Source organism: Coregonus lavaretus, assembly GCF_964263955.1.
Source record: "Coregonus lavaretus genome assembly, chromosome: 14".
Classification (NCBI taxonomy): domain Eukaryota; kingdom Metazoa; phylum Chordata; class Actinopteri; order Salmoniformes; family Salmonidae; genus Coregonus; species Coregonus lavaretus.
The window spans coordinates 27,545,547-27,609,502 of record NC_140001.1 but is presented as its reverse complement, the minus strand read 5'-3'; the positions used below and the strand labels follow the sequence as shown (position 1 = coordinate 27,609,502).

Sequence of the window (63,956 nt, the reverse complement as noted above, 5' to 3'; positions counted from 1 at the left end):
TGTAGACCTACACAAGGCTGGAATGGGCTACAAGACCATCACCAAGCAGCTTGGTGAGAAGGTGACAACAGTTGGTGCAATTATTCGCAAATGGAAGAAACACAAAAGAACTGTCAATCTCCCTCGGCCTGGGGCTCCATGCAAGATCTCACCTCGTGGAGTTGCAATGATCATGAGAACGGTGAGGAATCAGCCTAGAACTACATGGGAGGATCTTGTCAATGATCTCAAGGCAGCTGGGACCATTGTCACCAAGAAAACAATTGGTAACACACTACGCCGTGAAGGACTGAAATCCTGCAGCGCCCGCAAGGTCCCCCTACTCAAAAAAGCACATATACATGCCCGTCTGAAGTTTGCCAATGAACATCTGAATGATTCAGAGGAGAACTGGGTGAAAGTGTTGTGGTCAGATGAGACCAAAATGGAGCTCTTTGGCATCAACTCAACTCGCCCTGTTTGGAGGAGGAGGAATGCTGCCTATGACCCCAAGAACACCATCCCCAACATCAAACATGGAGGTGGAAACATTATGCTTTGGGGGTGTTTTTCTGCTAAGGGGACAGGACAACTTCACCGCATCAAAGGGACGATGGACGGGGCCATGTACCGTCAAATCTTGGGTGAGAACCTCCTTCCCTCAGCCAGGGCATTGAAAATGGGTCGTGGATGGGTATTCCAGCATGACAATGACCCAAAACACACGGCCAAGGCAACAAAGGAGTGGCTCAAGAAGAAGCACATTAAGGTCCTGGAGTAGCCAGTCTCCAGACCTTAATCCCATAAAAAAATCTGTGGAGGGAGCTGAAGGTTCCAGTTGCCAAACGTCAGCCTCGAAACCTTAATGACATGGAGAAGATCTGCAAAGAGGAGTGGAACAAAATCCCTCCTGAGATGTGTGCAAACCTGGTGGCCAACTACAAGAAACGTCTGACCTCTGTGATTGCCAACAAGGGTTTCGCCACCAAGTACTAAGTCATGTTTTGCAGAGGGGTCAAATACTTATTTCCCTCATTAAAATGCAAATCAATTTATAACATTTTTGACATGCGTTTTTCTGGATTTTGTTGTTGTTATTCTGTCTCTCACTGTTCAAATAAACCTACCATTAAAATTATAGACTGATCATTTCTTTGTCAGTGGGCAAACATACAAAATCAGCGGGGGATCAAATACTTTTTTCCCTCACTGTAGATTCCCTTTAGACGGTGGGGACCCAATGCAACTCTTCAGGTCTCAGAAGGCTATATTGGTCCGCTAATACAGGACTATTAAAGGCCCAGTGCACTACTTTTGTGAGAGAAAAAAAATATATATATAAATATATATTTATATATATATATATATATATATATATATATACACAGTGGGGAGAACAAGTATTTGATACACTGCCGATTTTGCAGGTTTTCCTACTTACAAAGCATGTAGAGGTCTGTAATTTTTATCATAGGTACACTTCAACTGTGAGAGACGGAATCTAAAATCCAAAAAATCACATTGTATGATTTTTAAGTAATTAATTTTCATTTTATTGCATGACATAAGTATTTGATACATCAGAAAAGCAGAACTAAATATTTGGTACATAAACCTTTGTTTGCAATTACAGAGATCATACATTTCCTGTAGGTCTTGACCAGGTTTGCACACACTGCAGCAGGGATTTTGGCCCACTCCTCCATACAGACCTTCTCCAGATCCTTCAGGTTTTCTATTTTTGTCTCATGACCTTCTCCCATTCCTCCTCTGAATCACCCAGATGGTCATTGGCAAACTTCAGACGGGCCTGGACATGCGCTGGCTTGAGCAGGGGGACCTTGCGTGCGCTGCAGGATTTTAATCCATGACGGCGTAGTGTGTTACTAATGGTTTTCTTTGAGACTGTGGTCCCAGCTCTCTTCAGGTCATTGACCAGGTCCTGCCATGTAGTTCTGGGCTGATCCCTCACCTTCCTCATGATCATTGATGCCCCATGAGGTGAGATCTTGCATGGAGCCCCAGACCGAGGGTGATTGACCGTCATCTTGAACTTCTTCCATTTTCTAATAATTGCGCCAACAGTTGTTGCCTTCTCACCAAGCTGCTTGCCTATTGTCCTGTAGCCCATCCCAGCCTTGTGCAGGTCTACAATTTTATCCCTGATGTCCTTACACAGCTATCTGGTCTTGGCCATTGTGGAGAGGTTGGAGTCTGTTTGATTGAGTGTGTGGACAGGTGTCTTTTATACAGGTAACGAGTTCAAACAGGTGCAGTTAATACAGGTAATGAGTGGAGAACAGGAGGGCTTCTTAAAGAAAAACTAACAGGTCTGTGAGAGCCGGAATTCTTACTGGTTGGTAGGTGATCAAATACTTATGTCATGCAATAAAATGCAAATTAATTACTTAAAAATCATACAATGTGATTTTCTGGATTTTTGTTTTAGATTCCGTCTCTCACAGTTGAAGTGTACCTATGATAGAAATTACAGACCTCTACATGCTTTGTAAGTAGGAAAACCTGCAAAATCGGCAGTGTATCAAATACTTGTTCTCCCCACTGTATATATATATTGCATTCTTATTTTTCAGGGGATGCTTCAGTATCCTCATTACCCATACTTCCTGCGGCTAAGGGTATCAGGCAAGGTTACTCGTCATGTGAACAACTAACCAGTAACCTTGCCTATTGTTGAGTAACTTTGCCTGAAATCAGAAAAATTACAATGTCTCCCCAAGCTAAATTGCTTAGGCTTTGTGGAAATTGTAAATGTCTCTAATATCAAAAATGAATTAAATATTACACTGATTATGCTTTTTTCATGTGTCAATGTTTTACTTGAGCTGTTAAATCAGGTGAGGAGTTGGGCAAATGGAAATGTCAGCCGAAGAAATGTTTTAATCTTTTCACACTGAAAGCAATATGTAAACTCACACATAAAATTATGTTAATGCTTTTTATTAGAACATGAAATTGACATTGAATCAATTGAAAATGTCAGTCTTCTAATTTATGGGCTCAAACAATTCCTTTACTCATAGCCATCCAGTGGCATAACAGAGTAAGGCTGGTGGTAAAGTTGACCCCTTACGATCTTGCTGGTCACATGGTCCTTATCATCTGTGGATGGGCACAATGTTGCATCTGTTGGGAAAACAATTAATAAGCAGTCAATAGTTTATCTTCTACAGTTGTCATGGCACCCTATTGGCAGCCTATGCAGAGAGCTCCTGTATATATATAGTTTTACAAAAGTGGTATGAATTATTTTACTTTATTTTTGAATAGCCAAATTAGTATAGATTTAGTTTGGATAAAATCAAATCCTGCCCAAGAATGAATGGCAAACCAGCTTTTCAAGATAGCTAGCTCATTCGAGGAGTCGCCTGAAGCGTGAGAGGAATGGGAGATAAAGGAATACAGCAGTGCTGAGGCAGAGGGCTCGTAATGAGGACGACTGGCTACTAATCTGAACTGTGTGGTGAGCTTTCTGGTACCCAGAGCTGCTGGGGCATCACCCAAGTGGGTGCTACACAGAGTGGAAGAGGAGAAGTCCAGTGGATATAAGAGTCAGGCTGGTTCTCAGACTTGCCCTCTACAAGATCTTCAGCAGACTCAATCACCATCATCTACCATTCTCTGACCAGCTCCCTCCGCTCAAGCCATAAACTGACCCTCTCCATCTTCGGAGGATGCAGCTTTCAAAGACTTTGCCTCTATTAGTTGACCGGTCATATAATATTGCTTGTAGTTTTTTTGTTCTTGAATCAGTTTGAGATTCTATGAAATGCACTATAGAAATGTAATAAATTATTAATTATAATTTAGCTAACAATGCTAGCTAGCGGTTTTGATTTTAATACATCGGCCTACATTGGGCGGTTTCTATGGTCTCCTTGATCGAAGAGGGGGACTACAACGAAGTGGCAGTGAGGAATTAATTGCTCAAGAGTATTCCTCCAAAGTTATGAGTGGACTGTATCCTGAGTGAGTGCCTGGGGAGCTAAAATACAAACTACATCTCGTTCTACAAGTGTCCTACCGCTACGGAGAAGACACAGACGGCGAGACACCTTGAGCTACCTGCCTACCCCCAGACGACCTGATCTGTCTGCTCAGGTCCTCCTGTTGGCCACCTGCACATCCCTCTGCTCAAGCCTTGTGCTATAGACTGTCGCTCCATGTGTTGGAGGCTTAAAGTACTCAGAACTTTGTAGTCCCCTGTAGCTCAGTTGGTAGAGCATGGCGCTTGCAACGCCAGGGTTGTGGGTTCGTTTCCCACGGGGGGCCAGTATGAAAATGTATGCACTCACTAACTGTAAGTCGCTTTGGATAAGAGCGTCTGCTAAATGACAAAAAATGTAAATGTAGTCATTCATATTTTTAATTTAATTGATGTTTGTTTTGCTTTTGCATGTGCCTGAATTCAAAATTGATGAAATAATTTTTCCTCGCCCATCTACACACAATACCCCATAATGATAATATATTGTACAATATTTGCACATTATTCTTTTAAAAATAAAAAAATAGCCATTTTCAAAACAAAACTCCACACTTTGTATTCAGGACATAAAGTTCATATATTTGCCAATCTTGCAGTTTCATTTGAGTACCTTAATGCAAACAGGATACATGTTTTGGAATATTTTTATTCTGTACATTATTGCTTCTTTTCACTCTGTCATTTAGGTTAGTATTGTGCAGTAACTACAATGTTGTTGATCCATCCTCAGTTCTCCTATTAGAGCCATTAAACTCTGCAACTGTTTTAAAGTCACCAATGGCCTAATGATGAAATCCCTAAGCGGTTTCCTTCCTCTCTGGCAACTGAGTTAGAAAGGATTCCTGTATCTTTGTAGGGACTGCGTGTATTGATACACCATCCAAAGTGTAATTAATAACATCACCATGCTCAAAGGGATATTCAATGTATGTTTGTTTTTTTAGGCAGTGGTTTAAAGTACTTAAGTAAAAATACTTCAAAGTATTACTTATGTTTTTTTGTTGTTGGTATCTGTACTTTACTATGACTCCTTTTACTTTACTACATTCCTTAAGTAAATATGGTACTTTTTACTCCATACATTTTCCTTGACACCCAAAAGTACTCATTACATTTTGAATGCTTAGCAGGACAGGAAAATAGTCAAATTCACACACTTATCAACCGAACATCCCTGGTCATCCCTACTGCCTCTGATCTGGTGGACTCACTACACACACATGCTTCGTTTGTAAATTATGTCTGAATGTTGGAGTGTGCCCCTGGCTTTCCGTTATTTAAAAAACAAGAACATGGTCCCATCTGGTTTGCTTAATATAAGGAATTTGAAATGATTTATACTTTTACTTTTGATACTCAAGTATATTTTAAACCAAATTCTTTTAAACTTTTACTCAATTAGAATTTTACTGGGTGAATTTTAATTTTACTTGAGTCATTTTCTATTAAGGTATCTTTACCTTTACTCAAGTATGACAGTTGGGTACTTTTTCCACCACTGCCAATAGGTGCCCTTCTTTGCAAGGCACTGGGAAACTTCCATGGTCTCTGTTGCTTAATCTGTGTTTGAAATTCAGATAATTGTATGTGTGGGGTACAGAGAAAGGTAGTCATTCTGAAATCATGTTAAACACTATTATTGCATACAGAGGGAGTCCATGCAACTTATTATGTGACATGTTAAGCCCATTTTTACTCCTGAACTTATTTAGGCTTGCCTTAACAAAGGGGTTGAATACTTATTAACTCAAGACATTTTAGCTTTTCATTTAATGAATTTCAAAAAAATAATCTAAAAACACAATTCCACTTTGACATTATGGGGTATTGTGTGTAAGCCAGTGACACAAAATCACAATAATCAATTTTAAATTCAGGCTGTAACACAGCAACATGTGGAAAAAGTCAAGTTGTATGAATACTTTAAAAAAAGACACTGTATATGATATGCATCTTGGCATGGCATGTATTTTAAATGTGAACCACAGTAAAGTTAGATCAAATAGTAATCAGTCTAATCTCCAGCTCAATAGGTAGGACACTCACCCCAGTAAACCTCTGCCTGACCACCGCTGTGGGGTAAGGCCCATTTGGGTCTTCTGGCCATTTCGAATCACTGTAACGCTTAATGGTTTCTAAGGAACAGAAAATACAACATTTCATGCCTGGTAAGTTATCACTGTAGTGACTGCATTTCATATTGCTGTCATAATGGCACATGTTACCCCCCCCCCCCCCCCCAATGATGAGGTCATTTGGCATATGAACAATTAAATACAAGTGGTTATAACATGATTATTCTGATCACAGAGTAACATACCCCTTCACTATGCTGAACCACCGAGGCAATATTCTGCAGGTTCTGGAAGTTCCCTGTGTTGATGGATCCAAATGCTATGATTTCATCACTAACTCTCAAGCCCTATGAGGAAAAACATCAACTTATCACAACTGAAAACAAAACCACTCTTAAATAACCCCAAACAAACACACTAAGTAAATAACAATGTCTTTGGGTAAACACATTCTATATATGTGTTAGGTAAATCTAGAAACCTTAAACACTCACAGCCTGACAGGCAGGGGAGCCTTGTGAGACAGCATCCACACGGGCGAAGGGAGAGGGCAGGGTGACCTCCTGCTCCATGGACTCAGTCTGGGATTCTGCCTGGTCCTGCTCACGCTTCGCCTTCTCTAGAGCATGAAGCCTGTGCAGGGCCTCTTCGATTTCCACCATAATGGCTTTGTGATCATTCTGTAGACCTGCCACATTGACAAGGTGGCCATAGTTAGCAGAAAAAAATCCAGTAGGCAGTAGCACACATGAACAAGGGAACCGCTTACACACTACACTGTAAATAGTTTGTCTGACTGTTGTCAAGTAATGTGTCAGTTAAAACATGTTATATTGCACAGCAGTGCTACAAGCTCTCTTACAAGAAATACTGTGCCTTGCTGTTCTGATCTGGTACACATTAACATCTGCGCGAGGGAATCCCTCTGCATCAACCAGAGGACCTTCCATTCCAACCTCTTGCTAAAAGAGAACACACACAAATGATTGAAGGGAAATCATATTTATTGCGTCATATCATAGCCTCACAACACACGCACACACGCACGCACACGCGCGCGCGCACACACACACACACACACACACACACACACACACACACACACACGTTGTTTCTAACGTTATATAAGACAGACTGAATAAAACCAGCATTGATTGACGTAGCTACAACATATTGGGAAAAATAACCACATTTGAGCTCGCTAGCTAACGTTAGCTCGCTAACGGTAGCTGTTCTGAAATGTAAACAAACAACGTATCCATATGTAACGTTACCAACTTACATCTTCCAAAACGTCGTAGTAAGCTTTAATTTGTTCTTCAATATTATCTTTCTTTTTTATAAGACTTTGGATATCTTCCATTGTTATTGTCGAATTTCCATCGTTGTTTTCCTCCGTCATCTTCATGATTCTTCTTCTTCTTCTTCTTCTTCTTCTTCGATGAGGTTTAACGGCGGTTGGCATCCAATTTGTTGCATTACCGCCACCTACTAGCCACCAACTCCCTTAAATTTCGCTTCAAAAATAAAATAAAGAAATACCCTACCATCTAACACTACACTCACAAATTCAAAAATATTATTAATAATTAACACCACCCTACTCCACTATTTAAATATATTCATTCCGACCCATCTTCCATTACAGTCCCCTGTAGCTCAGTTGGTAGAGCATGGCGCTTGCAACGCCAGGGTTGTGGGTTCGTTTCCAGTTTGAAAAATGTATGCACTCACTAACTGTAAGTCGCTCTGGATAAGAGCGTCTGCTAAATGACTAAAAATGTAAATTCTTCACTGCCTCAGCATATGACAACTTCTTCACTACTCTTACCCTGGAAACCTCAACCTGCCTCTCTCGCACGGGACATTTCTGATCCCCAGCCCCATGCGCACCCCTACAATTAGCACATAATCATCACTCCTTTCAATGGCGCCCTTTTCTTGAGAGCGAAACAATTTCTTCATGATTCTCTCTCGTCCGGAAATTCAAGAACTACAACTACCAGTCCGTGAATAACAAAAAAGTAAACATTCTTAGGCGCAGTCACTATTTCCGGTTTCTATGTGTCGCAAACGTTGTTAAATGACTACGTTTTCGTTGCAAGACAGAAGGCAGAGCTAAAATGGCTATCATATAAAATGTATTTAGAATAAAATAAGCTTTTTGGTTAGGTTAAGCAATGCAGATTGGCTTTACAGCTCGGCCTGATACTCAAGACAACCGGAGGAACTCAGATACAGAATAAAATAATGTCCACTTACCTTATACATTTTTTATTTTATTAGATGTTCTGCTGTACTACATTCACTAACAATTTCTTCATGATCTTTGGAAACGTTATTTAAAACATGTAAACATGGTACTCCACAACAGTGATTACATGGAATACAATCAGCTTTATCCTTAACATTTAAACAAGAACAGGTATATGCAAGGGATTTTAACTGTACCTTTAACATAGTCTAAGTCTAATATTGGAAAGTAACATGTAATCCATAATCACAAACATTGAATAAATTATTCTACTTTGACTGAGCCACCTCTTATTTACAGGGTTTATCTATCTTCATTACTATTTTATCACGTTGTTTGCATAGGCACTTAGATTACTAAATGAAGATAAACCTAACAAATATGATAGCAGCAATCAACAGTAAGTCTGCTCACTACCCCAGTGAGTGCTCAATTATTACAAAAATACTATCCTACTGTCCTGATATTCGACAAACTTCAGCATCCAAGACATAGCTTTTCTCTGACAGCATGTAAGAGCACATATCTCGTAATTATGAAAGTGACTCATGTACAAACAAATAAGAGAACCTTAAACGTTGAACAAGGTCAAGAATGTAAACATCGATGACAGCACTTTGTGACCTGTGAAACCAAATAGCAGAAATAATTTTGATGTGAAAAGTTGGCATCAAGGAATGTTGAGGTCTGTTTGTCTGTGAGGATCCCACCGAACCAAAAATGTGTGCCATTATTTGGTGCCTCAATTGTTATCAATTAAGCTGCTTCCTATAGTCCTACAGAAAAACGTATTGTTGTCGATCACCTGCAACTCACCTATATTTACCCCACAAAGCTCACACAAGCATTAAGAACCAGGGTCAAGGGGTTGCCCACTGTACCCCAGTCTTAATATGGCTAACACTCTGTCTCTGTTAGACAAGTGTTGTTGTTGGACTCTTGACCCTCTAGCAATAGCACTGACTGGTCTTTACATCATCTGCCTGTGTTAGAGTAGAGACAGAATGGCTTTGCAAAAACTCTGACTTTAATTTTTTCTTGTGCCAGAGCAGACTGGGTTGTTACCTCATCTACCTGTGCCTGGACCGACTGTACCTACTGCTGTAGCTGCCCTTTGAGGGCGTTCATTCCTTGGTCCTCCTTCTTCTGTCTGCCCTTAAGGTCCTCTAGTTGGTCTTGTGTCTCCATGGCTATCTTTTATCTCTCACTGCCCCTCTTGGAGGAAGCATGGCGACCCAGCATGTACCCCTCAAACTCCTCTCGGCTAAGATTGAGTGCTGGCCCATCCAGCTTCTCAATGAAGGCCACTGCGCAACGTTAAATTGAGAACAAAACGAGAAAATTACCAAAAAGGACTCGTAATCTCAGCACGAAGTCTATGTACAATCAACGAGTGTATGCATGTACATATTATTATCTCACCAAATTGGTGAAGTAGTAGCCATTCTCTCCTGCCATCAGGCTGTGAGGGAGGCCGAAGTGGATCACATACTGCATGTTGGAGTGAAGCCGGGGTGGGTAAATCAGGCCAGACAGGAAGTCCACGTAAATCAGGCCAGACAGGAAGTCGTCAGCATTTGCTGGGTCACTATTGGAGGTGGAGAGAGCCTAGAAGACATTCTGCCTGCACTTACACACGCATGTAAGCTTGTCCTGTGGCGCTCGCTTGGCATCCATCTAAATTATGGCTGGCGATTGTGAGTGTCACACAGTTAGTACACAGGAGAAATTTGAAAAGGTCTGGAAATGTTTTAGTCAAACTAATTTAATTATTTGGCTTTCTTCATACTGACATTTCTGTGTTGCTGGTGCCATGTTTTATCAAAATAAAGGAACATTGTCTTCTGTTACATTACATTTTAGTCATTTAGCAGACGCTCTTATCCAGAGCAACTTACAGTGCATTCATCTTAAGATAGCTAGGTGAGACAACCACATATCTCAGTCACCTGTTACAGCAGGCAGAAAGGGATCATTGACAACAGGCTTCTCATCAGGAAAAGGCACTCTCAGTGTGTGGGGGGTGACCCAGTTTAAGGACCTGTCAATGTTAAATTCTAAATGAAAAACAATGGTGAACTAAGTTGAATCACAATAGTAGATGAGTCCTTAACATTGCTAAGGAAGATCTTGGTGATGCTAGATAGATAATGATCAGGGGAGGGGGTTTGGTAATAATGCTAGACTGAGTTCAGACAAGGCTACGCATGGCTGTTTGACCGTATCCTCCTCTAGAGTGCCAAGTCTTTCACTTCATCGTCACAGCAGAAGACCCACTTGTGCAGACGTGTCATGATCAGATTCTCCATGTGCTCTATCATCTGAGAGACCTGAGCTTCAAATAGACCTACCAATAACAGACACAGTTAACAAGTATGTGAAGTTGAGGAATAGGGTCATGATCAGCATCATGTTCAAGACTATGTACAATCAGTCAGTATGCCAAGTGTTCAGTTCAATACAGAGTGCAATGGGACTGATATTGAAGAACTAACTAAATTATTGTCTTCGTGTTAGCTTAGTGAACAAACATTATAGGCCCACAATAATTCACATAAAATGTGGACCCACACAGCAGCTCAGAATAGCAAAATGGCCTGATTACTCACTACTGAAATACACAGCGATGTTCTGGTAAAAGTCTTGAACAAGTTCAGACTGCTTCTGCACTGGCAGGTCCTGCAGCAAAGAGAAAGAGAATATAACAATAACATGAAATAAGTGAGAGGCTTTATTCGAACTTCAGAAAAGGCAGCTATGAGGTACATAAAAACAGAAGTTGAAAGAGAAAAGTAATTGCAGAGGTAACAGAGTGGTGATAACAGAGAGGAAGGAAGCACTTTACATGGAAAGCCTCCATGGTGTTGAGGAAAGCGGTGCAACGGGACTGCAGACGCTGGGAGGATGGGTTCCTCAGCAGCTTCAGGAAGCTGGTGATGTTCCCCTGCTCAAGGATATGATAGTCTTTTAAGTCTGCCACCTGGCCCTCTGAAGTCTCTGAAACGGCATAAGGCGTCTCAGATAAGATTAGCTATTACAGCGTTGGCTAAACGTGTTGTTGCTTCGTATCACTTTAGATTATAATACTCATAGAGTTGTGGAAATGACATTATAACCATTTTCAATGACTGAACTGAGATGACGTGCAGGGGAATCACCTGGGCGTTTAAGTGGGGACAAACCACCCCAGAAGAGTCTCCGCATCGTGTTAACTCTGCGACCCTTCTCCATATTCCTCTTCTCCTCAAATTTGGAAAAGATGAAGGGTGAACCTGCATCATTGTGGGGACTGACAGCAGAGAACAACAAAAAGTTAACATTTGAATATGTCCCAGTTAGAAAGACTGATCTGTCTCTGGTGGACTTGTGTTGCCAATGTTTATGAAAGAGAATAAAACATTTACCCAGTCTCCTGCCTATCAGCCTCTGCTTTGCGGGTTCGTTCTCACCAGCACTTGGTGCAAAAGCCCTGCCATGCAGGGTTGCCATAATAACCACACACATCCTTGCATAGAAGCTCTGCATGAGTGACTCGGATCCCGCTTCGCTGCTCTGTTGCCATACTTCAGCTCTCTTTTACTCCCACCTGGTGACATAGCAAACACAGGTCTAAGTCATTGCATAATTGTTTAAATGTTTTGAACAACTCATAGACAAACATACGTACAAGGCAGGATGTAAATACAAACACAGATATAAATATATTTTTTACATAGCATAGTTGCAGTTAATATAACGATCAGCATGTAGCTAGATCAAAATGTTCATAATAAAGATGACCAGTAAATTATTAATAAAATAACTAACATGATGCCAGTTGATCGAGCATAACCACTGATTATTCTCCGACTGATTCAGAGGTATTGTCTGACAGTTCAATAAAACATATTCCTTAGCTAAATGCATTCTTGTTCAGCAAAGCAGTCTTAATTCCTGGTAATATAAAATAACGTGTCGCACTTCATCAGTTTTCCCTCTACCGTTACCACTTCAGCTACCAAATTCTAGCCTCTTCACTACTGGAGACCTGTGTAATGTCCCGGAGCGAAGAGGCTATCCAAATTCAAAACCTAGTCATTGAGTACATTACAAATACAGACCAGACTCAGAGAGAGAAAGCTAACTAGCTACCTGTTCAAATTAATTTACCTTTAGCTAACTAGTTAACCAAGAAATACACTTCATGTACAAAGGTATATGGACACCCCTTCAAATTAGTTGATTCGGCTATTTCAGCCACACCCGTTGCTGACAGGTGTATAAAATCGAGCACACAGCCAAGCAATCTCCATAGACAAACATTGCCAGTAAAATGGATTTGCTGAAGAGCTCAGTGACTGTCAACATGGCACCATCATAGGATGCCACCTTTCCAACAAGTCAGTTCGTCAAATTTCTGTCCTGCTAGAGCTGCCCCGGTCAACTGTAAGTGCTGTTATTGTGAAGTGGAAACGTCTAGGAGCAACAATGGCTCCGCCGCGAAGTGGTAGGCCACACAAGCTCACAGAACTATTATTGTTGACGATATATTGTTTTGTCAATATTGCAATCTTTTTTTTGCGCTAGCTTGCTATACCTGTACCAAAACGCCACTATTTTTCCTTCATAGCTTGTTCTCAATCTTCTTTTTAATAGGGAGCCAATTTGTTTTCAGACCCTTTATTTCCATGATCGATCAAAACTATTTTTTACGTCTCTCTCGTCCTTCTACATGTGGTGAGCAATATGTATGAAACACGAATCGCAATAAAATGACAATATCGAATCGCAATACATATAGAATTTGGAGAATCACAATGTACAGTACCGGTCAAAAGTTTTAGAACACCTACTCATTCAAGGGTTTTACTTTATTTTTTACTATTTTCTACATTGTAGAATAATAGTGAAGACATCAAAACTATGAAATAACACATATGGAATCATGTAGTAACCAAAAAAGTGTTAAACAAATCAAAAAATATTTTATATTTCAGATTCTTCATAAACCCACACTTTGCCTTGATAACAGCTTTGCACACTCTTGGCATTCTCTCAACCAGCTTCATGAGGTAGTCACCTGGAATGCATTTCAATTAACAGGTGTGCCTTCTTAAAAGTTAATTCGTGGAATTTATTTCCTTCTTAATGCGTTTGAGCCAATCTGTTGTGTTGTGACAAGGTAGTGGGGATATACAGAAGATACCCCTATTTGGTAAAAGACCAAGTCCATATTATGGCAAGAACAGCTAAAATAAGCAAAGAGAAATGACAGTTCATCATTAATTCATCATTATTTTAAGACATGAAGGTCAGTCAATACGGAACATTTCAAGAACTTTGAAAGTTTCTTCAAGTGCAGTTGCAAAAACCATCAAGTGCTATGATGAAACTGGCTCTCATGAGGACTGCCACAGGAATGGAAGACCCAGAGTTACCTCTGCTGCAGAGAATAAGTTCATTAGAGTTACCAGCCTCAGAAATTGCAGCCCAAATAAATGCTTCAGAGTTCAAGTAACAGACACATCTCAACATCAACTGTTCAGAGGAGACTGTGTGAATCAGGCCTTCATGGTCGAATTGCTGCAAAGAAACCACTACTAAAGGACACCAATAATAAGAAGAGACTTGCTTGGGCCAAGAAACACGAGCAATGGACATTAGACCGGTGGAAATGTGTCCTTTGGTCTGGAGTCCAAATTGGAGATTTTTGGTTCCAACCGCTGTGTCTTTGTGAGACGCGGTGTGGGTGAACGGATGATCTCCGCATGTGTATTTCCCACCATAAAGCATGGAGGAGGAGGTGTTATGGTGTGGGGGTGCGTTGCTGGTGACACTGTCAATGATTTATTTAGAATTCAAGGCACACTTAACCAGCATGGCTACCACAGCATTCTGCAGCGATACGCCATCCCATCTGGTTTGGGCTTAGTGGGACTATCATTTATTTTTCATGACTCAACACACCTCCAGGCTGTGTAAGGGCTATTTTACCAAGAAGGAGAGTGATGGGCTGCTGCATCAGAAGACCTGGCCTCCACAATCCCCCGACCTCAACCAAATTGAGATGGTTTGGGATGAGTCAGACCGCAGAGTGAAGGAAAAGCAGCCAACAAGTGCTCAGCATACACTACCGTTCAAAAGTTAGAAATGTTGTTGTTTTCGAAAGAAAAGCACATTTTTTGTCCATTAAAATAACACCAAATTGATCAGAAATACAGTGTAGACATTGTTAATGTTGTAAATGGCTATTGTAGCTGGAAACGGCTGATCTTTAATGGAATATCTACATAGGCGTACAGAGGCCCATTATCAGCAACCATCAGTCCTGTGTTCCAATGGCACGTTGTGTTTGCTAATCCAAGTTTATCATTTTAAAAGGCTAATTGATCATTAGAAAACCCTTTTGCAATTTTGTTAGCACAGCTGAAAACTGTTGTGCTGATTAAAGAAGCAATAAAACTGGCCTTCTTGAGACTAGTTGAGTTTCTGCAGCATCAGCAATTTTGGGTTCGATTACAGGCTCAAAATAGCCAGAAACAAATAACTTTCTTCTGAAACTCGTCAGTCTATTCTTGTTCTGAGAAATGAAGGCTATTCCATGCAATAAATTGCCAAGAAACTGAAGATCTCGTACAACGCTGTGTACTACTCCCCTTCACAGAACAGCGCAAACTGGCTCTAACCAGAATAGAAAGAGGAGTGGGAGGCCCCGGTGCATAACTGAGCAAGAGGACAAATACATTAGAGTGTCTAGTTTGAGAAACAGACGCCTCACAGGTCCTCAACTGGCAACTTCATTAAATAGTACCCGCAAAACACCAGTCTCAACGTCAACAGTGAAGAGGCGACTCCAGGATGCTGACCTTCTAGGCAGAGTTGCAAAGAAAAAGCCATATCTCAGACTGGCCAATAAAAATAAAAGATTAAGATGGGCAAAAGAACACAGACACTGGACAGAGGAAGATTGGAAAAAAGTGTTATGGACAGACGAATCGAAGTTTGAGATGTTCGGATCACAAAGAACAACATTTGTGAGACACAGACCAAATGAAAAGATGCTGGAGGAGTGCTTGATGCCATCTGTCAAGCATGGTGGAGGCAATGTGATGGTCTGGGGGTGCTTTGGTGGTGGTAAAGTGGGAGATTTGTACAGGGTAAAAGGGATCTTGAAGAAGGAAGGCTATCACTCCATTTTGCAACGCCATGCCATACCCTTTGGATGGCGCTTGATTGGAGCCAATTTCCTCCTACAACAGGACAATGACCCAAAATACAGCTCCAAACTATGCAATAACTATTTAGGGAAGAAGCAGTCAGCTGGTATTCTGTCTATAATGGAGTGGCCAGCACAGTCACCGGATCTCAACCCTATTGAGCTGTTGTGGGAGCAGCTTGACCGTATGGTACGTAAGAAGTGCCCATCAAGCCAATCCAACTTGTGGGAGGTGCTTCAGGAAACATGGGGTGAAATCTCTTCAGATTACCTCAACAAATTCACAACTAGAATGCCAAAGGTCTGCAAGGCTGTAATTGCTGCAAAAGGAGGATTCTTTGACGAAAGCAAAGTTTGAAGGACACAATTATTCTTTCAATTAAAAATCATTATTTTTAACCTTGTCAATGACTACATTTCCTATTCATTTAGCTATATTTCATATTCAAACTCATTTCATGTATGTTTTCATGGAAAACAAGGACATTTCTAAGTGACCCCAAACTTTTGAACGGTAGTGTATGTGGGAACTCCTTCAAGACTGTTGGAATAGCATTCCAGGTGAAGCTGGTTGAGAGAATGCCAAGAGTGTGCAAAGCGGTTATCAAGGCAAAGGTTGGCTATTTGAAGAATCTGAAATAAATAAACACTTTTTTGGTTACTACATGATTCCTTATGTGTTATTTCATAGTTTTGATGTCTTCACTATTATTCTACAATGTAGAAAATAGTAAAAATAAAGAAAAACCCTTGAATGAGTAGGTGTTCTAAAACTTTTGACCGGTAGTGTATATCGTATTGACACCTGGGTGATTGTAATGAAACCAGTTTTAACCATGGCAGTAGCAAATTGAGTTAGAAAACCATGATGCAACAGTCAATTATCATTCTGAAGACTAAGATGCCTAGTTTATGGCAGTGTGTCTTATTTTACATTTTGGCAAGAATTTTCATTACCGAAATGCATCCAAATTACATTCTCGTCCAGATTAAATTATAGTAATTTATTAGAATAAAACACAAAATGTTGCTGTAGTTTGTCCATAAATCATAAAAATGGTATACTAGTTGAAGTTTACATTAAACTATAATATTTCAAATTGTATTTGTCACATGCACTGAATGAAACAAGTGTAGACTTTACCATGAAATGCTTACTTTATGAGCCCTTTCCCAACAACACAGTTAAAAAGTAAGAAAATGTACAAATAGATACAAATAAAATAGTATCACTAAAAAAATAACAATAACGAGGGTATATACAAGGAGTACCGGTACAGAGTGACTATACTGGGGTACGAGGTATTGGGGTGATATGTACATGTAGGTTTGGTCAGGTGATAGATTGAAGTACTATGTACATGTATTATTACATAAGAAATATCTGACGTGTTTCTCATATACTACAATAGGCTTGAAAAAACAATAAATAAAGTACATAGTATCTCATAGAAATACTTTTAATTATTCTTTACATTTTTTTTGCATTTTTAGTCATTTAACAGACACTCTTATCCAGAGCGACTTACAGTTAGTGAGTGCAATATGTTTTTTCATACTGGCCCCCCGTGGGAATCGAACCCACAACCCTGGCGTTGCAAGCGCCATGCTCTACCAACTGAGCTACACGTATGATAACTACGAAATATACAGGACGGAACTCTTATTCTGAATGATTCCAAAAATCCGTGACCCGGAAGTACTTGTTTCACGGCCTGATTTACTTGGTTTATTTGTGTTTTCAATCCAACCGGAACTCGGGAAAAAAACGAGGTAAAGTCATGACGTCAGGGATCTAAAGGTCGGAAAGGCGGAGCTCTAGAAAGATGAGTTTCTGATTTGGAAATCCGAGTTGAATGACCTTTCAAAACAATGTTTCCGAGTCGAAGCTCGTTTTTTCAGATTTCCCAGTTGTCTTGAACGCACTGAAATCGGAAAATTCCGAGTCTTTTAAACGCGGCATGTTTCGTAAGCGTTCCCTGAAGTCTTGCGATGTTGCGCCTCTGGGTTGGTTTCCACTAGTTACCACAGCGACAAAGTAAAAATTGGCAAAATCGTAATTAATTAATGTCTTCATTTAAGGTATGGGTTAGGCATAATGTTATCAGTGTGGTTACAGTTAGGGTTGAGGTGTGTTCGACATTGCATCATAAACTACTCAATATGATTTGTAGATCAGTCAGTCACAATTTACCCGTCATATAACACGGTTTTGATGCTTTCGAACACGACCTCCGATTGAGCTATAAAGAACGGACGTGACATATCCCTTTAAAAAATGTAACATGGTTTTTGCCTTGAAGTATGATGGTACTACCATGGTACTGCCATGCACCTAAATAATACCATGGTATAGCTTCATTTTTACCATGGTATAGATGTTGATCATGGAAATACCATGGTTATAACCTGCATTATACATTCTACCATGATAACGCACAATTATGATAAATAGCATTAATTGTGCGTTAACATAGTACAATGGCAGTATAATGTATTAAATAAATAAACCCCCCAAGGTCAAAAGAGGTTGGTTGGTATTATATTGATGCATTTATCTACCAGTATGGGCAAGTTTCCGATAAAGTCAGAGGCAGGCTACTATTGTTGGTCCTAGTTTGTCTAACATCAAAGAAAAAGGGAAATAGTTGCTGTGAAAAATAGGTAATACTTTCTGTATTAATAGTACCGTCTTTTGCTCATGTTTGGGTTCCCTGTGTTGCCAAACTGAAATGTGGGACAATGTGAGATATATGGTAGCCTAATCTTTGGCTTCTTGTGATAATTTACATTATTTATAGTCATGAGGTGTTGTGCTTGTCTGCCTGCAGAGGGAGCCGTTCGCTCTAGTGGTTGCTTCACGCACTCTCAGTGTTGCCATGTTCGCGATTTTCTCACCAAATTGGGCTTTGAAAACGATGTCGCGGCTGAAAATGTATTGGTCGCGGGTTGCGGCATATATATATATATATATATATATATATATCACTGTGACCTGCTGCTGACTGTCAGGCAGTGAGGCAGGCTGTTGCTGAGTGAGTGGTGGGGAGAACCGGAGGAGTGTGTGTATGTGAGTTGAGCGAGAGGAGAGAGAGCAGCACGCGCGCACGTTGTGACAACTTTTTACCAGTTGTAGGTAGGCGATTTAGATTGTCGTTATGGAGACACCTATTTCCAAACCTTTTTCCATAAAACATATTACTACGTTAGAACTGATGCACATCAAGAAATAATGCAGACAAATCACTGGAAAACGACTTTGGGCGCACTAGAGCACATTACATAAATCTGCTCCGAGGTGGTTTAAACTGCATTCTAATGTTGACTGCTTAAAGAAAACGGTATCAAGCGAAGTGCTTTATGCATGCTCAGTTCTTTGGTCTCCGGGACTGCCCGAGTGGAAATTTGAAAGGGAAATTATTAAACTCAATCACGTGGTTCTTTTTATGGGGAAAAGTCCTCAGTGAAACTGACATTAGGCTAAATGTGGGGAATTATACATTTGCCACTGTTGGCGATCAAGTAACCTATTAATGTATATGCCATTGTAGGCTACCATTTGATACAATAAATATGTTGAAATGACGATATCACTGGAGTCATTGCAAATCAATTTGTGCCACTTGTGTAGCCTACCTGGAGCTGGCAAACCAATTTAATAAATAGCCTATAACTTCAGTCTATTGTTGTTGTAGCCTTGTGTAATGAACGCATTAGATTGACTGTAACAGTAGTCAGATTAGGCTACAGGTAAAACAAATTCTAAAAAATAAACACTGGCTGTTGTTGACAAGCATATTCAGTTCATATACATATTATTAATATTGAATTCAGTGGTTGAAATTATGACCACATCCTCAGTAGCCTATTCCAGCAGACTACTGGGAAACACAATCACTTCTTATTGCGAAATCGCCTCGCTATTCATTAAGAAATGTGTCTGTTAATTTGAACTAAGCAAACTGCTAAATCGTTCAGTTTACATCTTGCCTAAATCTTGTCTAGGCTACTGTAAACTATATTAAATGAGATGTAGGCCTATCAGGGGCTATATGCTACGTTCCTCTATCTAAGCAAACTATGGCAACATTTAATTAGAATCATAAACCCACATTTTAGTCTGTAGCCTATGTCTATTGAAATGACAAGTCAATCTCGCAAATGGGCCATTTATAACGGTTTGTAGTCTTAACATCTGGCACATAATAACAGCACAATTGGCATAAAATAGCGTAACATTCGTGTTTTTATGTTCATCCAAATGTTTCTTGCTTTGAGATCCTCTGTTCAAATTTCATAATTCAAACTCTCCTGTCGGATTTATCTATAGTTATGCACATGCACAAAGGGGATTTATTTACAATGATAAACCTGTTTCGAGCCCTGAATGCTGATTGGCTGAAAGCTGTGGTATATCAGACCATATACCAGGTGTATGACAAAACGTTACTTTTTACTGTTCTAATTACGTTGGTAACCGGTTTATAATAGCAATAAGGCACCCTGGGGGTTTGTGGTATATGGCCAATATACCACGGCTAACGTGCTTAAGAACAGCCCATATCCATGGTATATTGGCCATATACCATACCCCCGTGTGCCTTATTGCTTAATCATAGCAGTCAAACGAGTTAAATCGACATCCATTGATGGAACTTTATCTGGCAAGTTTAATAAGGGCAAATTATATTTTCTCTTGCCACATATTCAAATTCCTTTATTATGTCATGTCATAGCTTGCAATAATTATTATTTTGAGGGAACCCGAATTTTACTTCTAACGTCGTTACACGTTACTATTATATTCCTTCTTAATTGGCTTGATAATGTAATGGGAAAGGGGTTTGTTGTACAGATATGGAAACTCCACTCTTGCTGTGAAAAAAACAATTGGGCTAGTTTTGAGGCCTTTTGGGTGGGTTTTGAGTGGTCGTTGTGCTAGAAATGTGAGCTTTCCTGGCAACCCTGCTCGGGCTAGCCGGCCTAGTCAGTTGAATGAGCGAGCAAAGCCAACTGAAATTGGAGAAGCGCCAGATAAACGACATATGTTAAACGTTATCATCACTGTGAGCGAGTAATAAAGCATAGGATATGAAACACCAGGTTAAGCGAAGTGTAATGATATAATTGTTATTTTTTAAATGATGTTATGATAGTTTAATTCATTTATAAATGTTCGTTAGCATAGAAGCTAACTTCGGCTAACGTTAGCTCCAGTCAAGCGAACCTGCCTGGCGACAGGACCAACGTCGACGTTGTCAACGAACGTTCACACGGAGTGTAAACAAAGGGAAACGTTGTAACTTGCTGTTTTTAGGGATATGTTGAGAATGACATGATAAAAATGTATCAATGCGATAAGATAATATTTTTTTACAAATTGTTTTTTTTATTATGTTGGCTATTTAGAATTGTATAAGAGTAGCCAAGTCAGTTGAATGAGTGAGAGCCAACTGAAAACTGTATTAGAGAAGCGCCAGATAAACTAACTATTTTAAATCTTCAAGGTTTCAGACTCTCTTCATTCTTCCTACCATACCCTATCCAGGCTCCAAGGTTTAAGAGGGTACACTACACAACTATACTATGTGTGTTGTGGTTTTTCACTATGAGCTAAGGGGGTTTGTGTTGCATAATGTGAGTACCATAAATACTACGTTTTTGGTCACTTTACCCGAAAACCGGTGGGACACAGACCATCATAATACATTGTAAACAACTTCTATGCTTTCATGTTTCACTACAAGCTGCTAGTACAAAACCATGGCATTTTTTCATTGTATTACCATAGTTAATTTTGTACCATGTGTGGCGTACCGCGGACAAGCCACCAGGGGGAGACTCGTTGAGGCCTGGTGACAGAAGGAGTCTACATCACGCGGCGGTGGATCCCTCTGCTGGACGTGCCAGGTCTCGACGGGTCCTCCGGCCAGGACTAATTGGGGCTGATTGAGGCTGGTGCGTAATCAAGGGGCTGATTGCTCACCAGCCGTATGGGGCCCATAAAGCTGCCAGGAGGGCAGCACACGGGAGGGTTGGAGGTAGTGAGAGGTTGCTACTGGACAGACGTCCTCACAGTCTGATAGAACCGAGGGGCTCTGTGTTCTACCCCAGAGGAGACACCATTCCCCGGAGACCAGAAGGCGGCAACCCGGAAGAGGTCTACTGGAGGAGATCGGTTTATTTTCTTTTTCTTTATTGTTTTAAATAAAACACCCTTGCAACTGAGGTATCACACGTGTCTGATCTGTGTAAATGTGTTGATCAAACCCCCTGGTCTGCCACACACGTGGTCAAAAGTATGTGGACACCTGCTCGTCGAACATTAATACGGAGTTGGTCCCCCTTTGCTGCTATAACAGCCTCCGCTCTTCTGGGCAGGCTTTCCACTAGATGTTAGAACATTGCTGCGGGGACTTGCTTCCATTCAGCCACGAGCATTAGTGAGGTTGGGTGATTAGGCCTGGCTCACAGTCGGCGTTCCAATTCATCCCAAAGGTGTTCGATGGGGTTGAGGTCAGGACTCTGCAGGCCAGTGAAGTTCTTCCACACCGATCTCGACAAACCATTTCTGTATGGACCTCGCTTTGTACACGGGGCCATTGTCATACTGAAACAGGAAAGGGCCTTCCCCGAACTTGCCAAAAAATTGGAAGCACAGAATCGTCATATCATTGTATGCAGTAGTGTTGATTTCCCTTCACTGGAACTAAGGGGTCTAGCCTGAACCATGAAAAACAGCTTCAGACTATTATTCCTTCTCCACTAAACTTTACAGTTGGCACTACACATTGGGGCAGGTAGCGTTCCCCTGGCATCCACCAAACCCAGATTTATCCGTCGGACTACCAGATTGGAACTCGGTAGAGCGTGTTGCAACTGAGGACAGATTTTTACGCGCTACACGCTTCAGCACTCTGCGTTCCTGTTCTGTGAGCTTGTGTGGCCTACCACTTCGTGGCTGAGCCGTTGTTGCCCCTAGATGTTTCCACTTCACAATAACATCACTTACAGTTGACCGGGGCAGCTCTAGCACGGCAGAAATGTCACATACTGACTGGTTGGAAAGGTGACATCCTATGATGGTGCCACGTTGAAAGTCACTGAGCTCTTCAGTAAGGCCATTCTACTGCCAATGTTTGTCTATGGAGATTGCATGGCGGTGTGCTCGTTTTTATCCACCTGTCAGCAACAGGTGTGGCTGAAATAGCCGAATCTACTAATTTGAAGCGGTGTCCACATACTTTTGTATATATAGTGTACCATGGTACTGGTGCAAATATGGTAGTACAAAAACAAACAAAAAACATGGTATTTTCCTGCCTAGGATAGTGACCGTAAGGGGTAATAATCAGCTGCCTGCCTGATGACCACCGCGGCAACTAGTGACGACCGATGACACCGGGAAGAACGTTTTATTTAATCAAACTTTGAAATTAGTTTTTACTTCACAATACTGTAAAAAAAAAATAACAATTAAGAATGTTGGTATGAGCGGATGCAAAAATGTATAGGAATTCATATTAAGGAATATTAGGCCAGGTTTATTAACAAATTCTGTATTTAAAAGTATCAAAAACATGCATGTACAAATGGTGAGATGGCTACAATTTGTTTAAAAAAATGTCACATTATCTTTTGTGATCATAAACCCAGAGCCATATGCTGGATTCATGACGGAAACTCTGAACCTCAGAGTAAAAATGTACCTAAGTTATTTGTGTAGAGCTTCCCATTGGTTGATTCTGATACGGTCCCGAGTGGGAAACTCGGGTATCATCGTTTCCAAGTCAAACATTTCTGAGTTTCCTAGTTCCGACATGTCATGAATGCAGCATTAGCTCTTCCTAAACCATGGGTGGCCAAATCTGTTGTAGTGGTGTGGTGCGGTGCAGGCTTTTGTTCCTTTTTTACTTTAATTACTTCAATCAGGTGTGTTACTGCTTGCCTGAAACAAAAACCTGCACCCACTCAAGCCCCCTGTGTATTAGAGTGACCATCCCCGGCCTAAACCAATATTTCCGCTTGACATAACCTGCGGTTTACCAAGGAGGGTGATCATACATTAATACCTGACCAAAAGAAACCCTTGGTAATCTTTAAATAAAACTTTCCAATTACACATTTCCATGTACAGTATTAATTTGCATGTCACGTTGAGGCCTTGAGTTTCTTCTTCTTTGACTTCACCACCTGGGGCAATGGAATTTTGAAGGCAGTCCTACAAGGAAAAGGCATTTAAAGACGACTAAACACATTTGCACAAAAACAATTACCACCTGTTTCTACTTCCCCTAAAATATATTACAACAAGAGTAAAGGTCTGTAGTACTCACTCGCACGTTGTGCAGATCGGACTGAAGTTGCAGAATACTTCAAGAGAATAGGGTTTGTTCATTAGGACTTCAATCAATAATACAACTGCAAATGTTCATGACTTTTATACAATGAGAAAACAAAATATAACTCACTTGACAAACACACTGAGCAGACATAACCAATCTCAATGAGGTTTCTGTGGCAAAAGCATGCTGCTCTGTAATCCACATGGACAGGAGGTGGCAGCACCAGTTGGGAGCGTTGGTCAGAGTCTGGCAGGAATACCCACTACAGGTAAAAGAGAATGTAACCAATATCACACAACACATATAAGAGATAAAAGCTAATCAATCTTTATCTCATATCATTTTAATCCTCACCAGAAGATATTGTGCCAAGGCACTCTTCTGTGGTATCTTCAAGTACAATCCTCCAGTTATGTCACAGGCCTGTTAAGACAAATACAATAGAAAATGGTGAACCTTCTGAAAATGTTTGTGCACATCTATATGATAAAGCAATCAAAACTTGCCTGTTGGAGGAGACCTGAGTCCGAGTCCAACACACAGGCGTCTATTAGGATGTTCTGTAACAAGACAAAAGAGAGGCACAGTTTCTTTATTAAACATATGCTAAAGGAAGCGAAAGCTGAGAAGAAAGTAATTTTACCTGCTTCTGTGCGGCGAAGATCACATTCATGAAGTTCATGTATTGCAAGGCACAGTCTTCTGCTGCTTTAATGACCTATTCCGCAAAGACACAAAACAAACATTCAAACCACATTCATCAAAAGAGTAGGCTACCCTTGTGAAACTGACTCAAGTGAGGTCTTACCAATATCCTCGACTTCATTTCTTGTCCGGCTGAAAAAAAGCAGGGAAACATATGACTGAAAACCATGACTGGTATAATGACCATTACAAAATTGTCAGATTAAATCTGATGGAATTTATAAATACTTTATTAGTCTAGTAACTGAAATGCTCGGAATACCTTCCAGCTCCTTTGCGACTCTATGGATATCTGAATATTGAAAGTAAAAGAAACATACAAGCAAGCATCCAGTTCAAATTTGATGTGGTGGATTTTATTTATAATTTACAAATCGACAAAACACCAATGAAAACCAGCCATTTAAAAATAATTCAGAGTGGCTGCGCATCAAAGTTCTCTGGAACCTTCTTCCCGACAACTAAAGGTCCGAAGCTTCTATGCATGTGCGTGATTCTCTACTTCACGCAGTTTCTGCTCTACTCATTCGGCATCCCAGAGAACAGGCTACTCTTGCAAATGGTTCTTGTTTAATAAAGTTGGAATAAAGCTGATTCAATGTCTGCAAGATCACATAATGATAGTATTCTACACAACAGAACCGAATATAATAGCATAGCATAACTTTACTGTAAGACAAAAAAACACCACATTTATTTTAGGATGATTGTGCGAATGGTCGTATTGAATAAATGTTTTATGTGTGAAACGTCAATCAGTTTCATGGGGATATATATTTAGATGTTCTTGAGTTATTAACAGTGCTGTTTTGAATTATGTATGAAGACTAAATGTAGAACAGATGGTGTTAACAAACTGTAGAATTCCTGTGTTTAGTTTCAATCAAAGCACATATTTGGCCTAGTGGCACGCTGTTGGGTTTTGGCCGCATGAGAGAAAAATGCAACCAGTCGCACAATCATCCTTTTTTTTTACCGTAATGTTATACTATGCTATTATATTTGGTTCTGTTATGTTGAATACTATCATTATGTGATCTTCCAGACATTGATTCTGCTTTAATCTAACTTTATTAAATGAGCACCATTCGCAAGAGTAGCCTGTACTCTGGGCAGCCGAACGAGTAGAGCAGAGACTGTGTGTAAAGAAGAGAATCCCGCACATGCGCAGAAGCTTTGGACCTTTAGCTGTCAGGAAGAGGGTTCCAGAGAACTCTGATGAGCAGCCTTGGCCAAAATAATTTCAGGGAAATTGATTAATATCTTCTATAAGATGGTGATGATGCTGTTGTTCTAATGTAAATGCATTGTAATGACTAAGCATTTTCATGGAAAGGATACAGCAGAGAGCTTTAGCAAGTGATCCCGCCAATAGTGTGTCTGTCTGGTTTCCCTTCACTTCAGCTGAAAAACATAACAAAAGTGAGGATATTATAAGAGTGCACAAAGGGAGTTGACAACAAACATGGCTAACTATGTTCTTTTTTGGCAATGCACAGGGAGATTATTCTGCACTTACTTCTTGACATGAGATTCTTGATCTCTTCTGCAATGAGCTCATTGGCAACTGACAATAGCTCATACTTGCCATCCCCACTTGTTGATGCATTGTCGTCCCCATGACCATCTCCAGATTTCCAGAGCTTACAAGGATACAGAAAATGACTGCAGCATATGACGACAAGGGAGGAAGAGAGAGATTTGTAATTAGATTAGAACATAAAATCACCAGACAGAAACCAGCAATTAGAAGTATTCTGTGTATCTACTAACAAGTGACACGTTTGATTACCTTTCCTGACAATGGCTGGCAATTATGGCCAGCTTGTTGGTCCTAGTCATGACCAGGTGGGAGTTACCCATCACCATGACTGCATCCAGACACTTGGACAGGGTGAACTAAGGGAGGAGAAACATAATCATGCATATCTCAGTCTACTTCAAAGAAGAAGTTAGAGGCTAGCTCTGTAGACAATTGCACAAAGAATAATTGTTAAATACCTGAGGTTCTCGATTAGCTTGCTGGCCCCACCATATGGGATTGACATCCACAACAATGACCAGAAGACTGACTTCATCCTCTGCAGACAAACACATAAGTTCGCTTAACAGCTAGGACAGGTGGCTATTGTTGTTATGACAATAACTAACTGTTATGCCTTTTCTCATGCATTCATTTTATATCAGTGATTAGTAGTAGGCCAACATTACTAATTGCTAGCTAGCTAGCAATTAGCACAAACTAGCCAACATTAGCTAGCTAGCCAGCTATTTCATTCCTTCATAAAACTCATTCAATGCCAGCAAGCTTGTAAGCCAATGTTTTCACTAGATAAAAGCTACACTTCCAATATTTAAAAATATAAATTATTGTTTGAAATTATAATGTATTACGGTTAAATCTCTATTATGGTGAATTCACTTACCCGACGCCATCACCAAAAGTTAACATTGCTAACTCCTCCAGCGTGCCCAAACTAAAGCCCCGCCCATTTCTCCCTAAAACAACAATGAGAATTGAGTTAAACGTCATCAAATTGCGACATCTGATATTTATGCCGCGTTTAAAATACCTGGGAACTCGGAAATCTCCGACTTCCGAGCGTTCAAGGCTATTGGGAACTCGGGAAAAAACGAGCTCCGACTGGGAGAAAGGCCCGTGCTATACGGGGTCCTTGGGACGTCTCTACCCCTTTGCAGTTTATATTTAAAATGGTTAGGGCAGGGTTTCCTAAACTCGGGACTCGGGTGCCCGTTTTGGGGTTTGTCCTAGCACTACACAGCTGATTCAAATAATAAACTAATCATCAAGCCTTGATCATTTGAATCAGGTGTGTAGTGTTTATTTCCGAATTCCCAGTTGTCGGAGATTTATGATTTCACAGTTGATTTGAACGTGGAATCCATCCCAAAAATTAGCAAACGTTTACCTTAAACTCAGTATAAGTGTGACAGAATTGGCTAATAAATGTATTTCATTTGACGCAAATCAAGGATGATCTTTTCTCAGTCCAAAACGTAATAAGCAACTCTTGAAAGAGCGTAATTCACGTCAGAGGAAAAACGTGGCTGTTTCATCAGCTCGAGCAAGTACATGACTAGTAGCTCGCTAACGTTAGATAGCTAGAGAACGAAGAACATCTGGCACATACTAGGTTAGCTGGCTAGAAAGTTTATACTACTAATATTTAGGTATCATCTGTCCCGCTTCCTGCTTTTGTTGAGGTGTGGACGAAGATGGTGAGTTGAAGTGTCATTGAAGAACTTGATGAGTAGACATGCTTCCCATATGGTCCCCCATAGCCATATATACATGGACTTGCCTGCAATTGATTTCATGGGGGTTGTTTCCGTGCATGCACAAAACACTATCCATACAACTCTAAATAGAGGATAAGCTTAGTGAGAGTGTAATCAAGTACATTTGCACTTCTATATGGATCATCTTTCCATATGACTGACTTGCCCATGGCCATCTCCTTTCAGAGCTGGTGGAGTACTTCAGGACACAAATGAGACAGGGCCCTGAGGTACCCTCTGCTGTGGCAGCAATCCGCACTCTCCTGGAATTCCTCAAAAGAGACCAAAGTCAGATTTACCTTCAGACAAAACCTTACTTTTCTACTCCTTCACTTATTATACTGATGTGTAGTGAATCAAGAGGAACATATTTTGTCTGATGGTTATTAGCAAATAGACAAGTTGTGGTATTGATTGGCTGGATGCTTTATGTCCCTGAGCAGGTGAGACCATCCTGGGCCTGAGAGAGAACCTGACCCAGACCATCGGGTGTCTGGAGGAGGCTGACTCCTCTGTGGCTGTCTCGTCTGGTGGCAAACTGTTCCTCCGCTTCATCAGCCTCACATCACTGGAGCACCCTGTGAGTAGAGGGCCTTCACCTATCCCTCTCGCTGCAACATCTAGGCTACTCTTATACACTCTGAGCCCACTTTACTGTGATTTTACATGTATTCAATAGTGAGTGTACCTCGAGTTGTCCAACGTACCATCGTGATTTGAGATGTCATTATCAGAAATGTGTTTTATTTGTCCCCCGAACAGGATCTCTCTCAATGCAAGAAAGTGATGGTAGAGAGAGGAGAGCTCTTTCTAAAGAAAATATCCCTTTTCAGGAGTAAAGTAGCGAAACTATGCCATACCTTTATCAAGGATGGAGCTGTAAGTATTTCTATAGAATTTTGTTTTTTGAATGACGTCTCAAACCCGCTCCACTCATGGTGATTCTGCCTCTGACAAACACTGTGTTCTCTATTGTCATTCACAGAAAATACTGACACACTCCTCCTCCCGGGTGGTTCTTAGGGTAGCAGCCGACAAGAAACGCTTAATTGTCTAAGTCACTGAGTCACAACCAGACACTGCAGGGTGTGTGCTCAACACAAACACATGCATATGTATTATGCTAAACTAAGCAAACCCTAGAGAGGAACTTGAAAAAATATTCACAAGTATACTTTTGTCTCTTTCCAGACAAAAAATGGCAGACAAATTACAGAAACTAAACATTCCGGTCACAGTGGTTCTTGATGCTGCAGTGGGGTAAATATCAAAATCATTTAAGTTGAGTCATGAAATTATATAAATAAAACCGATTGAGATCTCAGCTCAATCATACTATTCTTTTTTGAAGGACCGTAAAAGTACTGTTTTAACAACGCCCACCTTTGATTTATACAGGTAGCCTATATGAAGGAAGCAGTCAGTGAAATCCATGTCTCTTATTACAGTACTGAAAATAGAATGTGTTTTATTAAAGGTATATCATGGAAAAGGTGGATCTGGTGATTGTTGGTGCAGAGGGAGTGGTGGAAAGTGGTGGCATTATCAACAATGTACTGTATATATTCTGAATTGGATAACACACCAATCAGACACATTCTGGACAGTCTTATGTTTATGTCCTTGGATGACGTTACCATTTACAACACATCATGGGTTACCCTATGTTTTGCAACCCACTTGACAGATTGGCACCTATCAACTGGCTGTGTGCTCCAAGGCTCACAACAAGCCTTTCTACGTGTGGCAGAAAGCTTCAAATTTGTCAGACTCTACCCTCTATACCAGCAAGATGTCCCAGACCGATTTAAGGTAATTGCACTAAAATATGGTTATTAATATTCATCTTTAATTTACAATTTGTAGAAACTGAGAATAGAAAGGTTCAGAACTTTTGTGAAACATTACAGCACAGTTAAAGTATATGGCAATTAGAAAATCAAAACTGGATGATTTTCAGAGATAGATGGGAGGGTTTGAGGGTAACTGAAGTGTGGGACTAAACAAATAAACACAAATTAAAAAAGATAACTAAATGTAGAATATACAGTTTCTGTAAAATGTATAGTATGTATACTGAACAAAAATATAAACGCAACAATTAACGATTTTAGTGAGTTACAGTTCATATAAGGAAATCAGTCAATTGAAATAAATTCATTAGGCCCTAATCTATGGATTTCACATGAATGGGCAGGGGTGCAGCCATGGGTGGGCCTGGGAGGGCATAGGCCCACCCACTGGGGAGCCAGGCCCACCCAGTCAGAATGACTTTTTCCCCACAAAAGGGCTTTATTACAGACAGAACTACTCCTCAGTTTCATCAGCTGTCCGGGTGGCTGGTCTCGGACGATCCCGCAGGTGAAGAAGCCGGATGTGGAGGTCCTGGGCTGGTGTGGTTACGCGTGGTCTGCGGTTGTGAGGCCGGTTGGACATACTGCCAAAATCTCTAAAACGACAGAGGCGGCTTATAGTAGAGAAATTAACATTACATTTGCTGCCAACAGCTCTGGTGGACATTCCTGCAGTCTGCATGCAAATTGCACGCTCCCTCAAAACTTGAGACTAGTGGCATTGTGTTGTGTGAGAACTGCACATTTTAGTGGCCTTTTATTGTCCCCAGCACAAGAAGGCACTTGTGTAATAATCATGCTGTTTAATCAGCTTTTTGATATGCCATATCTGTCAGGTGAATGTATTATAAAGGCTCACCAACAGGGATGTAAACAAATGTGCACACATTTGAGAAATAAGCTTTTTGTGCATATGGAACATTTCTGGGATCTTTTATTTCAGCTCAAGAAACATGGGACCAACACTTAACATGTTGCGTTTATTTTTGTTCAGTATATAAGCTGTAAGTAGAAGCTAAGTATTGTTGTCCATTATTTTACTCCAATTAGGGGAGGAGTGGGAGGATTAGGGTAAAATAAATGAAACACATTTTATATACAGTTGAAGTCTGAAGTTTACATACACCTTAGCCAAATACACTGCTCAAAAAAATAAAGGGAACACTAAAATAACACATCCTAGATCTGAATGAATGAAATAATCTTATTAAATACTTTTTTCTTTACATATTTGAATGTGCTGACAACAAAATCACACAAAAATTATCAATGGAAATCAAATTTATCAACCCATGGAGGTCTGGATTTGGAGTCACCCTCAAAATTAAAGTGGAAAACCACACTACAGGCTGATCCAACTTTGATGTAATGTCCTTAAAACAAGTCAAAATGAGGCTCAGTAGTGTGTGTGGCCTCCACGTGCCTGTATGACCTCCCTACAACGCCTGGGCATGCTCCTGATGAGGTGGCGGATGGTCTCCTGAGGGATCTCCTCCCAGACCTGGACTAAAGCATCCGCCAACTCCTGGACAGTCTGTGGTGCAACGAGGCGTTGGTGGATGGAGCGAGACATGATGTCCCAGATGTGCTCAATTGGATTCAGGTCTGGGGAACGGGCGGTCCATAGCATCAATGCCTTCCTCTTGCAGGAACTGCTGACACACTCCAGCCACATGAGGTCTAGCATTGTCTTGCATTAGGAGGAACCCAGGGCCAACCGCACCAGCATATGGTCTCACAAGGGGTCTGAGGATCTCATCTCGGTACTTAATGGCAGTCAGGCTACCTCTGGCGAGCACATGGAGGGCTGTGCGGCCCCCCAAAGAAATGCCACCCCACACCATGACTGACCCACCGCCAAACCGGTCATGCTGGAGGATGTTGCAGGCAGCAGAACGTTCTACATGGCGTCTCCAGACTCTGTCACGTCTGTCACATGTGCTCAGTGTGAACCTGCTTTCATCTGTGAAGAGCACAGGGCGCCAGTGGCGAATTTGCCAATCTTGGTGTTCTCTGGCAAATGCCAAACGTCCTGCACGGTGTTGGGCTGTAAGCACAACCCCCACCTGTGGACGTCGGGCCCTCATACCACCCTCATGGAGTCTGTTTCTGACCGTTTGAGCAGACACATGCACATTTGTGGCCTGCTGGAGGTCATTTTGCAGGGCTCTGGCAGTGCTCCTCCTGCTCCTCCTTGCACAAAGGCGGAGGTAGCAGTCCTGCTGCTGGGCTGTTGCCCTCCTACGGCCTCCTCCACGTCTCCTGATGTACTGGCCTGTCTCCTGGTAGCGCCTCCATGCTCTGGACACTACGCTGACAGACACAGCAAACCTTCTTGCCACAGCTTGCATTGATGTGCCATCCTGGATGAGCTGCACTACCTGAGCCACTTGTGTGGGTTGTAGACTCCGTCTCATGCTACCACTAGAGTGAAAGCACCGCCAGCATTCAAAAGTGACAAAAACATCAGCCAGGAAGCATAGGAACTGAGAAGTGGTCTGTGGTCACCACCAGCAAAACCAGTCCTTTGTTGGGGGTGTCTTGCTAATTGCCAATATTGTCAATCAGTGTTGCTTCCTAAGTGGACAGTTTGATTTCACAGAAGTGTGATTGACTTGGAGTTACATTGTGTTGTTTAAGTGTTCCCTTTATTTTTTTGAGCAGTGTATATTTAAACTCAGTTTTTCACAATTCCTGACATTTAATCATAGTAAAAATTCCCTGTCTTAGGTCAGTTAGGATCACCACTTTTATTTTAAGAATGTGAAATGTCAGAATAATAGTAGAGTGATTTATTTCAGCTTTTATTTATTTCATCACATTCCCAGTGGGTCAGAAGTTTACATACACTCAATTAGTATTTAGTAGCATTGCTTTTTAAAAATGGTTTAACTTGGGTCAAACGTTTCGGGTAGCCTTCCACAAGCTTCCCACAATAAGTTGGGTGAATTTTAGGCCATTCCTCCTGACAGAGCTGGTGTAACTGAGTCAGGTTTGTAGGCCTCCTTGCTCGCACACGCCTTTTCAGTTCTGCCCACACATTTTCTATAGGATTGAGGTCTGGGCTTTGATGGCCACTCCAATACCTTGACTTTGTTATCCTTAAGCCATTTTGCCACAACTTTGGAAGTATGCTTGGGGTCATTGTCCTTTTGGAAGACCCATTTGTGACCAAGCTTTAACTTCCTGACTGATGTCTTGAGAAGTTACTTAAATATATCCAGATAATTTTCCTTCCTCATGATGCCATCTATTTTGTGAAGTGCACCAGTCCCTCCTGCAGCAAAGCACCCCCACAGCATGATGCTGCCACACCCATTCTTCATGGTTGGGATGGTGTTCTTTGGCTTGCAAACATCTCCCTTTTTCAACCAAACATAACGATGTTCATTATGGCCAAACAGTTCCATTTTTGTTTAATCAGACCAGAGGACATTTCTCCAAAAAGTACGATCTTTGTCCCCATGTGCAGTTGCAAACCATAGTCTGGCTTTTTTTATGGCGGTTTTGGAGCAGTGGGTTCTTCCTTGCTGAGCGGCCTTTCAGGTTATGTCGATATAGGACTCGTTTTACTGTGGATATAGATACTTTTGTACCTGTTTCCTCCAGCATCTTCACAAGGTCCTTTGCTGTTGTTCTGGGATTGATTTGCACTTTTCGCACCAAAGTACATTCATCTCTAGGAGACAGAACGCGTCTCCTTCCTGAGCGGTATGACGGCTGCGTGGTCCCATGGTGTTTATACTTGCGTACTATTGTTTGTACAGATGAACGTGGTACCTTCAGGCGTTTGGAAATTGCTGCCAAGGATGAACAAGACTTGTGGAGGTCTACCATTTATCTTTTCTGAGGTCTTGGCTGATTTCTTTAGATTTTCCCATGATGTCAAGCAAATAGGCACTGAGTTTGAAGGTAGGCCTTGAAATACCTCCAATTGACTCAAATTATGTCAATTAGCCTATCAGAAGCTTCTAAAGCCATTACATCATTTTCTGTAATTTTCCAAGCTGTTTAAAGGCACAGTCAACTTAGTGTATGTAAACTTCTGACCCACTGGAATTGTGATACAGTGAATAAGTGAAATAATCTGTCTGTAAACAATTGTTGGAAAAATTACTTGTGTCATGCACAAAGTAGATGTCCTAACCAACTTGCCAAAACAATAGTTTGTTAACAAGAAATTTGTGGAGTGGTTGAAAAAAACGAGTTTTAATGACTCCAACCTAAGAGTATGTAAACTTCCGACTTCAACTGTATACACTACCGTTCAAAAGTTTGGGGTCACTTAGAAATGTCGTTGTTTTTGAAAGAAACTTTTTTTTTAGTCCATTAAAATAACATCAAATTGATCAGAAATACAGTGTAGACATTGTTAATGTTGTAAATTGCTATTGTAGCTGGAAACTGTTGATTTTTAATGGAATATCTACATAGGCGTACAGAGGCCCATTATCAGCAACCATCAGTCCTGTGTTCCAATAGCACGTTGCGTTTGCTAATCCAAGTTTATAATTTTAAAAGGCTAATTGTTCATTAGAAAACCCTTTTGGAATTATGTTAGCACAGCTGAAAACTGTTGTGCTAATTAAAGAAGCAATAAAACTGGCCTTCTTGAGACTAGTTGAGTATCTGGAGCATCAGCAATTTTGGGTTAGATTACAGGCTCAAAATGGCCAGAAACAAAACTTTCTTCTGAAACTCGTCAGTCTATTCTTGTTCTGAGGAATGAAGGCTATTCCAGGCGAGAAATTGCCAAGAAACTCTAGATCTCGTACAACGCTGTGTCCTTCACGGCGTAGTGTGTTACCAATTGTTTTCTTGGTGACTATGGTCCCATCTGCCTTGAGATCATTGACAAGATCCTCCCGTGTAGTTCTGGGCTGATTCCTCACCGTTCTCATGATCATTGCAACTCCACGAGGTGAGATCTTGCATGGAGCCCCAGGCCGAGGGAGATTGACAGCTCTTTTGTGTTTCTTCCATTTGTGAATAATCGCACCAACTGTTGTCACCTTCTCACCAAGCTGCTTGGCGATGGTTTTGTAGCCCATTCCAGCCTTGTGTAGGTCTACAATCTTGTCCCTGACATCCTTGGAGAGCTCTTTGGTCTTGGCCATGGTGGAGAGTTTGGAATCTGATTGATTGATTGCTTCTGTGGACAGGTGTCTTTTATACAGGTAACAAGCTGAGATTCTGATTGAGAGGGGGTCAAATACTTATTTCCCTCATTAAAATGCAAATCAATTTATAACATTTTTAACATGCGTTTTTCTGGATTTTGTTGTTAGTCTGTCTCTCACTGTTCAAATAAACCTACCATTAAAATGATAGACTGATCATTTCTTTGTCAGTGGGCAAACGTACAAAATCAGCAGGGGATCAAATACTTTTTTCCCTCACTGTATGTATGTATGTATGTATACATACATATATATTATCTGTCAAAAGTTTATACACCTACTCATTCAAGGGTTTTTCTTTATTTTTACATTGTAGAATAATAGTGAAGACATCAAAACTATGAAATAACATGGAATCATGTAGTAACCAAACAAGTGTTAAACAAATCAAAATATATTTCATATTTGAGATTCTTCAAATAGCCACCCTTTGCCTTGATGCACACTCTTGGCATTCTCTCAACCAGCTTCATGAGGTAGCCACCTGGAATGCATTTAAATTAACTGGTGTGCCTTCTTAAAAGTATAATTTGTGGAATTTCTTTCCTTAATGCGTTTGAGCCAATCAGTTGGGTTGTGACAAGGGAGTGGGGGTATACAGAAGATAGCCCTATTTGGTAAAAGACCAAGTCCATATTATGGCAAGAACAGCTCTAATAAGCAAAGAGAAATGACAGTCCATCATTACTTTACTTTAAGACATGAAGGTCAGTCAATAAGGAACATTTCAAGAACTTTTCAAGTTTCTTCAAGTGCAGTCGCAAAAACCATCAAGCGCTATGATGAAACTGGCTCTCATGAGTACCACCACAGGAATGGAAGACCCAGAGTTACCTCTGCTGCAGAGGATAAGTTCATTAGAGTTACCAGCCTCAGAAATTGCAGCCCAAATAAATGCTTCAGAGTTCAAGTCATAGACACATCAACATCAGCTGTTCAGAAGGGACTGTGTGAAACAGGCCTTAATGGTCGAATTGCTGCAAATAAACCACTACTAAAGGACACCAATAAGAAGAGGAGACCTGCTTGGGCCAAGAAACACGAGCAATGGACATTAGGTGGAAATGTGTCCTTTGGTCTGGAGTCCAAATTTGAGATTTTTTGTTCCAACTGCCGTGTCTTTGTGAGACGCGGTGTGGGTGAACGGATGATCTCCTCATGTGTAGTTCCCACACTTAACCAGCATGGCTACCACAGCTTTCTGCAGCGATACGCCATCCCATCTGGTTTGGTCTTAGTGGGGCTATCATTTGTTTTCAACAGGACAAATCACCCAACACACCTCCAGGCTGTGTAAGGGCTATTTTACCAAGAAGGAGAGTGATGGAGTGCTGCATCATATGACCTGGCCTCCACAATCCCCCGACCTCAACCCAATTGGGATGGTTTGGGATGAGTCGGATGGCAGAGTGAAGGAAAAGCAGCCGACAAGTGCTCAGCATATGTGGGAACTCCTTCAAGACTGTTGGAAAAGCATTCCAGGTGAAGCTGGTTGAGAGAATACCAAGAGTGTGCATAACTCATCAAGGCAAAGGGTGGCTATTTTGAAGAATCTCAAATCTCAAATATATTTTGATTTGTTTAAAACTTTTTTGGTTACTAAATGATTCCATAAGTGTACAATGTAGAAAATAGTAAAAATAAAAACCCCTTGAATGAGTAGGTGTCCAAACTTTCGACTGGTACACTATATATGAAACTCAGCAAAAAAAGAAACGTCCGCACTTTCAACTGCGTTTATTTTCAGCAAACTTAATGTGTAAATATTTGTATGAACATAAGATTCAACAACTGAGACAAACTGAAGAAGTTCCACAGACATGTGACGAACAGAAATTGAATAATGTGTCCCTGAGCAAAGGGGGCGTCAAAATCAAAAGTAACAGTCAGTATCTGGTGTGGCCACCAGCTGCATTAAGTACTGCAGTGCATCTCCTCCTCATGGACTGCACCAGATTTGCCAGTTCTTGCTGTGAGATGTTACCCCACTCTTCCACCAAGTATGGCTGGTGGCATTGTCATGCTAGAGGGTCATGTCAGGATGAACCTGCAGGAAGGGTACCACATGAGGGAGAAGGATGTCTTCCCTGTAACGCACAGCGTTGAGATTGCCTGCAATGATGACAAGCTCAGTCCGATGATGCTGTGACACACCGCCCCAGACCATGACGGACCCTCAACCTCCAAATCGATCCCGCTTCAGAGTACAGGCCTTGGTGTAACGCTCATTCCTTCGACGATAAACGCGAATCTGACCATCACTCCTGGTGAGACAAAAACGTGACTCGTCAGTGAAGAACACTTTTTGCCAGTCCTGTCTGTTCCAGAAACGGTGGTTTTATGCCCATAGGCGACGTTGTTGCCGGTGATGTCTGGTGAGGACCTGCCTTACAACAGGCCTACAAGTCCTCAGTCCAGCCTCTCTCAGCCTATTGCGGACAGTCCGAGCACTGATGGAGGGATTGTGCGTTCCTGGTGTAACTCAGGAAGTTGTTGTTGCCATCCTGTACCTGTCCCGCAGGTGTGATGTTCGGTTGTACCGATCCTGTGCAGGTGTTGTTACACGTGGTCTGCCACTGCGAGGACGATCAGCTGTCAGTCCCGTCTCCCTGTAGCGCTGTCTTAGGCGTCTCACAGTACGGACATTGCAATTTATTGTCCTGGCCACAGCTGCAGTCCTCATGCTTCCTTGCTGCATGCCTAAGGCACGTTCACGCAGATGAGCAGGGACCCTGGGCATCTTTATTTTGATGTTTTTCAAAGTCAGTAGAAAGGCCTCTTTAGTGTCCTAAGTTTTCATAACTGTGACCTTAATTGCCTACAGTCTGTAAGCTGTTAGTGTCTTAACAACCGTTCCACAGGTGCATGTTCATTAATTGTTTATGGTTCATTGAACAAGCATGGGAAACAGTGTTTAAACCCTATACAATGAAGATCTGTGAAGTTATTTGGAATTTTACAAATTCTTTTTAAGACAGGGTCCTGAAAAGGGACATTTCTTTTTTTGCTGAGTTTATATAGGGGATTGGAAATAATGCAGACAATTACATTGATAGAACCCACAATCTGCAATATTAAAGCTAATACACCCCTAAAAAAATTAAAAAGGTCATTGGGCTGTAGTTATTGTGTGTTAACTTGTGGTCTCACTTTGCTCTCTCTCAGTATAAAGCAGGCACTCTGAAGTAGAACACCCCATGATTGACCACACACCGCCGATTACACTTCTCTTCACAGACCTGGGGGTTCTCACTCCTTCCGCAGTTAGTGACGAACTTATTAAGCTGTACTTGTAAACCACCACGAGAAGACAAACACCAAATGGATTAATTTAATTCAAATATGAACAAGTCACCTTTCAATACGCATATCACTTATATTAAACCCATAGTGAGTCAAGACATGATACAAGGATTTTATTATTAGTCTTGGATTTAAGGAGAAACTCACAAAAAGCAGGTGTTTTATTTTGTGTGTGAACATTTACCCATAAGAAAATTGCAATTGGCTCAGGACAGCACGGCTGGCCCTTTGATATACACAAAGAGCTAATATTAATTAGGCTCAAAGTGGAGGAGAGATTGACTTCGTCACTACTTGTATTTGTGAGAGGTATTGACATGTTGAATGCACCAAGCTGTCTGTTTGAACTACTGGCACACAGCTCGGACACCCGTGCATACCCTACAAGACATGCCACCAGAGGTCTCTTTACAGTCCAAATCAAGAACTGACCATGGGAGGCGCACAGTACTATATAGAGCCACGACTACATGGAACTCTATTCCACATCAAATAACTCATGCCAGCAGTAAAATTAGATTTCAAAAACATAAAAATACACCTTATGGAACAGCGGGGACTGTGAAGTAACACAAACATAGACATGCATACAAACACAACATCTATGTACACATGTATTTTGTGTTATAGATATGTGGTAGTAGAGTAGAGGCCTGAGGGCACACACTTAATGTTGTGCAATCTGTTATGAATGTATAACTGCCTTAAATTTTGCTGGACCCCAGGAAGAGTAGCTGATGCCTTGGCAGCAGGTAATGGGGATCCATAATAAATACAAATAAGAGTATATAAAAAGTACTGTACTAGTCAATTACAAATTAAAAGCAATCAATCTCAAGAGGAGAAGGAGACATTTTATTATGAACAGGATTTGGGTCATAAGTTGTTCATCACCATGTTAACTTGACTCCTCAAAGTCTGTCTGAGCTCTGTATCGCAGAAGTTATTCACCCCGTTATGACCATTGTCACCGATTTACCCAGAATTACACAAACCTTGAACATAACTACCAATACAAACTAGAATAAAATCTGTACAAAATTGTCCTCATTTGATAAAAGTACAATACTAGTACAATATAAAAATGCTCAAGCAACTACTTCAAACTGGCAACAATAGCTCAGATCTCACACCAAGGCTTTTCTTGTACTGCATCTTACCCCAAAATGTAACATCAATCTTAAAATACATACAGTACGATTATATGCCATTACTTTGTACTTTCTCCCATTAAATATGCATACTGTGACTGATTGGCATGGTAGGTGTTAAAAAACGTAGTCGTACAACAAAATAAACTCCCTCAAAAACATCTAGAGCAAGCTGAACAGTTGTCTATTAACATCATTCCATGCCCAGTGTTGTATTTAATGTGTCCACAACTTACTCCTTCTCTAAGATGAGGACAAAAGCTCCTCCTGGCATCTGGAGTTTTAGGGCAGTGGGTTTGAATGCATAAATACTCAAACTCTTCTTGATCAAAATTGTATAATACCCTCTTCAGTGCTATTGATATCAAAGTCTGAGGAGTCAATGCAAAGACAGTTCTCCTCGAGAGGAAAAACATACATTGTACCATGGCCTGAAGTACGTGAAGAGGAAAACAGAGACATGAGATTGGACAAGGAAAAAGCTTTAGAGGTTGTTTGATTTCCTATTTTGAAGTATGGTGCGGCTAATGGTTCAAGTGAATGATGAATCACTTGAGTTAAAAAAAAAAAAAAAAAAAAAAAAAAAAAAAAAAAAAAGCCTTGTTTTACACAACTCTCCGCACTTCGAAAAATCTCTTCAGGTAGTAGATCTGTCCCAGGGTCATGGCTACCAACACAAGAGCTTCAAAGAAGGACCAAAGCACCACTCGGCTGTTTGTGTTGTCATTAACTAGAAAGAGGGGAGGAGGGGGGGGGGAAACACAGGACAATACATCAAACCACTACTGCCACTGAACAACGCATTCACTAAGCTGTCAAAATTGGGTGTTCTTCACAAATGCTGTTTGGTTTTGTTCATACGTTATTCATTTTCTATGGAAATAGCACATTTTTGCTATGTTGTTGAAGAAGTAGCACAGAAGTGGTCTTACTTGCTCTGTGTATTCTCTCTCGGACCTCCATGTATTCCTGTTCGTGTTTTACTGCTGTCATGGCAACTGCTAGCTCATTAATCATCTCCTCCAGCTTGTTCTGGTGGGCTGTGAACAATAACAGTACACCAAATATTGCACATTCAAAGAAACCAAGAAGCACAGGCACAAACAAGTAAATCAGGTAAAACTCAAATCCAAGGTTTATTGTAGATGCTGTATAAAGGGATGTAAGGACTTTCAAGCAATACAAAGGAAATGTTTATACATCACACAATAAACACCATCAGTAACTGTCAGTAAACTGTGACATCATGTCTCTGCCAATATCTTGGGTATACCCATTGTGCAAAATTGTCCTTTTAACTAATCTTAACATGAACCTTACAAATACTTTCAGGTACATTTAAATAATTTAAGTCTGTCTTTTTTACTAGTGTCTTTTACATAAAATAACTACAGTAACAGAAAAGAGCACAGTTTGAGTTAATAGTGCTGTGCAAACTGCTGCATTGACTGGACACACGTGTACATGGATTGGATACCAGATTTGTTATTGAAACTGACCAACCAATAATTTTGAAAAATTGAGAAGGAAAAAAAATGTGTTGACCCAATTTGTTCACTTACTGCCCATAAGGCAGAGGCTGAGGGGGGCATACATTTCCTAAATCCATTCACCAGTCTCAAGTCATTGCTAGGCAACATTGAGTGTCCATAAAGCAAAACACACAAAACAGCACAACCCAGGCAATTAATCAAACTATGGAAACTGCACTATTTACATTCACTGTGTTTATTAAGCAATTCAGTATCTAGGTTAAGCAACACTACAGAAAATGAGGCCATTCGCGCCAAGAGCATTGAAGAACAACCCTCTCTGACCTCACGCAATAGTGTTAACCTACCGTCCCAAGTGTCTCCACCACCTGATGGAGGGGAGGAGAGGGGCAGGCAGAATGAGAAAAGGAGGAATGATGGAACAGAAGGAATATGAAGGAAAACAGCAGGAGAAAATGAAAGCAGCACACAGTGTTCCCCAGAACGTAAAAACATCTGATGGTGATATTATATTCCGAACATCAGTCAGTGTACCCATTGCTGCCTCGTCAACCTTAACCCCAGCCTACCTTCCGTCTCCATGCCGTCTCCCTTGGGGGCCTCTCCGATGTCAATGGTAAACATGACAATCTTGGGCGTCATGGTGGACATCTTATTGCTGAAGCAGAACTTGTATGTGCCATCCATATGGGCAGCCACAGAGTACTTTCCACTGGATTCTCTGTCTCCTTTATAAATCTGCTTCCCATCTGGACCCGTGATCTGCAAATGAAAAGTGCCTGCTTAGTAATTGATAATCTCCTGTTAAAGGGATAGTTCACCCAAATTACACATTGGGTGCCTTAACCTTGTAAGCAGTCTATGGACAAGGTATTTGAACAATCCATGCCTTGGTTTTATTTCCAAATGCTAACATTTTAGCACAAATCCCATTCAAGTCATGGTACCGATATTAGCATTTTTCGTGCATCGTGTCCAAACATCCGAAAGTATCTCAAATTGATTGTGAAGCTCAACAAAACCACTTATAGATGATTTGAACATGAACATCATGCACCCAAAATGCTAATACTGGCACCATATACTTCAATGGGGTGATAGCATTTGAATAGCATTTGTAAACAGTGCCAGGGAAACTAAACCAAAGTATGGATTGCCGTCATACCTTGACTGCTTACAGGGCAAGGAAACCAATATATAATTTGGGTGAACTATCCCATTACCGTTAGGAATACAGGTAACTTAGTTATGTTTTGACTGGACACCACCAGAGTTAAAGGTGCTACATTGTCAATCCAACATCTGCATTGGCCATGCAGCGTTTATGGCGATATGGCCTCTGCAGAAGTCGGGGCATTCATACTTCTTGCGCTTCGTGGAGCAGCGCAGAGCTGTTGTGAAGGAAGTTGTCAAAGAAGTGAGTTTGTGTTTATATAGGACCCCACCAATCATGTCAATGCACAGCCAAATGGAGCCCTCCGCATTGTTACACAATTTGGGACGCGCATGGCACGGAGCTCAATTAGGCCTCTGCATGCCCCGTCACACCCTCCATACTGAGCATTCGACCACATTTTCGGATCAAGCATAAATTGGCTCTTAGACAGCACGCTGCCCAAAACCACCATCAACACAAATATATGAATTATCAATAGCCCTAACATGAAGTCATGCTTTTGCTCATGATGTTATTTATTTAAATGATAATAACTATGAAACAGGATAGTAGCTACGTTGAAAGCTTGCCTACTACTAGCTAGTAATATATGGCACAATTTCAGTGACGTTTGCGAGGTGATGCTGCTAGCTAGGCAGGTTTACGTTAGTTGGCCAACTCGCAAAAAGTTAGCTACCAAAGATACTTAGCCACTATAATATCCAGAGATACTTTTCTAATATCTCTGACATAGCTAGCTAAGTTAAATAGCTATCTATTTACCCACCCAAGTTAGCTTATGTAGCAAGTTAGCCAGTCAGCTAACAATAAATTGTCAGTCTTCTGTCCCGCAAGATGTAGACTTCGCAAAGTTCATTATCTGCCAAGACAAGACTAACTGCTAGCATTATTTTTAGCCACACTCACTAACTCATATTGCTAGCTAGCAAACTAGTTGGACGAGTTTAATGGCTGGCTTGATAGTTAGCTTTGCTAACTAGCTAGCTAACTCAAATGCTCATATTTAGCAAGGCCCACATTTTTCAAACCTAGCTAACTTAGCTGCTGCAGGGCAAAGTGCGCAGGGACTGATTTCCCGCAATCAGATTTAGAAAGATGTTGGCCAACTTTCACAACTCAATAGGCTTACCTCCACATCGATGTCAAGGAAACCTCCTTCGGCCACCTCAAACATGAGGCCCATCTTGGTACCAGAGTTGACTCGTTCAAATAAACATTCTTCTGCATGAGCGTCTATGCTTACAAAGTAACCTGACACTGTGACGGAAAACATAGCTAAAATGACCATAAACTCCGAGAGAGTAAACATAACTGTTGTTGTTTTTCGCAACTATTTATGTGAAAAAGACGCAAAAGCGTACTAGTAGAGCGAGCTCTCGCAAGCCACTGACTTGAGGAGCTAACACTACTAGGGAACGCCGCCCCGTTCTTTATACCTCAGTGAACGCGTCTTACTTGCGGATGGTGCCACATAAAGACTGAAAAACGAGCCGCGTCGAGGTTCAAAAAGCACCACGGACAGCGCCACGATCAGCGCAAACTAAAACAAAAGACTGATTGCAAGTTCAGCACCACCGCCACAACTACAGCATAGCGTGCCCGGGTAGCTCATTTAAATATAACGAGAAGATTCAAGCACCTGTTGTGACAGTGGCAGGGTTGTTATGAGTCTACGGCTGTGGATGCATGAAGGGATGCTTTTGTTATTGTTTCCATTCCCCTTTTCCCCTGAACTTTAGAATTGTGAATTTATAGACTCAATTCCAGCTAATGGGGAGCAGCATGTTCCAGAATATACTGTAGGGTTGTTTCTAGAAGGCAAACGATCTATTTTGAATTGTAGCCTAGTGAATGTGTGGTGCAGATCAGGCTTGCATAAGATTGGAGTATTTTGAATCAGGACAGCCTGCGGAGGTCATTTGTGGCCTGTTGTCTGATTCATTTCAAAGAGCACCTTGCAAGTGACTTCCAACACTGTGCTTCTTATTTGAAATGTTTATTGAGTACATAATAATTTGAGTTTGCACACAGGGAAAGCCATCTTCTTAGAAACCTGGCTAAGAAACACGCTTACACCGGTCCTCTGTAGCTCAATTGGTAGAGAATGGCGCATTGTAACGCCAGGGTAGTGGGTTCGATCCCTGGGATCACCCATATGTAAAAATGTATGCACACATGACTGTAAGTCGCTTTGGATAAAAGCGTCTGCTAAATGGCATATTATTATTATTATGAACACATGACCAAAGCACTTTGAACTTTCTTCCCTATGAATACATGACCAAAGCATTATGATGGGAACTTTCTTCCCTATGAACACATGACCAAAGCATTATGATGGGAACTTTCTTCCCTTGGCGGACAAAAACCCATCACCATAATAACAGACGAACAAATGTTCTATACAATATCATACAACATAGCCTACTTCTGCTACTATCTGAAACCTGCTTAAGCCAGTTATATCCTTTATTATTATTAGGCAACAGATCCTGCAAAGCACATCACTCATTGGGAGATTGAATACCTGTACGAGATGGAGCCATAGGTCATTTTTGACATATTCACTGTAGGCCTACAGTCTGGCAATTTTTGAACAACAATAGGCCTACACAAGTGCTTTTATAATAGTCATACTTTAATAGAACAACTCATCAAGTCCCCCTTTTTATTTGCAACCATGAAGTATGTTGTCCAGCCTGCTAAGAGCGAAGAACCTAACAGCACTGTGTAACTGAAGAGTACACATTTCAGAAGTTCTTTAAAGGTCCGAAAGAAGCAGATAGACATTGGCTCCATCTCGTACAGGTATTCAATCTCCAAATGAGTGATGTGCTTTGCAGGATCTGTCTGCTCTGCAATCCAAGGTCCTGAAAAGATTTCAAGGATTTTAATTTGTTCCCCCATTGGGTATACATTAGAGCCTACTAATTAATTTTAATTTTAATTAATTAGAGGGAAAAAAGTATTTGATCCCCTGCTGATTTTGTATGTTTGCCCACTGACAAAGAAATGATCAGTCTATAATTTTAATGGTAGGTTTATTTGAACAGTGAGAGACAGAATAACAACAAAAAAATCCAGAAAAACGCATGTCAAAAATGTTATACATTGATTTGCATTTTAATGAGGGAAATAAGTATTTGACCCCCTCTCAATCAGAAAGATTTCTGGCTCCCAGGTGTCTTTTATACAGGTAACGAGCTGAGATTAGGAGCACACTTTTAAAGGGAGTGCTCCTAATCTCAGTTTGTTACCTGTATAAAAGACACCTGTCCACAGAAGCAATCAATCAATCAGATTCCAAACTCTCCACCATGGCCAAGACCAAAGAGCTCTCCAAGGATGTCAGGGACAAGATTGTAGACCTACACAAGGCTGGAATGGGCTACAAGACCATCGCCAAGCAGCTTGGTGAGAAGGTGACAACAGTTGGTGCGATTATTCGCAAATGGAAGAAACACAAAAGAACTGTCAATATCCCTCGGCCTGGGGCTCCATGCAAGATCTCACCTCGTGGAGTTGCAATGATCATGAGAACGGTGAGGAATCAGCCCAGAACTACACGGGAGGATCTTGTCAATGATCTCAAGGTAGCTGGGACCATAGTCACCAAGAAAACAATTGGTAACACACTACGCCGTGAAGGACTGAAATCCTGCAGCGCCTGCAAGGTTCCCCTGCTCAAGAAAGCACAAATACAGGCCCATCTGAAGTTTGCCAATGAACATCTGAATGATTCAGAGGAGAACTGGGTGAAAGTGTTGTGGTCAGATGAGACCAAAATGGAGCTCTTTGGCATCAACTCAACTCGCCGTGTACCCCAAGAACACCATCCCCACCGTCAAACATGGAGGTGGAAACATTATGCTTTGGAGGTGTTTTTCTGCTAAGGGGACAGGACAACTTCACTGCATCAAAGGGACGATGGACGGGCCATGTACTGTCAAATCTTGGGTTAGAACCTCCTTCCCTCAGCCAGGGCATTGAAAATGAGTCGTGGATGGGTATTCCAGCATGACAATGACCCAAAACACACAGCCAAGGCAACAAAGGAGTGGCTCAAGAAGAAGCACATTAAGGTCCTGGAGTGGCCTAGCCAGTCTCCAGACCTTAATCCCATAGAATATATGTGGAGGGAGCTGAAGGTTCGAGTTGCCAAACGTCAGGCTCGAAACCTTAATGACTTGGAGAAGATCTGCAAAGAGGAGTGGGACAAAATCCCTCCTGAGATGTGTGCAAACCTGGTGGCCAACTACAAGAAACGTCTGACCTCTGTGATTGCCAACAAGGGTTCTGCCACCAAGTACTAAGTCATGTTTTGCAACGGGGTCAAATACTTATTTCCCTCATTAAAATGCAAATCAATTTATAACATTTTTGACATGCGTTTTTCTGGATTGTTTTGTTGTTATTCTGTATTTCACTGTTCAAATAAACCTACCATTAAAATTATAGACTGATCATGTCTTTGTCAGTGGGCAAAAGTACAAAATCAGCAGGGGATCAAATACTTTTTTCCCTCAATGTATATCAGCAACTAATATTTATGGCTAAAGACTGCATTAGTAAAACCATTACCTTATGCATAATTTATTTGTAAATTGCTCCAAATACTCTCACTCATCGCAAATGATCATACTTTTACTTCAGACACATACAAGTAGGCTACAAGAAGTAGTCTGTATATCTTATTGGTAATTTGAACTACTGAAATGTACCCCATGATATTTGAAGAATAAAGTAATGGCTTATAGCTTGTCAAAACCCCCAATAATTATTTGTAATGATACAAAATATTTTAGAGAACCAAGAAGGAGAAGAGATGCTGTTTGTAAACACTGAAGTGGCTGGTTCACCCACTCAGAAAGTAATTAAGCAACTTTGTCGATTGAAATTATCTCAAGGAATGTAATTCCTTTATAGATATCCCATCTATCATCCACATGCCTGTGCAAATTTGACAGTGCACAAATAACACAAATTCCCTGCACTTGTAGACGATACAACCTCGATCATATAGGCCTAGGAAAAGTTGTAGGCCTACAAAAGTCAAAATAATGTAATAGTAATCGAAGGGCTCTATTCAATCTGTATCACTGAAGCGTTACATTGCACAATATACATTTTAAGGTAATTTCCGACATATGCAGCGTTTACCTTGAATGCAGTCTCTGCTAACGCGTGAACACGTTTCGATCACGCTGTAACGCTGTACTTCCGCAATACGGATTAATAGAGCCCTAAAACGAAATATAGCAATAGCCTAAACACATTTCTTCAGAAGGAAATATTTAACGGATGGTGCACCAAAAACAGCAAAGTCCCATTTCTTTCTCAACTCAAGTATTTTTTGTTGTTGCTTTGATAACCTATATAATCTGTATTATTTTAAAATTGTTTACTAAACTATACAGTTCATGCTTTTTTCAAGAATCCGAAAGCTTCTATTGGGGATTTATTATTCTCCTAAATTGATGGGATGACTAACTTAGAAAGAATGCATTCTGGACTGTGCTAATGTAGGTTGTGACACCTGGCAAGCTGTGATTGATGTGAAGAGCTGTTTTAGGGGGTAAAGGGAGATAAGGATTTGTGTCTCCAGATGCTGGAATATACTGGTTCTTTGTGATCTGTGAACCTTCCTTGGACGTAGGAATGGTGTCTAAGGGAGCTGGCTCTTCTCACTATGACAGGTTGTTATGATATGGACATATGCCTGGCAACAGAGGTGCATCAACGGATAGGCTGAGTAAGTCTAAACCACGCTCAAGTCTTTACTCTAATTGGCCAGCAGAGAAGTGGGAAACTCTCTCTGTCAGTGTATTTGAGTATTGAATCTAAAACAATGTTTTAGTTCTCTGGGGTGCCCTGCGAGGTATTTCAAAGAGCCCGTATATACGAAACATCATATTTACCATTGAAGGTTTTTGCATTAATTAAAATAACTAGTATATCTTAGAAGTCGTGTTGACCTCTTTTGTTCCTAATGCCAGATTTGAATTGACGCAACTTTGACAATTGGTGACACCCGACGTGATCTGGTAGAAAGGACTTCGCTGGATACTGTCCGGCCCATTGGTCATCTCTTTCATTGGACTGTGTTTCACAAAAAGTCCGGACAAACTTAAAGGTAAGCAGATACCTATTGTTAAATAACAAAAGATCTGCAAATTGGCTTTATTCAAATTAATTTTGTGAAACACCTGTCTGATGTAAGTGAACTAAATTATGAAACTATTATGAGTAGATAAGCACAATATTGTGACATGCAAACCTTTGGTAAATGTGATGTTAAACCATGGTACCAGAGAGTATTTTGTGCTACCGGCAAGGTCCGTGAGATACGGCTAGGTTCAGGAGACAATACTGACATCTACCGGCAAGGTCCGTAATTGCGACAATACGGCTAAGGTTCGGAGATATAGGGAATAATTGATTTAAGTAATTGCTATCGGCAAGGTTCGTAACTACGACAGTACGACTAAGGTTCGAAGAATTACACCGGCAAGGTCCGTAACTACAAGGATACGGCTAGGTTCGGGAAATTTTAGATATAGGGAATAATTGATTTAAGTAATTGCTATCGGCAAGGTTCGTAACTACGACAGTACGACTAAGGTTCGAAGAATTACACCGGCAAGGTCCATAACTTTAAGGATATGGCTGGGTTCGGCAAATTTTAGATAATACTGGTGACTGGCAAGGTCCGTAACTAAGGGTTGCGGCTAGGTTCAGCACAGTGTTTTGAATAAAATAGACGCGGCTGTGTGCCCAAATAGATTGTGTGTGGAATAAGTGTGTCATTTATGACTGTGTGACATATTTGACTGTGTGATAGGATTATGACTGTGTATTGTGAGTGAGTGCGATAACTGTGTACTATTTTTGCTGTGTGATAACTGTATACTACGTTTAACTGTGTACCATTTTTGGCTGTGAATACAAAGAATATTTTAAAACAGTAAATAATGAGAATTACAATTAGGAAATAAGGTTTAAATTGTGCAAACGTTAACAAAAGACACCCATAGGAGGTACTATAAAAAGTTAGACAGTGCGAGTGTTGTCGTATGCATGAAAGTGTGAATGATAAACCTGTATACCTTGATAGAAAACAAATTGGGAATCAAAAGACGTTTGTGGCTGTCCAGACAGTATAATTTGGGAATAAATGTTGGATTTGTGGTTACTCAAACCATATAACCCGTCAGTAACAATCGAAAACATGAAATGAAAAGTGATGAATGAGTGTGACTGAACTAAAACGTTTGAACTGATATATTTGAAATATAACATTTGATGTTTGACATAGCGTAATACTGGTTTTAAATAAGTAAATTGAAGTGATATGGTGTGGCGTTTAATTTGATGTATCAACCATTGGTTAAATAATTGAAACACTTGGGTTTATTCGTTCAGTTTACCATTTTATGTGTGGCGTTTAATTTGAATTATCAACCATTGGTTAAATAATTGAAACACTTGGGTTTATTCGTTCAGTTTACCATTTTATGTGTGGCGTTTAATTTGATGTATCAACCATTGGTTAAATAATTGAAACACTTGGGTTATTCGTTCAATTTACCATTTGATGTGTGGCACTGTAAGAATACTGCTTTCAAATAATTAAGGCTGAAATAACCTGGCGCCGAGTTTAACTAATTAGGTGGGAATAATAGATAGATGTACTTTAAATAACTAAATAACGGACGAATATTACAAATTAAAACGAAAAAAACAAAAAAACATGACTACCAGCGGAGAAGCGGAAAGAATATTGAAGGCTCTAAAATCCACACTTGAAACAAACGGAGGAAAAGATGGAAAGGAATGGAGCAGGCGAGGAGAAAAACTATATAGAGGATGGATAGACGATGGTTGTATACTGTCCCCCGATGGAGTGCAGTTGTGTTTTTATCGTATGTCTGTAAATAGCCTGTAAATACCCTATTTTTCTGTATTTTTCGTACATATTTCCATATCAGACTTTTCATCCTTCTACAAAATATACTTTCCTGCAACCCGCCTCACTCAATGTGGAACGGATTCTATTATTGACTTACCTTTATCTAGAATCTAGAATCTCCAGTTGAAACTAGCTAGCCAGCTAGCCAGCTAACTAGCTACTTGCTATTAGCCTCAGCTAGCGGTATTTCACCCAGAACATTGGATTTTTTCTGCGGGATTAATTTTAATCACTGGACATTAATCACCGGATATTCGGCCAGTCTGCACAGCGCGTTATCGACCCAGAACATATCAGTTTTTCCGCCGGAATCACTGAATCACTGGACCTTTAACTCCGGATTCATCGCTATCAGCTAGCTACAACAAAACGGACGCTGTGGTCTGGCTAATCATCCTGAGCTAGGCCCATCTCCCGGCTATCTACCTCTCTGTCAACCGGACGGGACCACCTAGTGTTGACACGGAGCCCCGCCGATCCTACACGACTGGTCTGCCGACGAAATCGTCTGATGTGGTTACGACGTTAACCACGAAGATTCCATCCATCTGCTAGCCCCGGCCCGCTAGCACACGCTAGCCGTGGCCTCTTACTCACTAGTTTACCACCGGACCTTATGATAACTCAGCTATACAGCTGATGTCTGCTGGACTGTTCCTTTTTACGGTACTACATCCTGTTTATGTTTAGCCTCAGCCCAAACATGGTTAGTTTATTGTTGTTTCGGTTATTTCTAATTTTACTATATCACTGTAGACCCCCCAGCCTAGCTAAACCTGCCTTAGATAGCTCCTTTGCCCCTCCCCCTATACACGCGGAGACCGACTCAATTGATGCCTCCAGCGATGCTATCTCTTTCATTGTTACCCAACGCTTAGGTTTACCTCCACTTTACTCATATCCTTCCATATCCTTGTCTGTACATAATGCCCTGAATCTTTTCTATAACACCCGGAAATCTGCCCCCTTTATTCTATGTACCCAACGCACTAGAAGACCAGTTCTTAAAGCCTTTAGCCGTATCCTTATTCTAGTCCTCCTCTGTTCCTCTGGTGATGTAGAGGCTAACCCAGGCCCTGCAGCCCTCAGTATCACTCCTACTCCCCAGGCGCTATCATTTGATGACTTCTGTAATCGCAAAAGTCTTGGTTTCTTGCACATAAATATCAGAAGTCTACTTCCTAAGTTTGAGTTATTCACTGCGTTAGCACACTCTGCCAACCCTGATGTTCTAGCAGTGTCTGAATCCTGGCTCAGGAAGGCCACCAAAAATTCTGAAATTTCCATCCCCAACTATAACATTTTCCGTCTAGATAGAACTGCCAAAGGGGGTGGAGTTGCAATCTACTGTAGAGATAGCCTGCAGAGCTCTATCATACTATCCAGGTCTGTGCCCAAACAGTTTGAGCTTCTACTTCTAAAAATCCACCTTTCCAGAAATAAGTCTCTCACTGTTGCCGCTTGCTACAGACCCCCCTCAGCCCCCAGCTGTGCCCTGGACACCATATGTGAATTGATTGCCCCCCATTTATCCTCAGAGTTTGTACTGCTTGGTGACCTAAATTGGGATATGCTTAATACCCCAGCCATCCTACAATCCAAGCTAGATGCCCTCAACCTCACGCAAATTATCAACGAACCTACCAGGTACAACCCTAAATCCGTAAACATGGGTACCCTCATAGATATCATCCTGACTAACATACCCTCTAAATACACCTCAGCTGTCTTCAACCAGGATCTCAGCGATCACTGCCTTATTGCCTGCGTCCGTAACGGGTCCGCGGTCAAACGACCACCCCTCATCACTGTCAAACGCTCCCTAAAACACTTTAGCGAGCATGCCTTCCTAATTGACCTGGCCCAGGTATCCTGGATGGATATAGATCTCATTCCGTCAGTAGAGGATGCCTGGTTGTTCCTTAAAAGTAATTTCCTCTCAATCTTAAATAAACATGCCCCATTCAAAAAATACAGAACTAAGAACCGATATAGCCCCTGGTTCTCCTCAGACTTGACTGCCCTTGACCAGCACAAAAACATCCTGTGGCGTACAGCATTAGCATCAAATAGCCCCCGCGATATGCAACTTTTCAGGGAAGTTAGGAACCAATATACACAAGCAGTCAGGAAAGCAAAGGCTAACTTTTTCAAACAGAAATTTGCATCCTGTAGCACTAACTCCAAAAAGTTTTGGGACACTGTAAAGTCCATGGAGAATAAGAGCACTTCCTCCCAGCTGCCCACTGCACTGAGGCTAGGAAACACTATCACCACCGATAAATCTACAATAATCGAGAATTTCAACAAGCATTTTGCTACAGCTGGCCATGCTTTCCATCTGGCTACCACTAACCCGGCCACCAACTCTGCACCCTCTGCTGCAACTTGCCCATGCCCCCCCCCCGCTTCTCCTTCACACAAATTCAGACAGCTGATGTTTTGAAAGCGCTGCAAAATCTGGACCCCTACAAATCAGCTGGGCTAGACAATCTGGACCCTTTCTTTCTAAAACTAGCCGCCGAAATTGTCGCAACCCCTATTACTAGTCTGTTCAACCTCTCTTTCATAACGTCTGAGATCCCCAGAGATTGGAAAGCTGCCGCGGTCATCCCCCTCTTCAAAGGGGGTGACACTCTAGATCCAAACTGCTACAGACCTATATCCATCCTGCCCTGCCTTTCGAAAGTATTTGAAAGCCAAGTTAACAAACAGATCACCGACCATTTCGAATACCACCGTACCTTCTCCGCTATGCAATCCGGTTTCCGAGCTGGTCACGGGTGCACTTCAGCCACGCTCAAGGTCATAAACGATATTATAACCGCGATTGATAATAGACAGTACTGTGCAGCCGTCTTCATCGACCTGGCCAAGGCTTTCGACTCTGTCAACCACCGCATTCTTATTGGCAGACTAAATAGCCTTGGTTTCTCAAATGACTGCCTCGCCTGGTTCACCAACTACTTCTCAGATAGAGTTCAGTGTGTCAAATCGGAGGGCCTGTTGTCTGGACCTATGGCAGTCTCTATGTGGGTGCCACAGGGTTCAATTCTTGGGCCGACACTTTTCTCCGTGTATATCAATGATGTCGCTCTTGCTGCTGGTGACTCTCAGATCCACCTCTACGCAGACGACACCATTTTGTATACATCTGGCCCTTCATTGGACACTGTGTTAACAAACCTCCAAACGAGCTTCAATGCCATACAACAATCCTTCAGTAGCCTCCAACTGCTCTTAAACACTAGTAAAACTAAATGCATGCTTTTCAATCGAACGCTGCTGGCACCCGCCCACCCGACTAGAATCACCACTCTCGACGGGTCTGACCTAGAGTATGTGGACAACTACAAATACCTAGGTGTCTGGTTAGACTGTAAACTCAACTTCCAGACTCACATAAAGAATCTCCAATCCAAAGTTAAATCTAGAATCGGCTTCCTATTTCGCAACAAAGCCTCCTTCACTCATGCTGCCAAACATGCCCTCGTAAAACTGACTATCCTACCGATCCTTGACTTCGGCGATGTCATTTACAAAATAGCCTCCAACACTCTACTCAGCAAATTGGATGTAGTCTATCACAGTGCCATCCGTTTTGTCTCCAAAGCCCCATACACTACCCACCACTGTGACCTGTACGCTCTTGTTGGCTGGTCCTCACTACATGTTCGTCGTCAAACCCACTGGCTCCAGGCCATCTATAAATCACTGCTAGGCAAATCCCCGCCTTATCTTAGCTCATTGGTCACCATAGCAGCACCCACCCGTAGTCTGCGCTCCAGCAGGTATATCTCACTGGTCATTCCCAAAGCCAACACCTCCTTTGGCCGCCATTCCTTCCAGTTCTCTGCTGCCAATGACTGGAACGAATTGCAAAAATCTCTGAAGCTGGAGACTCTTATCTCCCTCAATAACTTTAAGCATCAGTTGTCAGAGCACCTTACCGATCACTGCACCTGTACACAGCCCATCTGAAATTAGCCCACCCAACTACCTCATCCCTATATTGTTATTTATTTTGCTCTTTTGCACCCCAGTATCTCTATTTGCACATAATCTCTTGCACATCTAGCATTCCAGTGTTAATACTATTGTAATTATTCTGCACTATAGCCTATTTATTGCCTTACCTCCATAACTTGCTACATTTGCACACACTGTATATATATTTTCTGTTGTATTTTTGACTTTATGTTTTTTTACCCCATATGTAACTCTGTGTTGTTTTTATTGCACTGCTTTGCTTTATCTTGGCCAGGTCGCAGTTGTAAATGAGAACCTGTTCTCAACTGGTTTACCTGGTTAAATAAAGGTGAAATAAATAAAAAAAATTAAAAAAAAGAAGGCGAACCAGCGAGAATACTGGAGACGTTGAAACGGAAAACCCAGAAAGCAGAAGGCGAATGGAAAAATGAAGGAGAGCCCCGCAGTGGCAAAATTAAAGACGCAATGGAGAAAGCAAAGCTAAAGGAGAGGATTGGCCTAGCAATGCTTGGAAAATTGAAGAAACTGTGTGCGGAGAAAACAGGACAAAAGGAAAGGACCCGTTTATACCCACCCTTACCAACAGCGCCACCACCATATGACGACCACCCAAAAACAATGGCTCCGGTTCTGGATATAGCGGGAAAAGTCCACTATCAACAAAGGACAGATGAGGGGGAAGAAGGAATGTGGGTCAGAAAGAGCGATATGACTGACAGAAGGGGAGAAGTGGACGTACTTTTAAAAGCTGCAAGAGCGCTAGAGAAAGGAGTGTTTGAACTGAGTAGAATTGAGGGAGAGACGGGGAACAGATGCGGAACAGAAGGAGGAGGGAGTGTTGACGGTGACGGTGAGAGTGAGAAGGAAGAGAGAATGAGACTAACTGGAGGAAACGTAAGGGGTGGTCTAGCCCAGGGGGAGTGGCAACGAAACAAGGATGCTGAAGAAGGGGAAAGGAGGGAGAGACTTGAGAGACAGAGAGATGAAGAACGACTGGAAGAGTTGAAGATGATAAAAGAGGAAGTACGACACCAGGAAGCACAATTGCACAAGTTAAAGATGGAGCTCAAAGCGAACAAAAACAGGAGTGAAAGTGAACGCTCACCAGTAAGGGGACACTGTATTGACCTCAGAGACGGGGAAGAGAGTGAGGAGGAAAGAGGGAAACAACAAAAACTCATATGTGGAGCTTTTGATGGAGACATATGGGACAACAATGATGGACCCGCATACCATACCCGAGCCAGGGCCCAGTCCAGAGAGGGACACAAAGGGGGGCAGTACCCGTTGAGGGAGACCCCAGGGGGGGCCTCAGTTTACAAGCCATGGTCCCACAGAGACATACAGACCCTGGTGGACAGTCTCCCCCAACCTGAAGAATCTGGACACAGATGGGTGAAGTCTTTTGAGAGTCTCACCGCAGCGGATGAACTCACCATAGGTGATATGGTTACTGTAATGAACAGGTGTATGGGTGACCAGGAATGCAGAGAGATAATGACCTCTGGGGGACTGAGAGGGCAAGTGGGGTCGGCTACAAGATTTGACCCCCACCGCAGTGAAGTATGGGATGTCATAAGGAGGAAGTATCCTACCCAGGCCAGACCCGAACTGATGAGAACTCTGATATTGAATGACGATGAAACCATACCAGCATACATGAAGAGGGCTAAGTGCCTCTGGAGGCAAGCATGGAATGAAGAACCAGGAAAAGACACTATGAAGCACCTCTTCCTGACAAACTGCTTGGGGGGACTCCCGGATCAGGCTCGAGCTGAATGTGAAAAAGTTGTGGCAATCACCGCAAAATCAATTCCGGAATTTACAGAGATAGCACAACACCATGTGGAACGATGGAGAGAGGCTAAGCGAAAGGAAGAGGATGAACTCAAACAACTTCAGAAAAAGGTTCTGAAGAAGTAACTGACAGAGGACAAGCCGGGAAAACAAATGGTGGTAACCAGTACCCCAACATCTAATCCTACCACTCCTGCACCCGGAAATGATACTACTGCTGCAGTTACTTCTGTAATACAGGCAATGACGGGAATGATGGCACCTTCTGGTCCTCCTGGATATGGTGCACCCGCATACCAGCAACCCTATATACCACCACGACAACAGGGATACACCCCTAGATACGCTGACCAAGGGTGTTTTAACTGTGGGATGGATGGCCACCTGGCAAGACACTGTTATCTCCCAAGACAGGGACAACAAAGAGGGAGGGGTTACATGGGACAGTCCAGAAGACAAGCACCGAGATACCAGCAAGGATGGGGAAACTGGCAAGGAGGAGGAATGCCAGTCCAGCAGCACCAAACACCACAACAGCAGAACCGAAAACAAGACCCAGCAGTGCCTAACGCTGCCTTCCTGCCCAGCATGTCATGGCTGGGTGATGAACACAATTACCAATGAAGCTGCCCAGAAACCCATAAGGATCCCACCACCAACATTTACACTTTCCCACCTGGTTCAGAGCCGATAGTGACATGTTTGATTGGAGGAAGACAACATAATATGCTGATTGATACAGGATGTACATGGTCTTCTGTACAAGCAACATATCACCTCACTACCAAAACACACGCTTTTTCTGGGGTTTCTGGGGCTATTATGAGAAAGCCATACACAGTTCCATTGGAGGTTGTATGGGATGACCAACAGGTTACCCATCAGTTTCTATACAACCCGGAATGCTCAATGGGGCTCATGGGGAGGGACCTGCTTTCCAAACTGGGATGTAGTATCTATTGTAACCAGGAGGGTCTACATGCATCCATCACGCCTATAGATGATCTCATGCCAGTAATCATGAAAAAACTCTCCGACCCCCCACACATGCTATATGTGGGAACACACCTAAACGAGGAAGATGAGGAGGAAGCATATGTTTACTGGCTGAAGCTCATGGATACTGACCCTGATGCTCCCAGAGTATGCAGAGAATTCCAACTATGGAAGGCCTGGATACAGACCTTAAATGCATACTATCCACCTGAGGACCCTCCGCACATGACAATGAACTATACTAGGGACTTGGATGAAGCATATGATGAAGCCTGGGAGGAGGAAATGGACGATAGGCGCCCGATTGTGACCAGCAATTATATGTACATACTCAAAGAAGGAGTGGCTACCAGCTGCATGGTCATGGATGGAGTCGTGGTACTCACAGACAAATGGTTTGCTCTTCCTAATGATTCTGTGCCGCATGTTACCCTTCTCGTGGGATTTGGATATGAGGCAAGATCTCTGGGACCAGCGGTAAAGGCAGCAAGTTGCCTACGGTGGAACAAAACCTCTTGTTACAACGTGGAAAGCGCATTCCTTGAGGGAAATCAAGTATGGAGAATTAAACTCAATGTGGATGATGTGTCAAAACCAGAGGTTGTGAGGAGATCACGTTACCATGGCAGGGAGATGACTGATCATCCGGATACTCCTAACATTTTCAATCAACTACCAGAGGAACTGTGGACAACAAGTGCTGAAGATGTGGGGCTGGTTGATGTAGAACCAGTGGTTGTCTCCATTCGAGAAGAAAGTGAACTCACTATCCCAGTTCACAAATCTCAATACCCTCTCAGTGAAGAGAAGACGAGGGGAATTGAGCCTACGATATCAGGACTCCAAAAAGGACAGGTTATATATCCAACATGTTCTGCGTGGAATACACCCATCCTTCCAGTGAAGAAAGGTGACACTGGGAAATGGAGGATGGTGCAGGACTTCAGACCAATCAATGAAGTAACTGTACCAGATGTTCGACCTGTACCAGACCCATATCTGGCCTTACAGAACATTTCACCCACCCAAGATTGGTTTACAGTTGTGGATCTCGCCAATGCATTTTTCTGCATCCCATTACATCCAGAGTCCCAGCCACTTTTTGCATTTACCTATAGAGGGCAGCAATTTACGTATTCCCGACTTCCACAAGGCTACCGTGATTCCCCGGGAATCTTCAACGCTATCCTGAAGAGCCACTTGGAAGAACTAACATTACCTGAGGGGGTGACACTACTCCAATACGTTGATGATCTTCTGTTGGCAGCACCCACTGCTGAGTCTTGTTTGCAGGCCACCAAGTCCCTTCTCCTATTGGTGGCCAAAAAGGGATACAAGGTAAAGAAAGAGAAAGTGCAGTGCTGTCGGAGAAGTGTCCAGTTCCTGGGAAGAGTGCTGTCAGGGAAGGGACAAGCTGTGTCTGTGGCTCAGAGGACCTCCATCTTGGAACATCCCAAACCTACTACTGTACAACACCTTTTGTCATTTCTTGGCCTTACTGGATATAGCAGAACGCACGTGCCAGAATACTGCCTTAAAGTGGAACCACTGCGGGCAATCTTGAGAGAAGCAGGAAACAGAAACCTCACAGCAGTCCTTAAGTGGACTCCGGAAGCAGAGGCAGCTTTAATCCAACTCAAACAGTTGCTGGCACAGGCTGAAGCACTGTCCTTACCCGATTACACCACGCCATTCTGTTTGGATGTTTCTGAGCAGGATGGTTTTGTACATTCCATCCTGTATCAGAAACAAAAGGGGGAAAGAAGAGTGTTACACTACTATAGCGCGAAACTGGACAACATTGAAACAGGACAGACTGACTGTGCCAGACACATGGCTGCCATTGCAAAAGCTATAGGTAAACAGCCCACATTGTGATGAGACATCCACTTGAAATCAATACAGATCATGGGGTGACCGCCTTTATAGGCTCCAAACTTTTCACACTGTCCAGTAAAAGAAAATCCAGCATAACAAAGGCCATCACTGCAAAGCACATTACATATGTGACAACAGCAACCAATATGACCGATGGTATGGGTCTTGGAGAACCACATGTCTGTGAGGATAGAGCAGCCAAACAGATCAAAGTCCGAATGGACCTGCAAAACTCACCCTTGGAGGGGAACAAAATCACCCTGTTCACTGATGGATGCTGCTACAGGTCAAAGGACCCAAAGGAAGGAAACACTGCTGCATATGCAGTGGTGAAACAAGACACAGAAGGAGGACATGAAGTAATGGAAGCAGAGAAACTTGGTCCCAATGAAGCTTCAGCACAGCTAGCTGAACTTAGGGCGTTGAGGAGAGCTCTACAACTAAGTGAAGGAAAGAATGTGGACATCTACACAGACTCTGCCTATGCACATGGGATTGCACACATTGATGGACCACAGTGGATGAGGAGAGGATTTGTGACCAGCTCAAATGAGCCCATCAAACACAAGATTGAAGTACAGAAGTTAATTGATGCAATCCAGCTTCCCAAACGAGTGGCAATAATGAAGTGCAAACGTCACAGCAGAGAAAGCACCAGAGTGCGTGAAGGAAATGATCGGGCTGATCAAGCAGCAAAAGATGCAGGAGGATACAATGCCCAGCAGATGGTGCAACGAGCCACTCAAGGACAGGAGGAGTTGACGACAGACACAGTAAGACAGTTGCAAGAAGCAGCAGGCGCCTACGAACAGAACGTATGGAGCAGACAGGGAGCAAGGCAAGACCATCATGGGATTTGGAGATCTCACACAGGAAAAACAGTGGGACCTGCAAAACTCCTCAGATCAATCTTAAGGGAAGAGCATGAGAAGGCTCATGGAGGATGGAAAAGTGTCGCAAAATCAGTTGAGAAAGCATGGTGGCATCCACACATGTTGGACATGGCAAGAGAGACATCAGAGAGCTGTGAAGTGTGCAAACAATACAACAACAAAGTGTCACTTGGAGCAGTGATAGGCAGCTTCCCAATACCTGATGCACCATTTCAAGACATATGCATAGATTTCACGGACATGGGACAGGACAACAAAGTGAAAGGAAAAAGGTACCTGTTAGTAATGGTGGACAGATTCACCAGATGGGTGGAAGCCATCCCCACAGCAAGAGAAGACGCAAAGGCCGTGATTAAGTGGCTGAGGCGAGACCTCATTCCAAGGTTCGGGGTCCCGCGAATGGTCCGTTCTGACAACGGTACCCATTTCAAGAATAAACACCTAAGGGAGGTAGAGCAGGCCCTAGGAATCACCCACAAGTTTGGGTCAGTATACCACCCCCAATCACAGGGACTCGTAGAAAGAGCTAACCAATCGCTGAAACGAAAAATGGCCAAAATCATGGCCGGAACTAAACTGAAATGGGTAGATGCCCTACCCCTTGCTCTAATGTCAATGAGACATTCACCTGGGTCTGATACCCACTTGACTCCACATGAGCTTATGACAGGACGCAGAATGCCAGGGCCACCAGCAGACAATCTTAGTATGCCTAGGCTAGATATTGCAAAAATCAGATATACAGACTACATGCAGGCACTAATTTCTCTTGTTGAAAAATTGTCTAAACAGGTGGTGGAAGTGCGCACTCCTGCTGTTGAAACCACGGACGAGAACAGAGACATCCTGGTAGGAGATTGGGTGAGAGTGAAGGTGCATTCCAGGAAGTGGACGGAGCCAAGGTGGGAAGGGCCTTTTCAGGTGAAAGAGGTATCAAGTCACTCGCTGAGGGTAAACACGAGTAAGAAGGACGTGTGGTACCACAGAACACATTGTGCCAAAGATATAGTTCCAGGAAGAACTCTAGATCAAGTACAACAGGACTTGGTTGCAGACGGGGAGGATGTTATGGTTACTAGCGGGGCTGGCCCTATGGGGAACAGTGACATCCAGTCAGTATCATAATATAGTCATTACCTTACAGGAAGGGGAATCTCAAGTGATGTCCCTAGAACCATGTAAGATCTGGTCATGGAGGAATAGGGCTAGTGGAATTGGGGACACTGGTTGCAATTGGAACCAGAAGGAAAACTGTAACAAAATGTATCCCCATGTGTTAAAGAGAGGTACTTATCTGTGTGAGGGAAAGTGGTGTCCATATTGGGATTTTATGATTACGAATGTTGGCACCTTCTGGGAATGGCGTAGAGGCTATCCATATGTATTAGGAGATGCTTCTAAAGCAGCTAGGTTTTCAATGATAAGGGGTGTGCAGGGGTCAAAAGGGGGTGCATGTAAAGGCGATGAAATCCTACTAACCATCCAAGACATTAAACTTACAGATGCAGGTGTGTACACCTTAGCAGCAGTACGATCCGGACCAGACACCATGGGTGTGTTCACCATCGTGGTCACACCCAAACCTGCAGCTGGGGAGAGACAGACCCAGTTGAACCACATCACCACTCCAGGACCAGCTCAGCTTCAATCCACTAAGGTACCAAACCCCGTTCGGGTGATTAATGTTAGGGATATAACGGACAGCGACCAATTGGGGACAGAAACTGGTTATGAAGGGAAAGAAAATATGTGGTTGGCATACATGAGGTATACGGCTAGGACACTGGTCAGGCAGAATTGTGTTATCTGTGGGCATGCAAAACCTGGGTTGGCAACCCACCCATTCGCTTTAGGAGAAGGGGAAGGATGGCAGTGCATATTGGAAGAGTTCTACCATTCACTGCCAAACACCACCCTGTGCAAAGCTCGAAGTTTGATTTTCCCTGAGGTTCTCCCACAAAAGGCACCTGCGGGAGTTCAGGCTTATGGAGGTAATTACAGTTGCATTACTGGAACAGGTAAGGGTGTTAACTATGGTAGGCTACCACCAGGGGACTGTGCTGTGAGTGTAACTATGAACAGCACTTGGCCAGTAGAGGGTAAAACCCAGACAAAAGGGGTGGCTGATGTGTGGTGGATCTGTGGACCAAATAGAAAACTAACCCCGATTCTAAAGGGGGACTGGCAGTGCACGTGTGCATTAGCCAGTTTGATTGTACCTCTGACCATTATTGATGTTTCCTCAGACCAACTTTTGGGCATCGCCCAGCTAGCCCCAGACAGAGAGAGAATGAGGCGGGGGAAACGTAGTGCCCCATGGTCAGCAGGAGAGGAGATCCACTCTAACCTGTTGGGGGTGCCTGTGGGAGTACCATTACAGTTCCAGGCACTCAACAGGAATGATGGGTTGTGGCATTTGTTGCCAATCATAGGACCTGCCATAGATGCTGCTAAACAGCCTACTTGGATAAATTACATCTATTATAACCAACAGCGATTTGTTAACTATACACGCACTGCCCTGACTGGAATGTCGGAACAACTAGACGCCACCTCTAGGGTGGCTAGGCAAAATAGACTAGCACTTTACATGTTGCTTGCTAACCAAGGGGGTGGGTGTAAGATGTTTGGGGAACAATGCTGTACGTTTATTCCTAACAATACTAGCCCGGACGGGAGCATCACAAAGGCCCTAGTTGGCCTGGATAAGTTGTCAGCAGAAATGAAGAGCATGGCTGGAGTGGGGAGTGGTGGGCTGTTCTCCTGGTTAAGTGACTGGTTCGGTAAGTATTCTTCTATGGTGGTTACTGGATTTCTGACCCTAGTAATTGTGTTTTTGTTGTTGATGTGTTGTGCTGCTTGTATCATTCCCTGTCTCAGGAAGTCAGTGTTAGGAGTGGTGCGGGTGTCAGTAGTGATGCCGTTGTTGCCGGCCCAGGATGTTGCGGGTGGCTCTGCCACTGACTCTGAGACCAAGTTGGATGATCCATGGTTTGCCTAGTAAAATATATACACGCATTTATTTTCAGTTTTTGCTCATTTATTACCTTGTGTTTTTACTAACCACTGTGATTGTTTATTCCTCCTGAGGTGAAGGTAAAGGATTCCTGGGTGGCTGGTAGCCAACTCAGTACATGTTAGGTGTAGGGGAGAAATAGAGGGTTAAAATTATTATTTTTCGTTTATTAACATTTTTGATGTGATTTAATTTCCATATCCTGTTATACTCAGGGTTGTTTATATTCTGTTCAAACTGTTATTTGGAGTGACACCATAAATGGTGTCAACAAAGGGAATCTTACATTTTCCCTTTCACATTTTTGGAATCACACCCTAGAGGGTGTCAAAAGGGAGTCAAAATGTACTTCTCTGTTTGTGTTTTATGTTTTAATAATCTTATGTTTTGTGTTCTATTAATCCTGTGTTTTATGCTTTATTAATCAAGTTAACCATGTGAATGTTTGTCTTTCCTTATGTGATGGTTTGAAGTTCTTTGGTGACTGGTAACAGTTTGCAAGTTGGGTGTAGATGGACTGAGGGTTTTAATTTTTTTGTATCATTATGGCCTATTAATAAAAGTGTGATTATTTTTGTTTGTATTGTATTATAATGAATGACACCCTGTGTTTTCTTATTTTTTGAATCACACCTTAGTAGGTGTGAAAAGGGGGATTATTGGGGATTTATTATTCTCCTAAATTGATGGGATGACTAACTTAGAAAGAATGCATTCTGGACTGTGCTAATGTAGGTTGTGACACCTGGCAAGCTGTGATTGATGTGAAGAGCTGTTTTAGGGGGTAAAGGGAGATAAGGATTTGTGTCTCCAGATGCTGGAATATACTGGTTCTTTGTGATCTGTGAACCTTCCTTGGACGTAGGAATGGTGTCTAAGGGAGCTGGCTCTTCTCACTATGACAGGTTGTTATGATATGGACATATGCCTGGCAACAGAGGTGCATCAACGGATAGGCTGAGTAAGTCTAAACCACGCTCAAGTCTTTACTCTAATTGGCCAGCAGAGAAGTGGGAAACTCTCTCTGTCAGAGTATTTGAGTATTGAATCTAAAACAATGTTTTAGTTCTCTGGGGTGCCCTGCGAGGTATTTCAAAGAGCCCGTATATACGAAACATCATATTTACCATTGAAGGTTTTTGCATTAATTAAAATAACTAGTATATCTTAGAAGTCGTGTTGACCTCTTTTGTTCCTAATGCCAGATTTGAATTGACGCAACTTTGACACTTCTAACTAAACATGGATACAACCAATGAACATATCGTTATAACGTTGTCAATATCTATAAACTGCCTAAAAATGGTTAGGCTACTTACCCAATCGGAAGCCTTTGTATAGCCTATTTTTAACTTGTTTGAAATTGCATTTGTTGCAGATGCTCTCAGTGCACGGGTT

The 63,956-nt window shown here is 41.9% G+C and overlaps 4 protein-coding genes and 1 pseudogene across 7 annotated transcripts; 1 reads left to right on the top strand and 4 right to left on the bottom strand.

Annotated features, from left to right (window-relative positions):
- Positions 1-2,924: 2,924 nt before the first annotated feature.
- psmd9 (proteasome 26S subunit, non-ATPase 9) lies at positions 2,925-8,026 on the bottom strand. Of its 2 annotated transcripts, XM_084176908.1 has the most exons (7): positions 7,346-8,012; positions 6,926-7,025; positions 6,558-6,751; positions 6,309-6,410; positions 6,035-6,123; positions 5,449-5,548; positions 2,925-3,126 (listed from the first exon to the last, which is right to left on the bottom strand). In XM_084176908.1, the coding sequence occupies exons 1-6, from the start codon at positions 7,526-7,528 to the stop codon at positions 5,455-5,457; spliced, it is 762 nt and encodes a 253-aa protein (XP_084033034.1). In that variant the 5' UTR covers positions 7,529-8,012; the 3' UTR covers positions 2,925-3,126; positions 5,449-5,454. The 2 variants fall into 2 exon arrangements, with proteins under 2 accessions (XP_084033034.1, XP_084033035.1); XM_084176909.1 differs by lacking the exon at positions 5,449-5,548 and having other exon boundaries at positions 7,346-8,026.
- A 1,188-nt stretch (positions 8,027-9,214) lies between these two features.
- LOC311141091 (rab5 GDP/GTP exchange factor-like) lies at positions 9,215-11,879 on the bottom strand (annotated as a pseudogene). Its single transcript has 8 exons — positions 11,722-11,879; positions 11,476-11,606; positions 11,163-11,314; positions 10,927-10,996; positions 10,538-10,664; positions 10,267-10,358; positions 9,740-10,005; positions 9,215-9,634 (listed from the first exon to the last, which is right to left on the bottom strand). The product of its transcript is annotated as a rab5 GDP/GTP exchange factor-like (transcript).
- An 11,156-nt stretch (positions 11,880-23,035) lies between these two features.
- gtf2h3 (general transcription factor IIH, polypeptide 3) lies at positions 23,036-27,047 on the bottom strand. Its single transcript, XM_084176833.1, has 13 exons — positions 26,989-27,047; positions 26,564-26,643; positions 26,355-26,461; positions 26,082-26,227; positions 25,904-25,966; positions 24,825-24,854; positions 24,666-24,694; positions 24,501-24,575; positions 24,364-24,417; positions 24,212-24,280; positions 23,984-24,119; positions 23,849-23,885; positions 23,036-23,733 (listed from the first exon to the last, which is right to left on the bottom strand). Exons 1-13 carry the CDS (start codon positions 26,996-26,998, stop codon positions 23,664-23,666), a joined length of 906 nt encoding a protein of 301 aa, XP_084032959.1. The 5' UTR covers positions 26,999-27,047; the 3' UTR covers positions 23,036-23,663.
- Positions 27,048-27,252: 205 nt separating this feature from the next.
- LOC311141393 (translation initiation factor eIF2B subunit alpha-like) lies at positions 27,253-38,296 on the top strand. Of its 2 annotated transcripts, XM_084176704.1 has the most exons (8): positions 27,253-27,802; positions 28,049-28,150; positions 28,306-28,442; positions 28,625-28,741; positions 28,848-28,948; positions 29,054-29,122; positions 29,550-29,674; positions 38,061-38,296. In XM_084176704.1, the coding sequence occupies exons 2-5, from the start codon at positions 28,075-28,077 to the stop codon at positions 28,917-28,919; spliced, it is 402 nt and encodes a 133-aa protein (XP_084032830.1). In that variant the 5' UTR covers positions 27,253-27,802; positions 28,049-28,074; the 3' UTR covers positions 28,920-28,948; positions 29,054-29,122; positions 29,550-29,674; positions 38,061-38,296. The 2 variants fall into 2 exon arrangements, with proteins under 2 accessions (XP_084032830.1, XP_084032831.1); XM_084176705.1 differs by lacking the exon at positions 38,061-38,296 and having other exon boundaries at positions 27,617-27,802; positions 29,550-29,863.
- Positions 38,297-39,032: 736 nt separating this feature from the next.
- LOC311141392 (transmembrane emp24 domain-containing protein 2-like) lies at positions 39,033-43,465 on the bottom strand. Its single transcript, XM_084176703.1, has 4 exons — positions 43,149-43,465; positions 41,412-41,604; positions 40,282-40,389; positions 39,033-40,079 (listed from the first exon to the last, which is right to left on the bottom strand). Exons 1-4 carry the CDS (start codon positions 43,326-43,328, stop codon positions 39,955-39,957), a joined length of 606 nt encoding a protein of 201 aa, XP_084032829.1. The 5' UTR covers positions 43,329-43,465; the 3' UTR covers positions 39,033-39,954.
- Positions 43,466-63,956: the final 20,491 nt, after the last annotated feature.

Coding starts and splice junctions, on each gene's coding strand:
- psmd9 (XM_084176908.1), bottom strand. CDS start 7,528: ATGCCAACCGCCGTTAAACCTCATCGAAGAAGAAGAAGAAGAAGAAGA. Junction 6,411..6,557: donor GCTCCCCTGCCTGTCAGGCT/GTGAGTGTTTAA, acceptor TTTTCCTCATAG/GGCTTGAGAGTTAGTGATGA. Junction 5,549..6,034: donor TCAGGCAGAGGTTTACTGGG/GTGAGTGTCCTA, acceptor TTTCAAACACAG/ATTAAGCAACAGAGACCATG.
- gtf2h3 (XM_084176833.1), bottom strand. Junction 26,228..26,354: donor GCCAGCCATTGTCAGGAAAG/GTAATCAAACGT, acceptor CATATGCTGCAG/TCATTTTCTGTATCCTTGTA. Junction 25,967..26,081: donor CAAGAATCTCATGTCAAGAA/GTAAGTGCAGAA, acceptor TATGTTTTTCAG/CTGAAGTGAAGGGAAACCAG.
- LOC311141393 (XM_084176704.1), top strand. CDS start 28,075: ATGAGACAGGGCCCTGAGGTACCCTCTGCTGTGGCAGCAATCCGCACT. Junction 28,443..28,624: donor TCACATCACTGGAGCACCCT/GTGAGTAGAGGG, acceptor TCCCCCGAACAG/GATCTCTCTCAATGCAAGAA. Junction 28,742..28,847: donor CCTTTATCAAGGATGGAGCT/GTAAGTATTTCT, acceptor TGTCATTCACAG/AAAATACTGACACACTCCTC.
- LOC311141392 (XM_084176703.1), bottom strand. CDS start 43,328: ATGTTTACTCTCTCGGAGTTTATGGTCATTTTAGCTATGTTTTCCGTC. Junction 40,390..41,411: donor AGACGGCATGGAGACGGAAG/GTAGGCTGGGGT, acceptor TATTGTTCACAG/CCCACCAGAACAAGCTGGAG. Junction 40,080..40,281: donor AGAGAGAATACACAGAGCAA/GTAAGACCACTT, acceptor CCCTCTTTCTAG/TTAATGACAACACAAACAGC.